A 72089-nucleotide genomic window follows, 5' to 3' on the forward strand; every position below is an offset into this window, starting at 1 on the left:
CAGCAAAGACTCGTATCCAGAATTCATTTTACACAAACTGGGACCTAACTGTTGATCTTTAAGATAACTTTAATACAAATGGATAATTGAATAAATACATGTATAGGGGAATAAACATCAGCTTCAGGTATTACTTTAAATATCATCAACTAAATATTAATGAGATATAAAACCACAGTACTTCTAAATTATGTACAAAATATTGATATAAGCAAAATATTAAAGATTTATGATTTCAGAACTCTTCACAAAGCTTTCAAAGCACATTCTCACTTGTAAGGATGTACCAGATGCAGTACTTGATACTGAACATGCAAAGTTGACTAATAACTCGTTTCCTGGCAATAGTGCTTCCCTACCTTTTGAAAACCGTGACACACTAGAAAATAATATGTGTTATGTCCAACTATGGTAAAAAGAGGTAGTTGCTTATGGCTAGAAATTCTGACCCAAGGCTCTAGTCAACATAGATATTGTCCAGGCTACTCCAATTTATGAGTTGAGATTATTATCTGTCTACATTTGTAATCAATTTATGCCTTAAGAAATCCATTCCTAGCCTTCTTTTGTTCTAGCCTTTCTTTTACAAAAGATCCTGCGAACATCTCATGTCCCCGGTGGGAGAACTGGTACTTCCTCTGGATGCCTTTGGGTCTGAGATATGTACATGAGCTAGATTTCTTATGTTCTTTCTCAATCTGGGTCTGTTGGTGCATCTCGACTATTCACAACTTGTTGCATGGAAGCAATAATTGGTGTCTTGTTAGTCTGTTTCCTGCCTCCACTTCTGTCTTCTGTTCTTTTTCCATGTAGTAGGTATTTTCCTCATCCAGAGGGACACATGATTTCCATTATATGAAATGCAGTATAATTTGGCTTTGAAATAGCTGAGATAAAAGTTTTCATTTGCAATGGGAATATGGCTGAAGTAAAATGATAGGTAAGCATTTCATAAAGTGGTATATAATAGTTGAATTTATGCTTATTTTAAAGTTATTAAAATTTTTATCCTAATTCTGTATATAACTTTCTTAGTTCTTTACAGTTGATGAGGGCAAATTCTCTATACAGGTCTCAGAAAAATCTCTTGACTTATACAAAATGTGAACTTATGTCTACTTTACAAACATGTTTTATTTAAACTTATTTATAAAATGTTGAACAGATAATTAATTGATGGGTTTACTGTGATACCTAACTAGATACTAACTCGAGGGATGATTTAGATTATCATAATCACACATGAAAGTTTAATTGATTCATTGTGATATCCTTTTATCTAGCATAAATATTTAGAGACAACAATCGTCTACGATCACAGCATTAATTCTTACTAGGATTAGATTATAGTTGGACAATATAATTACATAAATGCTCAAACTGAGGTAACAGAAACAGACAGAACAAGATTCCCTAGGCTGGTTTACAGTCATCCAATTGCTACTGGTGATGGGAGCCTTAGAGACGATGAGCTTTGCATAGGAATGTTAGTAGCAAGCATCAGCCAAGCAGAATGTTGTTTAATGACATGAGGCCATAGGAAATGGTAAAGGCTATGACCCCCATAATAAAACTTTATGAGGCTACAACTTCCTAATTCTGAACAGTCAGAAATGAATTAACAACCCCAAATCATTAAAGAAAAAATTATCCAATTGTTATTCTCCAACTTCTTATAATGAGACAGTTCTGTAACCACATACTTCAGTATATGATTTTGGGTTTCCTAAGTAAAGAGAGACATTTTTACTAAAATAAACAAGTAATTAAGTTGCCTATACTATGTTATTCATTAACAGATTGGTAAGAAGGTAATGAACAAGGTGTATTACAAAATGGGTAAAAGAATTCTTAATGTGTAATGATTTTTGAGGCAATTGGGAAAGAGAGTATAAAGACAGTTTATGTTAAGTATTTCTAATTATCATATATAAATTCTATAAATTCTGTAGTTTTCTTCAAACCACTTACACACATTTCTTGGTAAAATTATTTCAAAGTATTTTGGATTTTTGTGTAGATATTAAGAATTGTTAACCTCTAGTAGTTAATAGTATATATGAATGCAAAAGTCTTATCTAGTATTTAGTCACATTACTAAACAATTTTGTCAGTTTTCCAATCGATTCTTTGGCCTTTTCTGAATAAGCAATCTAAGACTGTAATTACCAATATTGTTAATATTGTATCACTGTTAAGTGTCAATAATGTTTAAAATGTCTTTATAAATGACTTGTTCATATTGGGATCCAAATGAAATCCACATACTGCATTTGGTGAATATGTTTCTTGTAATCTCTACAGCCCCCTCCTGTATTGTCATGACATTTATTTATGGATAAATTTGATCATTTGCCCTGTAAAATTTCCCACAATCTGTATTTGTCTCATGACATTTTAAGATGTTTCTCCATCTCCTTTATTTCTTGTAAACCAGTAGGTAGGTGCAACATCTTAAATGAATTCAGGTCTAAAATGTTTTTGGCAAGTATTCTTCATAGGTGATGCTGTATACTTTCAATTGTATCACACTCAGAGCATGGTAATGTCTGATTGTTGCACTTTTATTAATGTGAAAATGGGTCAGTGATTTCACGTGATGTCAGACTGATTCATTCATTACAAAAATTGATCGACTTTTTAACCTAATGATTTTAAGCAGCCATCGATAATCATTGCCAAGATCCATTATTTTATTAAGGAATCAAAATGGTGATTTTTCTAATTTTGTCATTCTTCTGCATTTATTCACTGTGATTTTTCTGTAAAGAACCTTCCTTCATCAACTGTGCTTATCCTCACATACAGGTTTTAAGGGAAAAGATGAATATTTGATTCAATTTGCAGAATAATGAGTGAGTTCGTAGCAGCCTCCAGAAGCGACAAAATGTTTTGTTTTAATTTTAGTGTATTCTTGCAGAACATGGAATATACAAATATATCTGTGTTTTTTCATCTACTTTAATTCACTGTAGTAATTTATTATTTTTTTTAATAATGAAAGTGTTCATGAATCTGACATATGGCTTTTGGCTACTTCCCTTAAGAGTGAGTATGTGTGTTGGCATGTGTGTGTGTGGTTTGCAGTTTTTTGAGGTTTTGGTTTGTTCTTATTTTTCTTATTTCACATTTATGTTTTTAAAGTTATTGTTTATTTTTTTTAAATCACAGCAATCCTCCCCTCATCTGTGGTTTCATTTTCTGTGGTTCCAGTTACTCATGGTCAACCATGGTCAGAAAACAGGTGAGTACAGTACAATAAGATATTTTTAAAGAGATAGCATTCATGCAACTTTTATTACAGTATATTGATATAATTGTTTTGTTTTATTATTGTTGTTAGTCACTATCTGTAATTTGTAAATTAAACTTTATCATAGTTATGTATGCATTGGAAAAGCATAACATATTATATGGTTTGAATCTGTGTCCCCACCCAAATCTCATGTCAAATTGTAATTCCCAGTGCTGGAGATGGAGCTTGGTGGGAGGTGATTGGTTCATGGGGCTGTTTCTCATGAATAGTTTTTTTTTTTTTTTTTTTTTTTTTTGAGACGGAGTCTCGCTCTGTCGCCCAGGCTGGAGTGCAGTGGCGCGATCTCGGCTCACTGCAAGCTCCGCCTCCCGGGTTCACGCCATTCTCCTGCCTCAGCCTCCCGAGTAGCTGGGACTACAGGCGCCCACAACCGCGCCCGGCTAATTTTTTGTATTTTTAGTAGAGACGGGGTTTCACCGTGGTCTCGATCTCCTGACCTTGTGATCCGCCCGCCTCGGCCTCCCAAAGTGCTGGGATTACAGGCGTGAGCCACCGCGCCCGGCCTCTCATGAATAGTTTAACACTATCCCTCTCGGTGCTAGTTCTGTGATAGCAGGCTAGTTCTTGTGAGATCTCGTCATTGAAAAGTGTGTGGCACCTCCCCCAACCTGGTCCTGCTCCTGTCATATAAGATGCCTGCTCCTGCTTTGCCTTCTGCCAGGAGTAAAAGCTCCCCGAAGCCTCCCAGGAAGCAGATGCTGCCATGCTTCTTGCACAGCCTGTGGAACCATAAGCCAATTAAACCTCTTTTCTTGACCCAGTCCTGGGTATTTATAGCAATGTGAGAACAGACTAATACAGTATATATAAGGTTTGGTACTGTCCTCAGTTTTGGGCATTTACTGGGGGTCTTAAAATGTGTCCCTTTAGGATAAGGGTAAACTATTGTGTAGTAAAAATATGATCTTCATAATTTCTGCTGTTGGGAATTTATTAAGTATCTTTCTCTACTCCATTATTAATTTTCTACATCTTCTTTATTGTGTCTATTTTACCTATTATAGATCAATACTGTAAAGTCTTCTACAGAAAGTGTGTTTCTGCCCATTTTTCTTCATATATCTAATATTTTTATTCTACATACTTTTGCAACCTCTACATATTTTTTCTTCATATTTGCATGATAAATTATGCCATTTTCATTGTTTCTATTGTTCTTTGTTATTTTGTTTCAGTACTTTCTCCTGGAGATAAGGAATTTGATATTTGTCCCATCTTTTCTTCCCAGTCTGAGATTATAAATTCTAATTTATTATTTTTGTAAAAATAAATATTAATATATACTTTCAAATGGTTAAAAGGATATTGAATGTTCCCAACACAAACAAATGATCAGTGTTTGAGATGATCAATATGCTAATTACCCTGATCTGATCACTATACATTATGTGTATGGAAATATCACTATATACCCTATGAATGTGCTAAATTATTATTAAAAAGGATAATAATAAAAATTAAGGTTGTAACCATGTATAAAATAATCATTTAAATTTATAGTTATATTGTTAGCTGATTTCATGTTCTTTATGGTATCAACACTCAATTGTTATTTTTGTTTTACCTTTAATTTTTCTAGGATATGCTTTAAACATTTTATTCAGTAATTATCCGTATTTGGCATATATTTAGGGTTCTCATAATCAGGATTTCTTTCTTGCCTTCATTTACAGATGGAAACCTGAGCAGAAACTTTAGTGGGAAGAAAATCTTGGGGTTACAACTATTTCTTCCAAAGCTCTGTAGATGTTGCTTCCTGTCTTCTGACACCCACAGAAGAAATGTCTGAGGCTTTCAAATTCCTTTTCTTTTGTGGGTAGCCTAACTGTTTTTGCTGGGTTTCCCTGGATCCTTTTTTACCCCACAGATCCCTTTAAACAGTATCTTCACTGGATCAATGTCATTAAGTCATCTGACTTAAGATACAGATATTTTAATCTCTGTCTATTCTCTCCTTGTCAAGTAGAATTTTTGAAAGAGAAAATGTGCCTGATGACATCTTTTCTAGAATTCTGTCCAAACAGGGATATAAGTGGTCAAATTTTCATGTATGTAGATAACTCTGATGACAATGAAATATCACTATGTTGTCAGGGAGGATAAGAATGGGTGAAGAGAGAGAAGGAACACTGGAGGCTGGGAGACCCAATAGGAGACTGTGTCATAATCTAGTAAACAATAATGAGGGTAGCAGTGGTAGGAATAGCGAAAACGGGATAAAGTCATGAAATTTGATAACATGAAATCCACATGACTTGGTGACTCACTGGCTTTTGTTAGGAGGGATGCACAGATTGCTGATCAGGTACCAGTTAGGGCCATCAACTAAAATACAAGGGGAAAAAGTGGGGTTGAGGGAGACCAATTTTGTTTCAGATTCCTTTTACTTTTTTTTCTTAGGAAAAAGAAAATTATTATTTTGCTTATATTTTTGATCTGATTTTAACTTATGGGTTTGTCTAATTATTTTCCAATGTATTTGTGTGTGTTTGTTGGGGAAGGAATATGATGTTTGATTTAACAAGTCACAGAATTTTTCTGTGTTCTTTGTTACTGCATTGTTGCTCATGTGTTAAATTTATTTCATTTCCAGTGTCTATATTATTTACATAATGATGTAAATATTTATCATATTTTAAAATCATATTTAGGACAGACTCAGAACGTGGTCAACCTTTACAGCTCTAAACAAGTGCATAAATTAGTTTCTAATAATCATAATAGCTTTGAGATTAGATGAGGCTCTAAGTTAATCATACAAAAAATTCTAAACAAACCCTAAATCATTTAAGGGATTATAGAAAGTATTAGCCAAATTTGAAATTTATGTTATTTATTGTAAATTTCTTTCATTGACAAATTAAAATATCCCCTGCAAATTGTAAGAAGGGGTACATATTTATACTGGGAACTCTGACTGTTAAAAAAGCATGTTAATGTTACTTCAGAATTACTACAAAAGAGCTAAAGAAGGCAGTTTTCCTTCCATTCTTGAGTCATTGGTATTTAATGAAGAGGGATTTGGGGTTTCCTGATTTATTAGGATAGATTTTTTTTTTCTAAAAAAGCTACAACAAAAAAATAATATGCAGTCTTCTAAAAGTTTTTCAATTTGGGCTTAATAAAATCTTAGGATTGAATCTTACTGTTTTGAAACTTGTTTATTTATATCACATATGAGGCTACTTTTAAAGTTTCAATAAAGACAATTATTTTTCTTGCTTTATAATTTTGTTTCTTCAGTGATTTTGATCTTACAAAGTTTTCAACTTCAGTTTATCATTAATAATTTAATTACAAAATAGTAATTTTCAATTTTAAAATAAATTCAAACAATACCAAAGAATATGATGTGAAAATATTACTTCAGCTGCTTCTCATCCCAGATCCCATTCTCCAAATTAAGCATATTCATTGTTGCTTGATCTTATTACTTAACCTTTAAAGAAAGCCTAATTCTTTAACTTTAAATAATTTAGCCCAGGGGAGAAACAGTATCTAGTTCTCTTACAAGTAACAAAAACTAAGTATCAATACCTTTAAATTTTTGATAACTCACAAACCTAGAGATACTGAATAATATTGAAAATGTTTGAACCTCTTAATTTTAGCAACACTAAGATTGTCTTATTGTTGCTAAGATGGCCAAGTAAACTTTGTTTTGAGTAAGAACATAAGCTACACTTCTAAAAAGATGCTTTTCTATATTTCTAATAGATATAGCAAGTTTCACTATTCATGTCAAATCAATATATAATTTCAATATGTAAGTTTAGTGATCCTAGCTCTATTTAAAAATGAAAAATACAGTTTATCAGGGGTATTTTAAGTGTTATTCATCTTAATATAATCCTTTGAAGGCTACACATTCCAATATCCAAGTTTTAAAGTAGTTTGTATACACCCAGCATGCAAGCCATGACTTTAATCATTTCCTCACCAGAACTTCAATTATGCCAAGCACTTTTTAATTATCCTGCAGCCCACAAGTCTATTCTTAGTAAAAGTCTGACTTTTATGGAGGCAGTCTTCTCCTCTGTGGCAAAAATCAACTCACCACTTAGCAACTCCACCCATGAAAAACCCTGTGAATTAAAACCTACTAAATTAAGTGTGTATTTTTAACAGCTTCAATTTTAAAGTCTATTTTGGCATAAAAGTTGAAGCTTTTTTTTTTGAAGTACAAAAATGCTATGTTGGCATTTCCTGGTATTTTCAGAATGCAATTTGTGTTTTGAGTTGTCCCTTTTATAGTCAGTTTCTTATAACATCAATTTATTTTTCTGAAGAGAATATATGTAATCAACTTGCCCTATCACTTTGTATTTTTTATCTTGTTTTAAAAAAGAAAATTCTGAACCAAGAAGAACAATGATAGAAGAAGAATTTGTGTGTGAAGCAGGGCTGTAGGATAGGAGGAGAGGGTTTGGGGGCACAGCGGGAAGCAGAGGAACACAGAGCTGAAGTGTAAATGGGCTCAGTCTTTCCTGCACAGATCAAAACCTGGAACACAAATCTAGAAATTAAGAAAAAGTAAAGCAGGTAAAATTATTGTGCTTTTTACTATTTTCATTTTATAGTAGTGGAAAATCTATTTTTCCCAATTAATACAAATAGAATACAAAGTCATTTTAGGAAATGCTTGTATAAGGCTAATGCTTATAAGATATATTAAACACTAGTATATAATACATTCATTCAAGAAATAATAAGGACCTGCTATGTACAAGGCCCTGTACTTCTCTTGTGTTACAGTGCAGCTCCAATAAATGATTGTATTATGATCCACCTTCCCAAAAATGTGGTGTTCAAAAGCTGAACTTAGGAAATGTGGCACATACTGTGCCCTCAGTCAACACCTGTTTTCCTTGTTTTTCCCTGCTTTCATCTATTATAGAGGTTGGAATATCTAAAAGTTCCCCAGTTTGCCTTACAGATGAAATTTGCTTGACAAGGTTCTGGCCAATGAGATGTGAAGAGAAAGTCACTGATACCACACGGTCTCTTTCTAGTATGCTCTGGAAGTGCTGCTTCATTCACCTCAGGTGGTGGAGCTGAGAAGCCAAAAGAGTCTTTGAAGGTGCTCTTGACCTACTATTCTAACTGTGAACCTCCTAATCGGGACTTCTTATGGCATAAAATATACACACCTCTTCCTTGTTTAAATGACCATTCGCTGGGTTTCTGTTACTCTCAGCTGCATGAGTTACTGACTCAGGAAAAAAATTTGGCAATAAGCATGACAGTGGTCTTCATATTCCAAATTGTGATGAACAGTCTCTAAGACGGCTCACAATGATCCCCACCTCCTTCACCGCCTTGTGTAGTTCCTCTTCCACTCTCTACCAGGGTCAGTTTCTGTGACCAATAGGAAGTGGCAGAAGTGAGGGTTGTTGCTTCTGAGGTTATAAAAGGTTACAGTTACTGGGGTGCTCTCTCTCTGATTCTTTGCTCTAGGGAAGTCAGCTACCATGTTATGTGAGCAGCTCTATGGAAAGGTCCACATCGTACAAAACCAGAGCCTCCTGCCAACAGGAGCTTGGAAGCTGACTCTGTGGTCACTTCAGATGATGGCCATCTCACAAGAGACCCTGAGACAAAGCCACCTAGCAGTGCCCCTTTCAGATTCTTAACCCTCAATAGCAAATGCTTGTTGTTTTAAGCCACCACATTTTAGGGTGATTATTACTTAGCAATAGAGAACTAAGTGATTATTACTTAGCAATAGAGAACTAAGAAACAAATAGATTGATTATAGTATCTTAAACGGTGTGCTTTAAAAATACTCAATTAAAAATATTTTATAGTTCTTTAATAACACCTTTTGGTTTAGGAAATGGATATATCCTATATATATATATATATATATATATATAGGTAACTTTTTCATATTGAAATATATGTCCTCGTATGTTTGCTATTAAAACTTTTTTGGCCTTCTTAATGTTTGAGTGCTATTTACTGACTCATTGAATACGTGATCTAGATAGTGTTCTTTATGTGAGTCAGAAAATATCCCAGCTTTCATGGAATTGCTACTGTGGTGTGGGAGGCAGATAATTGAACAAGTAAACAAATAAGACAGTTTTATATAGGGCTGATCATTGGGAAGGAAATAAAACCATTAAAATGATAGACTCGGGATGAAGATGGCTGGATTTTGGAGAGAGAGTGACTTATTATGCTAGGAGGGAACATTGTTACTGAAATCTGAATGCTTAGAAGAGGCCAGAAATGTAAAGGTCCCCCTAAGCAGAGCACGCAGAGAGTGCAGAGGCTAGGAGGTGGGAATTCTTAGCTTGCTTAAGCAATAGAAGTAAGGCCATTATGACTGGACCACAGTGAATGAAGGAGCATAGGATGAGGGCCTAGTTCCTTGAAGGTGGCTTCTTGTTGATAGAAACAAAGTAGGCAGGGATAAGCTTTGTAGGACATGGTAAGAAGTTCAATGAAAGCCACTGGAGAGTTCTAAGCAGGGCAACGTCATGATTTGTGTATTGATAACGATCTGTGGGGCTGCTGGGTACAGGCTGGATAATAGGGCAAGAGGATGCAGAACAACTAGGAGAAAGTTGTGATTGGCATATATAGGAACTGTATGAGTGAGTGTGTGATAAGCGAATTAATGAATATGTCAGAGTCAGTCAAGAATGACTATAGTTTGGGTCAGTGTGATGGCAGTGGAGATGCAATCATGTGGACAGATTTGCACTATATTTTGGAAGTAGAAACGGTAGAACTTGATAATGCTTTGGAAATGTGCATCTGGAAAGGCAGTGAGGGAAAAAGCAGACTCAAGAAAAAATAACTCCCACCATTCTGATGTAAGCAACTGGGTAGATGAACATGCATTTATAAGTTGGGCAAAGACTGCGGGGGAGTGTATTTGGGAGACAAAAGCTTTTGTTGGTTTCAAAATATCTGATATTTTCATGTGAAGATTGTAATCAGAGAACTCAGCTGGGTATTTGACTACATTGCTTATAAGAGGAGTCAGGACTAGAGAAATACATTTAGGAGCTGTCATCAATTTCTCAGAGATTCATAGTGCAGGTTAATTTTATAGAGGCTTTCAAAACCAAGCTTCATTGGCTGTGAAATCTTGTCATGCTGAAGGGAACCATCAGACTGAGATAAAAATATATAGGTGCTATTTAGATCATGCCACTGGATGAGGTACAGCTCTAGAAGAAGACAGAGCTAGTGGAGCTTAAGGGTGCTACAGCATCACAACGATGCTTTAACTGTGATACCATCAAAATTGAAGTCACTTTAGAAAACATTCTGAATAGTTTCCAGGTCTTTGTAGAGCTCTCTTTTTTCAAGGAAATTGACAGAATTTTGTATCTTGGCTTAGCACTCTCTCTACCATTAGAGTCATGTGGCTTTCTGTGTCTTCTTAGAAATAATAGTTCTCATTTCTGGGGCTGTAGATGGTTTTCTTGAAGTTTATTTTTAAAATGTGTGGTATTTTCATAGAAAAATAATGCAATAATGTACCACCGATATGGCACATTGATTATGCATGCTTTTCTTCTTAATACAGCTAGTGTACAAAAAGGGATCACAAGAGAAAAACAGAAGAATTCTGCTACTGAAGATCTTACAACACTGTGTGAAAGGTATCTGTTAGCAATAATAGGAAGCTACTTCACACTTCAGCAGTGATCTGAAAACTGTCAGATGCTTTTGAACTTGCCATGTTGGCATGCAGCTCCTGCACTTATTTGAGTTACATGAGGTTGCATGTTCTTATTGAGAGTTAAGAGTTCTCATTTGAAAGCAGTCCAGTCTTGCAAAACTCTAATGATGAAAGTAACTCACTTACTGGAAGGTAGTGTAGATGTCTGGGTCACTAATTGAGAATAAGTGACTTCGGGGAGGTTAAGCACCAATAAAAGGCAGTTTCAGATGGCTGGCCAGCTATCTCACACAGGAATCTAAGACAGGAAGGCTGCAGTCATGTGCAATTTAATGGCAAGTCTAATAAAGATGATAATTTCAAAGTAGTGATGAAAGTAAAAGATATTTGGAGATATCTCCAATAACAGTAATAAGAGATTAAACTATCTGTGGTTACTATTGGTGACAAAGTGACTTGTTCTGCTCCTACAATGGTGATTTGCTGTCTACATTCATAATGAAAGGAAAGACTAAATGTCAGTTAGAAGTTTAATGAAAATAGGCCGGGCATGGCTTTGGGAGGCTTCTGCAGGCGAATCACTTGAGGTCAGGAGTTTGAGACGAGCCTGGTCAACATGGTGAAACCCTGTCTCTACCGAAAATACAAAAATTGAAACCCTCTCTCTACTAAAAAGATACAAAAAATTAGCCGGGCGTGGTGGCAGGCGCCTGTAGTCCCAGCTAATTGGGAGGCTGAGGCGGGAGAATGGCGTGAACCCGGGGGTGGAGCTTGCAGTGAGCTGAGATCGCGCCACTGCACTCCAGCCTGGGCAACAGAGCAAGACTCCGTCTCAAAAAAAAAAAAAAAAAAAAAAAAAAGAAAATACAAAAATTAGCCAGGCATGGTGCCGGGTGCCTGTAATCCCACCTACTTGGCAGGCTGAGGCAGGAGAATCACTTGAACCCAGAAGGCAGAGGTTGCAGTGAGCCAAGATTGGGCCACTGCACTCCAGCCTGGGCAACAGAGCGAGACTCTGTCTCAAAAAAAAAAAAAAAAAAAAAGAAGAAGTTTAGAAAAAATAAAGATGTGATTTACTTTTCCCATCTATGTTTATGCATGCATTTGTGGACCCCAGGTAAGAGCCCCTGGTTTAAGTGTCAATTAAAATAATATGCCTGGGTTAACATGCTGTAGTTTGAGGGGATCACTGTTCATCTTTTCACTATTTATCTTTTCTTCCCCACCTGATTTTAGGACAAATTGAGAGTAACAGATGCAGGAATAAAACACAGAAATCAAAATAAAGGGTTTACTGCTGAAAAATCCGCTTGAGCAAGCCTGTGAACATGTCTTTCCTGAATGAAGCCAGCTTACCCATAGGCCTCCACTGTCCCTCAGGAGAGAGAACACGTAAAACAAACTCTCTGCAGAAAGGAGGATCCCAAAGAAGGGGCCAAGCTGTACATTTATCAGTCAGGAAAGCTGCTCCACCCTCTATTGCAGCCCCTACAATTCAAAACAAGTATTCTTCCTAACACATTAATTCATGAGTTTATCAGTTCCTTTCATTTTTACTTTGAGATTTTTGTGAATAACTATAGAAAAATCTATTTCACCTGGCAGTAAATAGGAAAAGGCACAACATAATGTTTAAATACAGAGAATATTGTTACATGTGAGATGTTGATCGAATGTTCTAAATACAATCGAATGTGTGAGAGGGGGAAAAGGCATATTCAGAAGGACTTAGGTGAAGCCAGATGAATATTTTCGTGACAGATTGTTGGCTATTGATGTGAAGAAAGTAGAGGAATAGACTTGCTAAAAGTTAGAGGAGCCTAGTTTATCTTCCAAGAGGCTTTGCAACCCTGTAATACTGTAGAAATCACAAATTTGGCAATAATTTTAAAATAATTTATATTTATTTTTTATGGAATGCCATGTTTCTCTTTTTATAAATGACATTTTTCTGGTCAGTAATAATATATATCCTTTATTAAAATTAGAAAATACAAACAAACATTTTATTTATTTATTGGTAAAAAAATTATTAGCCTCATTCTTTTTATTTTTTTAACCAGTAAAGATCTGGGTAAAGAAAAACATTTTAGAAAACCACTTGTAGAGCACCATGAGCCAGTCTCTCTTCTCCATTTTTAAAAATTTATTGACTCACCTTTTTTCCATAACTTTTTGAGATACTATTTCAACCACTTTGCATTTAGAGAAAAAGAGGCAGAGAGTGATTAAGAAATCTGCCCAATGCTACATGGATAGAAGTTGAGAGAGCTGGGATTTGAGCTTACGTAAGCTAGTTCTAGCATTTGTGAAGTTCTCACCTAGTAAAAATTATCTGCAACTGTAACCAGAGCAAATCATTTCTAGCCTCCTGTCTACAGACACGCAGACACATTTGTAATGTTTTTGTTTGTTTGTTTGTTTTTAGCATGACAGATCAATTTCTGCTGGCATTATAGTTCTTTAACTATCATAGCTTCTCTGATTTTTCAACACATCTGTCATCTGTATTCTGCAGGCATAGCCAACACTGTCAGTGTCCCCTCAGGCAATCAGAATCAGCAGACAGAATGAATGTAGGACAGAAAACTGGCTGCAAACATGTTGGAAGGGCTGGAGGAGCAAAAGAGGCAAGATCTGTTACCTAGAGATTAGTAACTTCCACAAGTCACCACTATACTAGTGCAGGAGAAGCAGAAAGGCAGATGCTGCTACCCAGAGTCCACAGTCATTGTGCCCCTGATGCTGCCGGAACCCCACTGCAGCTGCTTTACAGGAAGCAGGGAGTTAGCGCTCTTGCTGATGCTACAGGGATCCAGGATCCCAAAGTCATCAGCTGCTGTCCCTGTTGCAGCCTAGGGAAACTGTCCCGCTGAGGCTGTTGGGGTACCTGCTACTGCATCTACTGTCTGAACCATGTTGCCTGAGCAGATGTCCAGGGCTCAGTCTTGCCTGCTGCTGTCACTGCTGCCACCATGTTTATCAGAGCTACTTCCAGAAGAGAAGAAATCCTCCTAATTTCTGTTTTTTTCCAGTGCCTCCCACTGCCTCCCAGAATGCCAAATACTCTTTGAGAGACAGCTGAAAGGAAAGTTTGGAAAAGACTCTGGCGTATGCAGATTCTGCTTCCCTGCAATAGGGGGAAAGCATGGGGTGGAGCTGGAGCTGAGAGCTCATCACAAATGAGCAAATCAGTCTTCAAGACATTTACCTTCCCCTGAAATGTTTCCCTTCTTTTGCCGTGTTTTCCATGTCATTATTCTTCCACAATTCTGCATCATATTCTGTTAACTATTAATGCCCTGGACAAGTTTATTTGCTCTTTCTTAGGGTTAATTTTTCTCCTTTTCTTTGAAACTTTAATTTGCAGGTTGAGCTTGTGTGGGAGTTTTCATCTCCATCCTCTTCAAGACTCCTTGATATAAATTTTTTGGTTGCTTTCACCAACTCTCCCCCCACCATCTCTAGACCAGGGCATGGTCTTAGTTGGTGGCTTGAACTCCTGTGGCTTGGTGTCTTTTGGGATATTAGAGATCCAGTCACTGAGCTGGCAAAGGGAACACTGTCCTTGCTTCCAGCTTTAGGAAGAATGCTTTGCTCTGTCACCCCACGTGAGTCCAACTCTTGGCTGCCTACGCTGCCTGAGTCTTCAGTTCCGGCATCGTGCTGCAGGTGATCTATATCCTGCTTTTGAATGTGGCTATGACTTTTCTTTATATATTTTTTAAAAACGTTGTTACTGGTATGTTTACAGTGAAGGGAAGAATGTAAAGCATGAACTCAAGAGTCACAGTAATGATAAATTTTAATGATTGTAATTGTCCTGTCATAATACATTTATTTAGTTGATTTGTTTGGATTTTCTACGTAAATAATCATGTTATTCAAGAATAATGAATGCAGCCACCATGTAATCATCACTGATTCCATGGCAAGTACAGTCTGCCTTGTGCTTTATATACTTGTCAGGACTCAGAAATGGGCAAAGGGGATCACTGGTGTCTTTCAGTGGAGTGCTGGGCATTACAGTGGAGTCCTGGATTATCTGATTCCAAAAATTCACACCTTGACTTTCTGTTGACTAGGTTATTTTGCAGCTCTGCAGAGGTAGCTGTTAAATTGTTGAAAACTGCTGACAATGCAGCAAATTCTTATTCATATCAAAGCAAACAAATTTTGACTGGTTGATTAGAAAGCTCTATAAGTCAAATCTCATTTGAACAAATCTTACTATATTAGCGGTTCCCTCAGTAATTAAAAAGTTGAATAAAATCTTTGACATATGTTTCTTTTATAACTGTAGAAGGGTCATAATTTTACTTTTTTGAAAATTATCCTTTAGCATACATAGTATCTTTTAGTCTTCACAACCTGAGAGGTATCACTCCCATTTAATAGATGAGAAAACCGAGACTCAGATCAAATGCTTGCCTGCTCAATGTCAAGCTAGTAAGTGGTCAACTAGTAAGTGGTCAAGCTGGGATTCAAATGCCAAATTTTGCTGTCTTCAAGCCCTACCTTCAAGATCTATGCTTTTATATATTTTTTGCTTCCGGAGAAACCATTTATTCACAAATAAAATGATGAAAAAATATGAACTTTGATAAAACAATACTAATAATAACTAATATTTATTAAGTGTTTACTGTGAGCCAAACACCAGACTAAACTTATGTGGATTAACTCATGTAAGTAACAATGAGAGAAGTGAGTTTAAAGAGGTTCAATAACATGCTGAAGGTTTTACATGCTATTTCTAGCTTTTTCTTTTCTTTCTCCAAATGCCTAGTTTTCCACATTAGCTGCATGTTAGAATCATCTAGAGAGAGCTCCTTAAAAAGATTAGGGTATCAGCATATCTTATAAGCTTCCTAGGTGATTCTAATATGGAGAATCACCACATAATATAGAGGACTTATCCTGCTTCCCTAGCTGATACTTAAGAGAACTGGACAAATCCGTAATATTTGTTTTGGTTTTCCTGCTGTAGCTTGGAAAGGGAGTAATTGGGCTGAAATCTGTACTGTCCTGAAGGTTGAGTATCTAGATGTATGCAGGGCTTAGCTAAAAGCATTTGAAAAAGCATCTCAGCCAAAGGTCAAATCATAGCAGGAGCACAGCAATTTAGAGAAACCATCTGAGTGGTAAGAAAATGACTTTTACGTGGACTTACTAAATGATAAAGATCTGCCTTAATAAGGCCAGACAATAACACATAAATGTCAGTATTTGCTAAACAAGTTCTCTTCTTGTTATTTAGAAATGATTTCAATCACATATTAATATTTTCTATAAATATCCTTATCTCCTTGCCCATAGAAGCAGACACAGTGGCCTAGCTACTCAAAAGCCATTCTCAATCTTTCATTCTTGTCTTTTCCTTCATCATGACTTGAAAACTAAAACATTCAGGTTTCCAGCCATCTTTCCATTAGAAGTAACCACGTGACCCAATTCTCAACCAGTAAGATGAAAGCAGTTGTTATGATATGAAACTTTGAAACACCGTTTTTAAAGAGATAAACTAAGAAGCCCCTGCCCTATATATAGATGAGCCTTGAGGTGGTAGAGCAGATATTTTGTGACCATGCAGAAAAAAGCCACAAGTCAAGAATGGTGGAACAGAAAACTGAAAGGATTCTGGGTTCTTGATGATATCGTGGAGTCATGTACCAGGCCTCAACAGCCTCATATCAGAAATTTTTTAACATAAAAAAGGTAGTCCCTTAATCATACAGTCTACTCTTGGTTGGTTTTTCTGTTGCTTGCAGCTGAACGAAATCCTAACTGATACATTTGTCAAAACATGGAAATAAGAATGTATTTTTTGTTGTTATTTTATTTGAAAAACCACTGTTAAACAAAAGCTTCTGAAGGCAAACTTCAGTCAATTTAATTAAGCCCAATAGAAATATACCCAAGTCATGCCTTTTTGTTGTTGTTGTTGTTGTTTTTTGAGACGGAGTCTCGCTCTGTTGCCCAGGCTGGAGTGCAGTGGCCAGATCTCAGCTCACTGCAAGCTCCGCCCACGGGCTCATGCCATTCTCCTGCCTCAGCCTCCTGAGTAGCTGGGACTACAGGGACCCGCCACCATTCCTGGCTAATTTTTTTGTATTTTTAGTAGAGACGGAGTTTCACCATGTTCGCCAGGATGGTCTCGATCTCCTGACCTTGTGATCCGCCCGCCTCGGCCTCCCAAAGTGCTGGGATTACAGGTGTGAGCCACTGCGCCCGGCCGTATTTTTTGTTTTTAAGGCAGTCATGTGGTGTTGTCTTCTACCTTAGTTTCCATTCTGATTTCAAATTGAGTGAAAACTCTAGTAATATATACCCAGAATTTTTCTAAATTAACTCCTATTTTTTCCTCTTTTACAATAATACATTACAAAACCTAACACTTAATAGAAATCAGATTTCTTCTCTTAGATTTAATTGTAATGCAGAAATCTAGCAACAGGATCAATTGTGATATTTTGTAATACAAAACTCCCAAGTAACTTTTAGGCCTTTAAGCATCTCATCCTGAGAAACATGGATTAAATATATAATAACATTGTTAGAAAAATGTGTCCTGTTTTATTGGAGCTTCCTGCTGCTTTCTTTTCTCACCTTTTCATGTGGTTTCTTTATAATTGTTCTACCCAATTCTCAACCAGTCTTGTTTGTTCATATTTCAGATTAGTAATGTGGTAAAAACAGTGATTTGTGATCTGAAGAATAGTTTGATTGATAAAATAGATTAAATCTAGAATATCTAGATTAAAATAGCAAGTTCTTAGATAATCAGAAGAATACTATAATTTCTCTCATATAATTTTTATTTTAATTTTTTAGAGACAGTGTCTCTCACTGTCACCTAGGCTGGAGTGCAGTAACATGATCATAGCTTACTGCAGCCTTGGACTTCTGGGCTCAAGCCATTCTGCCTTGAGAGTCCTCAGCCTCTCAAGTAGCTAGGACTATGATCAAATGCCATCATGCCCAGGTAAATTTTTTGTTTTTTAATTTTTGTAGAGATGTCTCTCTGTGTTTTCCAGGCTGGTGTCAAACTCCTGGCCTCAACCAATCCTCCTACCTTAGCCTCCCAAAGTTCTGGGATTACAGGCATGAGCCGCCATGCCTGGCCTGCCATATATAATCTTTAGGTATTTTAGTATAACGTACTTAGTTCTAAATTTTTTTCTAACCATAATACAATCTTTCTTTAATTCACAGTACATAGTCTTTTCTGCCCAGTAGAGCTTACGTTTCTTTTAAGAAAGTTTTCTTTTAAGAAAGTTTTCTTTTATAATTACCCATAGGTCAACAAATTTTAACCTTTGATAGAAGACTGAATTTACTTTTCAAAACTGAGTAAATTATTAAACTCATTTTGAGTGATGCAAGTAACCCATCCAATGCGATATAGATTGTCCTTCTTATCTTTATTATTAATGAGGAGAAACACAACCATTTAGAGTCTCTCAAAGGAGATGGAATTTTACAATATTCAGGGTGTGGGCCAGTGTTTTGGAATGAACATGTTATTTCTTCATAAGAGTTTCATTAAACATGTTTACTAATGTTTTGCACCAGTGGAATTTCATATCTGTCAGAATTCATGATCCCATTCAGTTGTTATAAGAAAAACTTTAGACAAATTAAATTTAATGGAGTTTAATTGAGCAAAGAATGGTTTGCACATCAGACAGCCCTCAGAACTAAAATAGGTTCGGAGCAATTCTGGTGCTGTAGCATGATCAGATCATATTTATGGACAGAAAAAGGAATGTGACATTCACAAAATGGAAGTGAGGTACTGAAACAGTTGGATTGGTTACAGCTGGGTGTTTGTCTTATTTGAACCTGGTTTGAACAGTTTGCTGCCTGTGATTAGCTACTTGTTACAAGAGTAGGTTACAGTCTGTTTACATATCAAGTTAGGTTATAGCTCACTATGCATGGAGAAACCTTTAGGCAAAAGTTAAAATATGTAGGGAGGCAGCTTTAGGCCAAACTGAATTTAACAATGACCCCTTCAACCTCTCAATTATACCATAAACTTTAAGCATAATGTCACTTTCTGTCATTATTGTAAATGGACAGACTTATTTGGTCTCAGTATAGAATTCACAAGTCTTATTGGGTCTCAGTTCCCATCTGTTTTGAGATCTCCTTGCTTCTTTAAGGCTTTGGTTTGATTATGTGGAACATAGCATAAGTGACTCCAAGTTGGGTTAGTGTAGTCTGTTAAGGCCTAGTGCAGGAGTTCAGTTCAAACCAGTGGCCTCCCATAATTTTGTTTAACAAATCTTAGATGAGAGCATGACCAAAACTTAGAGCTTTATTGCTATTCTTAGTTACCATCATTTTGGGGTTCTAGTCTCAACAAGTCAGTCGTAAGTTACAGTAGTGTCCTCATGATCACATGTCTTTGGGTTTTTGTTGTTCTAGTTGAAGAGGGACCACTTGGCATTCTACAGATGGCTGCATGTACACCTTTAAAAATTTTAAGAGAATACAGCACATCAGGGAGACTACTATTATGGCTATCAAAAGGATAATATCAAGAGTTTGGAATATACTTCTTAGCCAGGTTTCCCCTGAACAAAACCAATCAAAATCAAATACATCAAAGAACGAACCAGATGAGGAATCTACCTATTTTAACTAAGCAGCTTGTTGCTTAATCCCCTGTGACTGAGTCCCTATAATACCTGATGTATTCATCTATGTGTAATAAGAAGTGTCAAAAACTGCACAGATTCCTCTCTTTTCATAGTTAATCTAGAGCAATTTTATTACCTAATAAAACGTTAGCAAGAGAATTTAAAGACGTCTGTTGTGCAACCACAGTCTTTCCAGTTGAACCTGCTGTAGAGCCTATTATGAGTGATATATTTGTAAGCATTACCTCATTTATATTTAATGCAGGCCATGGGAAAAGAGACCTAAGAAATGATGCCCATCCAGAAGAGTGAAGACTTCCTGGCAATGTTCTTTTAACCTAAGATGTAGGTTAAGAGGAGTGAACAAATGTTCTGTTTCTGACTGATCATGGAGCAGCAAAGGTACTATTAAAATTTCTAGCCCATACTGGCCCTTCATCTTCCATCCATCAAGGCATAAGTTGCTCAGGTATAAAGTTGGCTGCAAAATACTCCACAAATAAAAGCATACTCCATTGGTGCACACAAGGCCCCTTTCCCAATTATATTGTTCATAGAGGCATAAGCAAGGAAAAGAAAAAAACTAAGAGAGGTAAAATTTTTCTGATGACAGAGAATTCTTGATCCATGATCTTGGGAAAGTTGTCCATGTCTAGGATGCTGTCTGCTTCTGGGGAGAGACTTCCCTGATTAGCTGCACCTTAAGGTCTCCTACAGGTGTACAGTTCCAAGAGTCTGAAGGGCCACTCTGAGTTGTGTGATTACAGGCCCAAGGTTCAATGTCCCAACGTTTTGCTGCAGTGTTGGTGGCAAGGGCAGTCTTCCTCTATTATCGTTCCCAGAAAACCTGGTCTCCACGTTGTAGATCATGAAGGGTTTGATTGTCTTAAGTTGGTGAATCATGAAAAGTTTCCTTTACCTGGTGAAAATACACTTTGGCATAGGCATTAAAGCTTTGCAGCATTTAGTCATATCAGACGTTAGAAGCAGAACATAAATGAGTTTCTATTATCAGGGAAATAGGCCTTCCAGTAACTCTTCCCTAGGGGATCAACTTATGTTCCCATTGGAAGTGGATTTGATTGTAATCAATCTGTAATATCTTTGACTGAGGCAATCCAGTTGATTCAGTTTGCTTTGCTTAATGTGACTGTATCCATAATACCTTATTTAACTGTTTTACCACTTGTCCAGTGAAACAAGTAGATCTATTGCTGGAATTTTCTCCAGGAATACACCATGAGGGAAACACGTTTTCTAATAACTTTTTAACTACTCTTGTAGCCTTCCTATATGGGAAAGCTTCTGTACAATCAGAAAACATGCAGAGAAAATGGCAATTGAATGAAATCCCTTTATAAGTGACCCATCAGATTGAAGAAATGTACCTGAAGTTTTGGTTGTCTTATCAGGATTATGGTTTTGACAAGTCAAAAATTGGTCATCAACCATTACAGAAATTTAGAACAGTCACCACACCAATATTTTTTCCCATAATTTGGATCACTGTATCTCTTCCATGATGAGTCACGGAGTGCAAAGCTTATAATGAAGCTTTAGGGACTCAGGAAGCAGTCAAGGCTCCATGAGTCCATGCTTAACCTTGGGTTTATATCCTCTTACATTCCAGTTTTGTTTTTCTAATTCAGGTGTGTAGCACTCTTTGTTAAATATGTTATCATAGGTAATTTGACTTGGACCATGGAATTTATTGGAATTGTGTATCTTAACAATTTCAGTACTTATAAACTTAGTATGAAAATCTGCAACCATATTTCCTTGGTATTTAATTAATTCTAGTCTGCTTGGGTAAACAATTTTATAAACCAGTTTCTTCATTAGAGTTCTGAGAATTCTTACCTAATCCAAATGATATGATCCTAAAGTAATCAGAAATCTGTATTCAGGAGTGCTTGTCAGGGTCCTTTCCATCCTTTCCATGCACCTCCTTGAAGATATAACACTTTAGGATAATAATTGCTTGTAAAGAGCTTTCAGAAAAGGCATCAGAATTAATCAATTAACTAGGACAACAAGACTTAAAATGGTTATAACTAAAGACATAATTGACAAGAAAGTTTAATTCTGTCTGTGGCCTACAATAATTTAACATAATAATCATAATATCATGACTGATAACATATACCATGACATGTCAGAATTTTAGAAATCTCATACTATTTTTGGAAAATGATGTAACTCAGGAAAAGGCTAAACATCATTTCTTATTTGACAATGCTTCCCATATAATTAAACATACCAAATAAGCCTATTTATTATATCTGTTTTGAATGCTTCAAGGGCTCTCTGTAGCATCTGAAGGTTAGTTTGGAGTCAAAAAGGCTTATTTTTTCTTTTGAAATTTTATGTTGGGAAGCCTGTCAAATATGTCAAAGGTTTAAAACACTTGATCAAAATAGGATCACAGATCACTCTGAAATAATAATCAATCATTTAGCCAAATTGATAATTAAAAGTTTTAAAAAGCAAAAACCTTTACTCTTTGTTAGAGGGAAGACCTAATTTTCCAAATAATTAAAAGACCTAAAAAAAGACATCATGAAGCACGTAAAATCTGTTTCTCTTTCTCTCCCCTCCCACTCTCACCTTTTGCAGTTTACTCAAAAGGTGAACAAAAAATCTTTTACTATCTCTTATTACAGAAAAATCTTTAAAAATATTTTTCCCTTGATACAGTCTCAGGAGGTGCTGAGAACCTATGCCCCAGAAAAATCTTGTTTAAAGGAGAAAACCAAATTCTCATTTTGTATTAGTACAACTTTGATAGTAATGCTGTTTTTAGAAAAAACTTATAATTCCCTTCCAATTTTAGCCAGCTTAATTGCACATAAAATTCTTTTCACAAAATTCATCTTTCATAAACTTTCCACAACCTTTTCTCTTTCTTATTTTGGGACAACTAATCATCCTGTTTTAAGACGAAAATTCCTTTTGTTTCCCTTAACTAAAACACATCTTTCATGTAAGCTTCACTTACCAAAAACATGTCTTACTTTCCTTGCGTAAGGAGTTGTTTTAATTACCATATGTTAATTAGATTTTTAAAACTCTAGTAACCTTAATTTATCATGAAAACCTAGGACATAAGCAATTTTGAACTGTTTTATATCAACATTTTGTCAATGGTAACCATTTCATAATTTTCAGAAACATGTTTCCTCACAACAAAATTTTCATGTTTATTTACAAACCCAAATATATTTAGCTTATCCATACCACATAAAAATATATCAAAATGTATAAACTTAAATTTATGCTTAATAATTAGTGTTTCAGTGTTTTAACTGACTTAGAAATGGCCCAGACATTTAATAAATATCTATTACTTAATTTAATATAACTTTAAGATTCAAAATTGCTAAAAAGGATTTTTGAAATTGTTACAAGTTAATTAATAAACTTTTATTCCATGACACATCAGATTTGATTTTCTCATTCTTAACAATTATAGCTGAGTTGCTCATTAAGCAAAGCTAGCCATTGAAAGATGTTACTTAACTTCTCTGTGCTTCAGTTTCTCATCTACAAAGGAGAAAATAATTATCCCTGTTTTCTAGGGTGCTTGTAAGGATTAAGCAAGATTAGATACTGGTAGCATTTAAAACAAGGCTTGACATATAGTAGCTATTTTGGGCTAACTATAGGTAACTTCTTACTATTATTGTCATCATCATCATCTTATCTCCCTGCCTCCTTCCTTTGTGGCACTCTTCGTGAGCTGTAATTACATTGGTTACTTACTTACTGATTGTCTGCAGCACATACAGCATGGTAGAATGCAAGGCCCCATAGTAGGATGCAAGGTAGAGGGAAAGAGGCTCTTCTACCTTGTTGATTTCTCTCCCCTTTACATCTCCTTTGAGCTTGGAGCACAGTAGGTCTCAATACATTACACATTTCAACCATTCTCTTTATCTCGTACTACATTTCTCATTGTTGACCATGCCATTCATTTTTCTTTAAACTCTCTTTTTTTTCCCTTTCCTCATCTTTCTCTGCCCATATTTATAAATGCCGGGATATGTTTCTGTGAGGGTAAAGGACAGAGCAGAGGCATGAGTGGTAGTTGAGACCAGGTGAGACCTGGGTATCCAGTGGAGCTGATAAGAGTAGAAAGGATGCCTGGGGCTGCTGATCATAATGGAAGAGTAGAACACTGGACCGAGCCAATGGGGTGAAGTTGGGAGTAAAGGGCTTGGGCTTACTTTTAAGGTTGTAGATCAACTCAGTATGAATTAGGCCCCCCTATGCATAAGACTGAGCTGGCATTAGATAAAAAACATAAACAAGGTATGGTCTCTGCCAACAAGGATATCAAAATATAGATATGGATAGACAAAATATAAACAAATACTTGAAATTCACTATAGGAAGAGTTGTGTAGAGGTGTGCGCAAGGTTCTGTGCTGGTAATGAAGAGTGAAATCTGCTGTCTCGGGGCCCTGGGATAGAAAGAGGAGTAGAAATGTGAAGTGAGTCTTGAATGTATCACACCAACCAGGGAAAGAAAACTCAAGCTGCAGAAATAGCACATGCAAAGGTAGAGAAAGATTTCTGATTAATATTCAGTATGGTGGATGGAGTTGACATGAAGAGATTCCCAAACATACAGAGATCCTTAGCATCCCTGCAATTGTTATAAAGCAGATCCAACTTTGGGAGGAGAAAGTTTTATATGAGTTTTAAATGAATTTCATTTTGGAGTAAATCATTTCTCTAATTTGTGGTTTGATATGATAGATAGAGCTACTACTTAATCTTGAGAATTCTTAATATTGAATTCTACGTGCCAATTTTAGAAGGGAGAGAGGGTAGATGGTTATTTGGGATAGGGGTATGGGTGAGTTGACTGGGGGTAGATGGGTAGGTGGAAGACTGGGAGATTGATGCCAATAAATCCCATGGAGATTTCGTATGGTATTGCTTTACAGAAGTTCTGCTTGGACAATATACCCAGATGCAATAGTGACCTGGGAAAGCCATCCACATCGTCCTATGTACCAATTTCAGATTTTATTATGATTTCAGTAGTTATTGATATCTACTGTGTATCTGACATTATACTGGGTTGTTTTTCTATATTATCTCTAACTACCCTAGAAGAACAATTTGAGGAAATTGAGACTTAGAGAAGTTACTTACCGAAGGTAACAGAGAAAGTAGATGGCCTGGATTCAAACCTCGATTTACATAAATCTAAAGCTCATGTTTTTCCTACTATATCACAAGGATGATTCCTACTTTTTTCTGAGCAAGGATACAATTTGTTTCTGTGCCCACTTGCTAATCACTGGTCTGCTTCAAGAATTCTCTCCAACTCTTGGAATATAAAGGGCAGCTAGGAATGACACTGCTATTCCATTTCCATGATGCCTCTCCTTTAATATAAATGATTTTTCTTCTAGCACTGAATGACCTTCGGCAATATCAAATGCTTTTTTTTTTCTGTTTGGAATGGTGGCCACCACTACAGTCAATTTTCTTCTGACGTCTATTTCATGCTTCTCCAGAGAGAATTATCAGCTGTGGTTTCTGTTATTTGCAATTAAGACTTTCTGGTTGGGCTAAGTATTAAGGAAATTATTACCAGCTATTAGATGGCTTAGAAAATCATTAAAGTGGCTAAAAGAGCAGGCTCTAGGCTATGTTTCTAGGAAAAACTCCCCATTTCCAAAATCACCCAACTTTTGCGTGGCCAAGAATCTCACAATCTCCTCCTGACATTTTGGCAGGAAACTGATAACAGGAGATCCTTGATGCCACAATCAGCAGGCATAAAATGGAATGCTTTCTTTCCACGAAGCACCAGCTTCATGAGCAGGTGATCTATGCATTCTTTCTGGGCCCCCATCCATGGAGTTTAGTGCTCTGTGGCTACCATGATGAAATTCTTAAAAATTTGTCTTTTAATTTGTGTTTTAAAAGTGATGTCCTTGGGGACAATAGAGTATGTCCTGGGGGACCTTAGGTCTTCTTCTTGCCACCTTCCTGTGACAGCTTCTCAGCCAACAGCTCCTCTAACCCACACGTCCCCTTCCTGGGCATGGTCCACCAATCACTGCCTCCCTCCACCTCTGGTGGAGCCCTAGGCATGGATAGGAAGAAGATTGGGGTTAGTTAGAGTCAGGCACATGCTCCCAGAGCATCTCTATGCAAGACAGGATAGGAGAGGGCAAGGCAGTGGCAGTCCTTGCCCCAGGCTGGTAGCATCATGGAACATTCAGTGGGTGACTTGGTGAGGGTACACCTCTTGTCTCCATCCAACTGTCTCATTTATCTATACATGAAGGTGACAGTACTCTCGGGGGTCACCCAACAACCTTGAGTTGCTGTGGCCAGTGGAAGGAAAAAGATGCCTGATTGAACTTGTGGAGCCTTTTGTCTTGCAGCAGGTAGGAGGGAAACCTTATAGCCAGTGGGCTGCACATACGCCAGATTATAAGTACTGGTGAGGATCTGCCCTCATATCTGAGTATCCTCACATTTCTGGGACTATAACATTCAATAGCAAAAAACAGACAAACAAAACACCCTGATAGATGGTGAGAAAGACCAGGGGAAGAAGACAGGAGGAAAAAGTTTTTTTCCTGCCTTTTGTACAAGGGTCTTCACGCTTTAATTTTATATTGGCTCTTCCAAATTATGTGGCAAGCCATGTCTCCACTTAATTTAGTTACAATCCAAGTCTTTTGAGTGCATCTGAATGGTGGAATCCCAACCACATCCTAAACTCTGACTATAAGGGAGTCTGGGAAATGTAATTTCTAGCTTTCCAAACTCAGGAGTACTGGAAGGAGGCTGGAATGGATATTGAGGAAGGCAATCCATTTTAGATGCCCCATTACCTCCACCATGGTTCTGGCAAAGAGTGGTACCCTAAGGTCTATGGGGCAGGGGCTGCATCTGGCTCATGCACTTCTCTATCCCCAGTTCAGGCTATAAGTCCTGTCACATAGTATTATCACAATATTTGTAGAATTGAATTGCAAATCATCCATTTTTATATGCTACATTTATGAACCTATACATTTAATGGTATAACTTCTCTTGCCATTGTTCATATTAGCTGGAGCTCTTCATTACCAGTGGCAAATTCATACATAAAATATAGTGAGTTAGGGAAAAAAAGTAGGTAACTGAATTCTACTTAGTGATTTCTTTTCATGTACTGGGCATAGCTAATGCAAACAGGGTACCATATGTCCACTGCACTTAATAAATTAAATCACTTTCTAGGCCAGTATGAAAACATTATTAATGTTTATCTAGTCACAGAAACCACTAATATGAAATTACATTCCTTACGGTCTTCACCTTTCAATGTTCACAAGCTGGGATTAATTTCAAAGGGAACATGTTTCTGGCTGAGGTACATTAAGGGTGGGCAAATCACTCTTAGAATATTCAATGGAAAAATTAGTTTGATTTAAAACAGGAATGCTCTGAGCAAAATCAAACTTTTCTTAATACTTTGCACCATCTCCAAAATGGAAAGTAAGGATATTTCCCCCAGAATGTTTTAATTAAAAAGTGTTTTGGAATATGCATGTGTGTATAAAAATGTCTCCTAATTACAAAGGCATAAAGTTAAAGCTTTTACCTGAGATTTAATTAGTAGTCTAAATTATGTAGTTTTGGAGTGGATGATGGTGAGAACAGCTGGGAATTTGATGGATGGTCTGATCATCCAAAGCAACTCAGGAAGTAAAGCTGTACCTCTTGGAACTTCCCTGACTAAGTGGTGGAGAGTAGAGGGCTTGCTCCAAAAATTTTGTGCATTCAATAGGATAAAAGAGGTCTTTGGAATCTCCATCTTTAGAGGCTCTGCTCAGGGGTTGTATTGTGGAAATCTGGCCTGACAATGTGACAAGTCCTGAAATAGATCTAGTCATAACTCAGAGCATATGAGTTGCTTTACGGGAATCAGTGAGCCAATTGTGCATGGTTACTGGTTGTGATGGCCTGGAGGCACAGTCTGGCCCTTGAGCCAAAGTAGGAAGTCAGATAATTCTGGTTTCATTCAGGAAATGTGGAGCAGATAATGTTGACTCTTATTATCCAGGTAATCTTGTCTTCCACATCAACTTGACTGCAGAATTTACCCTAATCTATTTTGCCTCTAAAGCAAATAGTTATATTTAGACAGTATAACTATAATACAACTATAAAATATAACTACAATAAAAATTATCCCCCCGGATGATCCAGGGTAATTTCCCCATCTCAAAATTTGTAATTCAATTATATCTTTAAAGTACTTTTTGTGATATAAGGTAACATTCATAGGTTCCAGGGATTAAGGCATGGATATCTTTTGGGAGGAGCCATTATTCAGCCTAACAAATACACTACCTGAGGATTCACTAAAACACAATCCTAATTACTACCTATTTTCTTATTTTTTATTTATTTGTTACAGAATGACAGACAGAAGGAAGACTACTTATTTGTTTTGAATTGTTATCATACACCTATAGTGATATAATCAGTACCAGGTGTTTTGTTGTTGTTGTTTTAGGGTAAGAAACATGGTCTTGGTCTGTCACCCAGGCTCAAATGCAGTGGCATGATCATAGTTCACTGTAACCTTGAATTCTTGGGCTCAAGTGATTCTCCCACTTCAGCCTCTGGAGTAGCTGAAACTACTAGCACGTGCCACCATGCCAAGCTAATTTTTAAAATTATTTTTGTGGAGATGGGATCTCCCTGTGTTGCCCAGGTTAGTCTTGACCTCCTGGCCTCAAGTGATCCTCCTGCATCAGCCTCTCAAAGTGTTGGGATTACAGGTGTGAGACACTGTGCTCAACCCCATACCAGGTTTTGAAAGACGGTTATTTTAAAAAGAGTTGTTTGGGGGAACATCTGAGAACATGGTTTCTGTTTTTAAATATCCAGGCGAATTTACAAGTCTTCAAAAATCCTGAGGGTAGGATTTATTTGAATGAAATTTAATTATGGTTCTGCTGTATATGTTATTGAACTTCCTAAATTATCATGTGTTTCTGGGTGTTTTTGATCAGCCATGTGGAAGCTATAAGACCTGGAATCTGGAGTGAATCAACACTAATTTGGATCACCCTGGGACTGATAGGTTATGCTTTGAACTAGATTAAGGCTGAATTAATAAACATTTTTTGATGAGTTTACACCCAACAGGTCATTTAATATGTCCTAACTGACCTTAAGCATAGCTATTGAATTATTATTGCTGAAGTTTAAATGGAAAGGCAGGTAGCTTGTTTCAGGATCCAAACGTTAAATATAAGGACAATTCCAGCTTTGTTCATTGTTGTAAGATTCTGACTACCATGTATCTCACTAAACAATTTTAAATTTGTCCTGTTTTTGTAAAATATTTTGATAAATTAGAAAATGTAGCCTTTAGAGCTCATAAACTCTCTTGGACTTGACTACTTTCTGCTGTTTAAAATGTTAGTTACAGCCACCAATTACTGTACTTGGGACTTGTAGTTCTAGTTCTTTTAGTGGAAACATGCCTTCAATACACCTAGAACTTCTATTGAGCATAGACTCTATGACAGCCATGATGTGAGGGACACAGTGGATATGAAGATATCTAAGACTTGGTCCCTGCTACCTCTAGCCTGTGAGCTCTGGACTGGGACCAGGTTTTATTTAACTTTAATCTTCAGCATCTATGCCACTTTGCAGCACATATTCAGCTCATACTGCCAGCTTGCAGTCAGCTCACATTTCTTCATTAAATGGACATTTGTTTAATGAAATTTTTGTTCATTAAGTAGTTACTGAATGAATAAACAGTCTAGAAATTGAGCTGGTAATGAAATCAAATAACTGAGATAGAATGTTTATATCTTTAAATCACTTCTAAGTGAGGTATTGGAGGTCTCAACAAGGCACTCTGGGACCCCAGAGAATGGAGCTACCAAATCAGCCAAGGAGAGAGTCATGTGATTCAAGTCCTAGAGAAAAAGAGTCCAAATCACCGATTCACCACTTGTCTTAATGTACTTGTTATTTTCTCTATTTAGTTTAGATGGCCCGATTCTCATTGGGTCTCCATAATAGTGTTTCATGGAATGTGGGGTTTGTCTCTGCCCCAGCTCCTTGCTGCTTATGCTGGAAGGAGCAGGAAGTGAGTGAGTACATGGGGGAGAGGTGGGGAGCAGAACCAACACACAGCACAGCCCTTGCAGGGAGAAAAGAGACTAGGAAGAGACTAGGGGCGGAATGCCTGGGAAACCGAGAAAGGAGGAAGCTGGGGCTACTTCTTATTTCTATGAAGAATGTATTTATGCAAAGTGGTTATATTTGGGGATATATTCTGTATGAGTATATATTCCCTGAATATATCTTTCTCTTTATGACCCACATCCTCTCTCTCATTGGAATCAGCAAATGAGCTGAGCCTCCTTCCCATCTTGCCCCTAGCAGAGGTCTCCTATCTCTGTCCCCAGCTCTTTCCAGCTGCAGCAGCAGGAAGCTGGGTAAAGATAAATTAAACATTCCTTAAAATGCTGCTATGAAAACAAAATTAAAACTGATCAACTAAAAGTTTACATAAATCTTTAAAAGCTATTAAAAAGATCTCATTCAATGTGGATTGCTGTAAACTTTATAAAGAGTTCTAAGGAAGAAGAAAATTTGGCAAACTGTCCTTGTGGAAAATTGGCTTTCTGTAGTTTGATTTTTGGCAAATTGACCCAAAACCAGTCTTGAAGAATTAATACACATTCACCTAGAACAGAAAAGCAAATATTGTGAATGATAAAAGATATATAAACATAGATAAAGATTAAAAATATAAGTAAAATGACCATGTACAGTTTTGGCATTCAAGAAAAATCTAGATGGAATAAATTGTTTATGCTAACCAAAATTAACTTAAGAAAGGGACAACAATCTGAATAAATCAATAACCATACAAGAATTTAAAAAAATTTAAAATTTACTTTTTAGAGGTACCAGATCCAGTAGATTTATTTGACTGTTATAATAGATCATCAACAAAGATGGCACAAAAATATCAAAGCATGTAGCCCAATCTCAGATACGATGATGAAAAAAACCCCCCAAAACTTGAAATATATCAAATCCAGAACATTTATAACAGAATATGATAATAAACTGTAGTTTAGTAGGGTTTTCCCTCTGTGATGCAAGAATAGTTTGAAATAGGAAGTCCGTTAATGTAATTAACTGTGTAACAGATTAAAAGAAAAAAATATAAGCACCTATTTCTATAAATATTAAAATATAAAATTTGCCATTCCTTCCTAATAAAAACCCATGGCAAGAAATGATAACTCACTTAGTATGATAAAAAAGACTTTTTACACAAATCAACAACTACAAAAACAAATATTATGCCTGGTACTAAAACCTAGAGGCATTCTCATTAAAGTGAACAATAAGACGAAGAAACAGTAACACTATTCAGAATATTTCATTTCTTCTTCTTCCAGGCATCTTATAGATTACACTATTCCACCCCTTTGACATTTACATTTGAGGTGGCTTGTTATAACAGGTTGCAGCCAGAAATACTATGATTCCTTTAAGGTCAGAGTAATTATTTCTGGCTGGACACTGCTACTGCTCCCTATTCTGGTTATAGAAGCATGTGTGCAGAAGGAATTTCCATGGCAGAAGTAAGTCCTTATTTAATAATAACATCGAATGTGAATGGACCAAACTCTCCAGTTAAAAGATATAGAGACTGGCTGAATGGATGAGAAAACAAGACCCATTGATCTGTTGCCTACTGAATACACACACACACGCACACACACACACTGTCTCTCACACACACACTTCACCTGTAAAGACATGCATAGACTGAAAATAAAGGGATGTAAAAAATATCCCATGCCAATGAAAACCAAAAAAGAGGAGGAGTCACTATACTTATATCAGACAAGATAGATTTCAAGACAAAAACTATAAGAAGAGATGAAGAAGGTCGCTGTGTAATGATAAAGGGATCAATTCAGCAAGAGGATATAACAATTTTAAATATATATGCACCCAACACTGGAACACCCAGATATATAAAGGAAATGTTATTAGAGCTAAAGAGAGAGATAAGCTCCAATACAATAACAGATGGGGATTTCAACATCCCACTTCCAGCATTGGACAGATCTTCCAGACAGAAAATCAACAAATATCAGTTTAATCTGCAATAGAAACCAAATTGATCTAATAGATAGTCACACAACATTTTATCCAAGAGCAGCAGAATATGCATTGTTTCCCCCAGCACATGGATCATTCTCAAGACAGACCATAGGTGAGGTCATAAAACAAATCTGAAAACATTAAAAAATTGAAATAATATCAAGCATCTTCTCTGACCACAATGGAATAAAACTAGAAATTAATAACAAGGGGATTTTGAAAACTATACAAATATATGGAAATACAACAATATGCTCCCAAATGACCAGTGTATCAATGAAGAAATTAAGAAAGAAATTGGAAACTTTTTTGAAACAAATGATAATAGAAACACAACATACCAAAACCTATGGGATTCAGCAAAAGCAGTATTAACTGGGAAGTCTACAGCTATAAGTGCCTACACCAAAAAAGAGGAAAAACTTCAAATGAACAATCTAATGATACATCTTAAAGAATTAGAAAAGCAAGAGCAAAACAAACCCAAAATTAGTAGAAGAAATAATAAAGATTAGAGTGGAAATAAATGAAATTGAAATGAAAAAACAATGAAACAAAAAGTTGTTTTTTTGAAAAGTTAAAGAAAATCGACAACCCTTTAGCCAGACTAACAACAACAAAAAAGATGATCAAAATAAATATAATCAGAAATAAAAAAAGGAGACATTACAAATGATACCACAGAAATTCAAAGGATCATTAGTGGCTGCTATGAGCAACTATATGCCAACAAATTGGAAAATCTAGAAGAAAGAGACAAATTACTAGATACATACAACCTAATAAGATTGAAGCAGGAAGAAATCCAAAACCTGAACAGATCAATAACAAGTAATGAGATTGAAGCCTTAATAAAACGTCTTCCAGTAAAGAAAAACTGGAGACCCGACGGCTTCACTGTTGAACTTTACCAAACATTTAAAGAAGAACTAATACTAATCCTACTCAAATTATTCAGAAAAATGCAGGAGGGAGGGAATCCTTCCAAGCTCATTCTGCGAGGCCAGTATTACCTTAATACCAAAACCAGACAAAGACACATTAAAAAAAAAAAAAAAAAAAAAAACTAGAAAAAAAAAAAAAGAAAACTACAGGACAATATCGCTGATGAATATTGATGCAAAAATCCTCAATGAAATACTAGAAAACCAAACTCAACAATACTTTAGAAAGATTATTCATCATGACCAAGTGGGATTTACCCCTGAGATGCAAGGATGGTTCAACATATGCAAATCAATAAATGTGATATGTCATATCAACAGAATGAAGGATAAAAACCATACTATCATTTCAATTGATGCTGAAAAGGCATTTGATAAAATTCAACATCCTTTCATGATAAAAGTCCTGTAAAAACTGGGTATAGAAGGAACACCCTTCAACATAATAAACACCATATGTGACAGACACACAGCTAGTATCATACAGAATGGGGAAAAACTGAAAGCCTTTCCTCTAAAATCCTGAACATGACAAGGATGTCCACTGTCACCACTGTTATTTGACATAGTTCTGGAATTCCTATCTAGGACAATTTGACAAGAGAAAGTTAGATATAAAGGGAGTCCAACTTGGAAAAGAAGAAGTCAAATTATCCTTGTTTGCAGATGATGTGATGTTATATTTGGAATAAACTGATGACTCTGCCTGAAAAAAGAAATAAAAAAGTAATCCCAATTACAACAGCCACACATAAAATTAAATACCTAATTAATTAAAATTAACAAAGAAGTGAAAGATCTCTGTAATGAAAACTACAAAACACTTATGAAAAAATTGAAGAGGACAACAAAAAATTGAAAAATATTTCATGTTCCTGAATTGGAAGAATCAATATTGTTAAAATGTCCATACTACCCAAAGCAACTTACAGATTTAATGCCATCCCTATCAAAATACTAATGACATTATTCACAGAAATAGAAAAAAAATCCTAAAATTTACATAGAATCATGAAAGACCCAGAATAGCCAAAGCTGTCCTACACAAAAACACCAAAACAGGAGAAATCACATTATCTGACTTCAAAATATACTACAGAGCTATAGTAACCAAAATAGTATGGTATTGGCATAACAAAAGACACATAGACCAATGGAACAGAATAGAGAACCCGGAAATAAATCCATACACCTACAGTGAACTCATTTTTGTCAAAGGTGCCAAGAACATACACTGAGAAAAAGATAGTACTGCAGTAAATGATTTTGCAAAAACTGGATATCCCTATGCCAAATAATGAAACTAGACCTCTATCTTGCCATATACAAAAATCAAATAAAAATTGATTAAATACTTAAATGTAAGACTTCAAACTATGAAACTACTATGAGAAAACATTAGGGAATATCTCTTGGACATTGGTCTGGGCAAAGATTTCTTGAGCAATGCCCCACAAACACAGGGAGCTAAGGCAAAATTGGACAAATGGGATCATATCAAGTTAAAAAGCTTCTATACAGCAAAGGATACAATTAATAAAGTAAACAGACAATCACAGAATGGGAGAAAATATTTGCAAACTACCCATCTGACAAGGGATAATAATCAGAATCTGTAAGGAGCTCAAACAACTTTATGGGAAACAATTTAATAATCCAATAAAAAATGAGCAAAAGGTATATGAAAAACTGCTCAACAACATTGACCATCAGAGAAATGCAAATCAAAACTATAATGAGAAATCATCTTACCTGAGTTAAAATGGCTTATATGCAAAAGACAGGCAATAACAAATGCTGGTGACGATGTGGAGAAAAGGGAATCATTGTACACTATTGGTAAGAATGTAAATTAGTACAACCACTACGGAGAACAGTTTGGAGGTTCCTCAAAACACTAAAAATGGAGCTATCATATGATCCAGCAATCACATTACTGGGTATATACCCAAAAGAAAGGAAATTAGTATATTGAAGAGATATCTGCACTCTTATGTTTGTTGCAGCACTGTTTACAATAGCTAATATTTGGAAGCAACCTAAGTGTCCATCAATAGGTGAATGGATAAAGAAAATGTGGTACATATGCACAATGGAGTACTGTTTAGCCAAAAAAAGAATGAGATCTAATCATTTGTAGCAACATGGATGGAACTGGAGTTGATTATGTTAAGTAAAATAAACCAGGCACAGAAAGACAAACATCACATGTTCTCACTTATTTGTGGGATCTAAAAATCAAATCAATTTAACGCATGGACATAAAGAGTAGAAGGATGGTTATCAGAGGCTAGGAAGGGTAGTGGAAGGTTGGGCTAGGGATAGGTAGGGATGATTAATGGGTACAAAAAATAGAAAGAATGAATAAGATCTAGTATTTGATAGCACAAAAGGGTGACTGTAGTCAATAATAACTGTACATTTTAAAAATAAAGTATATAATTGGATTGTTTGTAACTCAAAGGATAAATGCTTCAGGGGATTGATGTTTTATTCTCCATGAAGTGCTTACTTCACATTGCATGCTTGCATCAAAACATCTCATGTACCTAATAAATATATATACTTAGTATGTACCCACAAAAATTAAAAATTTTTAACTCTATATAACATGGAAGAGAGGAAAGAAAGAAGAAGGAGAGAAAGGAAGGGATAAAGGAAGTTAGAGCACCATTAGAACTTTGCCAAGGGGTGGCAAGGCTGTGGAGAAATAGGTTTTTACACTGTTGGTGGGAGTGTAAATTAGTTCAACCGTTGTGGAAGACAGTGTGGCAATTCCTCAAGGATCTAGAACCAGGAGTACCATTTGACCTAGCAGTCCCATTACTGGGTATATACCCACAAAGGATTATAAATCATTCTACTATAAAGACACATGCACACATATGTTTATTGCAGCACTATTTACAATAGCAAAGACTTGGAACCAACCCAAATGCCCACCAGTGATAGACTGGATAAAGAAAATGTGGCACATATGCACCATGGAATACTATGCAGCCATAAAAAAGAATGAGTTCATGTCCTTTGCAGGAACATGGATGAAGCTGAAAACTATCATTCTCAGCAAACTAACACAGGAACAGAAAACCAAACACTGCATGTTCTCACTCGTAAGTGGGAGTTGAACGACGAGAACACATGGACACAGAGAGGGGACCATCACACACTGGGGCCTGTTGGGGGTGGGGGAAAAGGGGAGGGAGAGCATTAGGACAAGTACCTAATGCATGCGGGGCTTAAAACCTAGATGATGGGTTAAGTGCAGCAAACCACCATAGCACGTGTATACCTATGTAACAAACCTGCACGTTCTGCACATGTATCCCAGAACTTAAAGTAAAAACAAACAAAAACAAAAACAAAAAAAAACCTTTGCTAAGGAACAAAATAAATAAATGGACAGATGTGCCTATTCCTAGCTAGGATCTGGTGAGGTAAATTTCTTTCCAAATTATTCAGTATAGTATGTAATTCTGCAATGACAGAACAGACAGTGGCTAGTTTGTGCTAAACATGGTTGAAAGTAAAGGGATGATAAGTATTAACTTAAAAATCACTATGTATAACAATGTATACATTTAGAAAAGAGACATTTATTTCCTTTTTTTCTATTTTGGTTCCTCATCATTCAATTTGATGAGGTTATGAGCTTTATTTCTTAAGAAGGAGATTACAACCTCCAGGCAGGAAGCACAACCACCATCTAAAAAAAGCACTTTGAGGCAGAGGAGGATGGAACAGGGATTTTTTTGGAATGGGTTGGCCAAGTATACATATTCAACAGGTTACAGGAGGAGCTATGAATATTCATGAAGTTGGTCCTCATGCATGTTACACACCACCCATGTTCACTTAGGGGTGGAAGATTAACATTTAAATGTATTACAGCTGAGCCAAAAGGTGAGGCAGGGACACGAAGGCATTCCAGTGTGCAGTCTCTGTAAAACCCACCAAAATCAGTTCATGATAAGTGGTCTCTCATCAGAAGAAAGTTACAGAAATCAGTCTGTTGTCCAATCAAGGCTTGTGGAACAGGGTGTCAGTTAGTGAACATCTGGTGGTGAGTGGCAATTGTTTTAATATTGTTTATTTCAAGGCCAGTGCTTGTTTAGCTTCTAGAGAAAAAGAAAAACCTTGTAGCACTTTGCACATACTTTATTCTTTAAGTGTAGGGTGTATGATTTAATCCTTCTCTGGCATGGCCTTAGGTCCTATTTATAATCTGGTATCTTATTTCCACGAAGAGTCCATTCTGTCAGTCTTATGATATCTATTTTGACATTACTGCTGGTCAGTTGTTTCTAAACCACAAAAGGAGGTGGGTTTAACAAGGGGTGTTGGACCTCCCATCCTGACATGGCTGGGAACTAAATTTGTAGGGTTTCTCTGGAGTCCCCTTGGCCAAGGGGGCAGGGTCCATCCAGTCAGTTTGAGGGGCTTAGGATTTTATTTTTAGTTTACAGAAACAAGAGGATTCATGAAGAATGTAATTATTCAACTGCAAAGCTGAGGAGAAGTAGCAAGAAAGCATTCTCTGAAAAGACATGTCAAAAAAAGTCCACTTCTTTCTATAGCTGTTGCTAATCATTGTGAGCTGTGTTGTTTGAGTGAGAGAAAGCATACTGATCACAGAAAGACTATATTTGTCCCTTCCACTCTCCTCCCTACAGTTGACTGAATGTTAGTAACAAAGTGACTCTGGAAGCTCTGTTCCCAAGGTTCTGCATTTGTCCTTCAATCTTGTGGTGGATCTTGGAGAGTTACTCTTACTTAACACAGAGGCAACGGGGATGGTAACAGGTGAAACAAGCAAATAATTTTTTTTTTTCTTAAAGTATAACATGAGAGGACTTACCTACTAGGTATGAAAACACACTATAAAGCTTTATTACTACTACTGTTTTTAGTGACATTTATTGAAGGCTTACTGTGTGCCAGATGCTGTGCTATGTTTTACATACCTGATGTCATTTAATTATCTTACAAACCTTATAAAGTAGATAGCATTTTTAATACCTAATACTTAGAGGAAGAAACTGAGGCTCAGAAAAGATGCATTTGGGAAAAATTAAATAGCCAGTAAATAATGAAAATAGAATTCTAATCTAGATATTATAACTCTAAAGCCGTTTTTATCATTACTATCAATATAATTTTGACTGTATAAAGGAGGAATGGTAGAACAGAGAAGAGTGTAAAAACAAAATAGCCATATCTATGGATTTCATCATATGATAAAATTGATGTTTACATCAGTTTAATAATTATTGCTAGACAACTGGCTATTCACTGAAAAGTAGCTATTATCTCTCATACCAGAAAAAGATATAATTCAGAAATTTAAAAAATATATATAAAAAGATAAAAATAGTACTAAAAAATATAGAACATACAGCAATCTGGTGGCCATAAAAAATAAGTTAGGGACCAGGGAGGTCCAGGTTGCAATGAGCTGTGATCAAGTTACTGCACTCTAGCCTGGATGACAGAGTGAGACCCTGCCTCCAAAACAAAAACACCAAAGCACCAAATGAGTGAGGGTTGGTACATAAGTGGAAGCCTATTTGCTACTTCTCCACAAAAACTGAGAATGAATGAAAAGAAAAAGTTTTAAATTAAGAAGTTTCAAACTTTGGCTGGAGACTGTTAAAACATTCTCCAAGACGTATGAGGAGAAGGAAATATTTATTTTCCAGTGCAAATTCAATCATTTATTATTGACATTGTTTGATACATATGGATAAAAAAAAATCCTGCATTGGTTAGAATCAAAAGACACAGTTCCTGAATGACATAATATAAGAAAAATAGGCTGGGCACAGTGGCTCATGCCTGTAATTCCAGCACTTTAAGAGGCCGAGGCAGGTGGATGACAAAGTCAGGAGTTTGAGACCCACCTGATCAACACAGTAAAACCTCGTCTCTACTAAAATTACAAAAAAGTTAGCCAGGCGTGGTGGCTGGCAGCTGTAATCCCAGCTACTTGGGAGGCTGAGGCTTGAACCTAGGAGGCGGAGGTTGTAGTGAGCCGAGATGGCACCACTGCACTCCAGCCCAGGCGACAGTGCGAGACACCGTCTCAAAAACAAAACAAAACAAAAAAGTGAATGAGAATAGCAAAATTTGACTAAAAATCTTGATCAATGACATCATTTATTTAAAAATTGTATTATTTATATTACCTTGAAGCTATAAAACAAAGGTCAAAATAGATTGTGGGAACTTCTATTTCTAATCAAGATGGAGTAACAGGAACCAGATTCTTCTTTCTATCTTTGACAAGAAAAAAATAAATAAATAAAAAAGGACAACATACAACATACAGGACACAATAGTTCTCAGGATGCTGGACATTGGGGAAAAAAGACAGTAACCCCGTAAGAGACAGGAAACAAGCAAGATGAGCCCTATGGTTGCCCCAGCTTACTGTCTTGAGAGAATTTCCAGGATGAGGCGCTAAGAGGGGAAATCCAGGAGAGTGCAGTGAATTCTGAGTTGAGGAGACAGAGTTGAGAGTTCAGGGAGACTAAGATGGCCAGAGTCGTAGGACAGAGTACTGGAGAGCAGAGACCTGCAAAGGGAGAGAACTTCAGAGATCTGCAAAGGGTTCCTCTCAAGTATTCAGATGAATACAGATTAGCACTTGCCTATGAGGAAACTGCGTGAAGAAAGGAAAGAAATCCCTAAACATATTAGAGGAACCAGTGCCCAATGCTCACACAAGGCTGAGAGTAATGTCTGTTCCCACCATCCAGACTGGAAAATCCCATAATTCACAGGACATTTGCTACAGTGCATAGTCGGGTCTTGCCTCAGTGGGGAATAAGTAACTCTACATTGAATATTGCTCTGGGCCAGCCTAACAACCCTGAAAGGATAAAATTGTTTCCAAGCATCTCAGAACAAAGCTCAAGAATACTTGTAGGAACACAGAAATATCCAGCACCCAATGAAACAAAATTTACAATGTCTGATAGTCAGCTAAAAGTTACAAGTCAAAGAAACAAGAAAATACAAACCATATTTGGAAAACTTATCACCCAATTGAAACAACTCAGAATTTACACAGTGTTAGAATTACCAGACAAGGCAGTAAAGTGATCAGAATTACATTTTATATGTTTATAAAGTTAAGGTGAAACATGAAAGATATTTGAAAAACAAAATAAAACAAAACACATTGAACTTTAGAGATAAAAGCTGCAGTAGACCCACAGAAGATTAGACATTGAAGAATAAAAGAGTAGTGAATTTGAAAACATAGCAATAGAAATGATCCTAAATGAAGCACAGAGATAGGAGAATTAAAAAGAGGAAAGGACATCAGTAAGCTGTGGGACAACTTCAGACATCCTAATATGTGTGTAATTAGAGTATCCAAAGGAGAGGAGAAAAGAGGAAATAGAGAAATAAACTCTTAAAAGTAAATTTTCCAAATTTGATGAAAACTCAAAACTCATAGACTCAAGAAGCTCAACAAACCCCAAGCACAGGAAACATGAAGAAAACTACATCAATGTGCATCATAATCAAAGTGCTCAAAACCAATGATAAAGAGAAAATCGTAAAAAGCAGCCAAAAAAGAAAGACATGATACATGCAGAGGAACAAAGATAAGGATGACAGTATAATTTTTATTGGAAATTGCAGGTGAATTCACTGTGAAGCAACATATTTAAATTACTGAAAGAAAAAAAGTCAACCTAAAATTCTATATTTAGAATTCTATACCCAGAAAAAATATTTAAAAAACAAAGGTGAAATAAAGACTTTCTAGACATAAAAAACTGAAATAATTTGTAATCAGTGGATCATCAGCACTATCATAAATGTTAAAAGATGTCCGTCAGATGAAAGGAAAATTGTTAGCTATATAAACAAGGATACATCACAGTGACAGCATTAAAGGTTATGTGTTATAGTCAAACACTTTAAAGAAAAGGATCTGGAGAGGCTGGAGGTAAGCTCCAAATATTCTTTCTCTACAGAGAGTACTTTCCTCCTACTATCAGAAATGACATCACGATGTCCACTTCTTCCACTTCTGTTTAACATTGGGTTAGATGTTCTAGCCATTGCAATGAGGCAAGGAAAAGAGTAACAGGCACACAGACTAAATAGGAAGGAATAACACTGTCGTTATTCACAGACATGATAATTACGTAGAGAATCCATGGAAATCTATAAAGACACTTACTAGAACTAATGACTTTAGCAAAGTCACAAGATACAAGATCAATATACGAAAGTATCTCTACATACTAGTAAAAATGTTATTTACAATAGCAGCAAAAAACATGAACTAACAAAGGTGAAAGACTTGCACATTGAAAACTACAAAACACTTGTGAGAAAAATTAAAGAAAATCTAAATAGGTAGGTATGAGCTGAGTGCAGAGGCTCATGCCTGTAATTTCAGCACTTTGGGAGGCCAAGGCAGGCAGATCAGTTAAGGCCAGGAGTTTGAGACCAGGCTGGACAACATGGCGAAACCTCATCTCTACCAAAAGTACAAAAATTAGCCAAGTGTAGTGGCACATGCCTGTAATCTCAGCTACTCAGGAGGCTGAGGCATGAGGATCCTTTGAACCTGGGAGGCAGAGGTTGCAGTGAGCCAAGATCGCACCACTGTACTCCAGCCTGGCGACACAGCAAGACTCTGTCTCAAAAACAAAACAAAACAAAAAACAAACAAACAAACCAATAAATAAATAAATAGATAAGTCTTGCTCATGGGTCAGAAAACTCATCCTGACCCCTCCATTAATGTATAGATTTAATGAAATTCTGATCATAATCCTGAAAGTCTCTTTTGTAGGTATTGATAAAAACAATTATAAAATTTACATTGAAATGCAAAGGCCTAGAATAGCCAAAACAATGTTGATAAAGAACAAAGTTAGAGGACTAATACTACCTGATTTTAAGATTTATTATAATGCTAGAGTAAGCAAGACTAGTGGTACTAGCACAAAGATAAAGAAATGAATCAGTAGAAAAAAATGGAGAGCCCAGAAGTACACACACCAATTTTTGAACAACTAATTTCAAGTCTTTTTAGCAAAAGTTGAAAAAAAGGAACCTCAATCCATTCCTTAACACCATTTACACAAATTCACCAAAAATGGATCATAGACCTAAACATGAAACCTAAAACTATAGAACATCTAGAAGGAAACATAGAAAGAAAATCTTTGCTGCCTTGGATTAGGCCAAGATTTCTTAGACACAACACTGAAAGCATGATCTATAAAGGAAAAATGATATATTGAACTTCATCACAGTTAAAAATTTCTATTCCTTGAAAGAAATAAAATGCAAGCTACAGAGAAAATACTTGCAGATCGTATATCTGATATATCATCTATATGATATATTTGGATAAACTTGTATCCAAAATATATAAATAACTCTGAAGACTTAATATAAGAAAGCAAATGAGTTAATTAAAAAAATGGGCAAAAGATTTGATCAGATTCCTCACCAAAGATGACATATAAGTCTGTTTTCTCATTGCTGTAAAGACACATGAGACTGGGTAATTTATAAAGAAAAGAGGTTTAATTGGCTCATGGTTCTGCAGGCTGTACAGGAAGTATGATGCTAGTATATCCTGGGCTTCTGGGGAGGCTGAGCTGTAGGCATCTCACATGGTAGGAGCAGGAACAAGAGAAGTGAGGGGAAGTGCCACACACTTTTAAATAACCAGATCTCACAGGAACTCACTATCACAAGAACAGCACCAAACCATTCACAAGAAATCCACTCCTATGATCCAATCACCTGCCACCAGGCCCCACCTCCAATATTGGGGATTACACTTTGACACGATTTTGGGTTGGGCACACAGATCTAAACCACATCAGAAGACAATATGACTAGAAAACAAACATATTAAAATATATTTAATATTATTAGTCATTAAAGACATGCAAATTAAAACCACAATGGATAGCACCACTCATTGTCAGAATCACTAAAATTTAAAAGACTGACCATACCAATATAAAGGAACTAGAATTCTCATGCACTGCTGCTGAGAATGTAAAATGATACAACCCCTTTGGAAAACAGTTTCTAAGTTTCTTTGGTTCATAACACCATACATAACACCTTGTATATAAAAATTCATAGCAGCTTTACTTGTAAGAGCTAAAAACTGAAAATAACCCAAATGTCTATAAACAGATGAATAGATAAACAACTGGGTTACATTTATATAATAGAATATTACTCAGCAATAAAGCAGAATGAATTGTTGATATATGCTATACCAGAGTGAATCTCAAAACAATTATGCTGAGTAAAATTTAAAAGGTCAAAAAAGGATACATACTGTATAATTCCATTCATTTAAAATTCTAGAAAATGCAAACTAATCTAGAGTGGTGTAAATTAGATCAGCAGTTTCCTGGGAATCTGGACTTTAAAATTACAGAGGGGAATGAGGAAACTTTTTTGGGTGATAGACATGTTCATTATCTTGATTGTGATGATGGTTTGGTGAATGTGTACATATGTCAAAACTAATCCAATTGTATACTTTAAATATATATGATTTGTTGTTATTTGTCAATTATATCTGAATAAAACTTTTTTTTTAAAGTTTGTATCTAAAAGGATAGTAAAACTACTCTCTTCTGAAGGCCAGATTTCTATAATCCTCAATTCTCTGATGTAGAGATATGCATCCAGAATTTTTTTTAAAGCATGATGAAATGGCTTTGACAAAGCCACAGCACTCTGGCTAAATTCCTTATTTCCTAGGTGACCTTTTAAACTCTCATTCAGAGCCTGTTTGATTCTACCTAACACGCTTCAATTAAGCTTGATAAGTTATAAACAATACATTTGAAGAGAGAAAGGGGCATAAAAATATTTGAGGGAGTCCCAGTGAAAAGTGATTATCAGTACTGCAAGAAGTGAAAAGAATTTTGGAAAGTAGCTGGAATTTCACTCTGCAAGCACTATCTAGTAATGAGTATTCATTGAGATAACCAAGGAGAGCGTCTTTTGTTTAATAAGTCAGGTTAAAATGTATGGACTTCAAAAAGATTTATGTCAAAAATAAGATGCAAAAGATTTTCAATTCTAAAGAGATGATTCTTGGTTACGTGAAAATCTGATTTAGGTGGCATACCTTGTTGACCCACAGTGAAGTGCTTTTGAGGAAAGTCTTGAGTATTACAGAAAGTAGTTGGATTCAAACTAAGTAAAATATTGGAAAGAATGTGAAAGAATATTCCAGCATTAGAGGCAAAATAGAAAGGTTCACTCCAATCCTTTTCCCTTTATGAATGTGCATGTGTCTTTGGTTTCCTAAAGTGCTTTTTGTGTTTAAATTGACAGGAAGGGAAGAACAAGTCTTAATGCCTTATGGCTCCAAGATCTGTTTTCCAGTCATTTCACATATGGCTCAGAATGTTAATAATGGAAAGTTGATCTATGTTGACTACTTGCCAACTTTATTACTTAAACTCATTCCTTGACAATAAATCTTGTCCTTTCAAGGACAATTCTGGAATTAGACTCAGAATTCTGACAGTATGACTCTTCTGTTACTGAAAATTACATCTATCATTTAAAGCATTTTATTCTGCTAAACCTGTAATGAAAATTTTTGAAACATCACATTTCTAGGAACTCCTAAAGAAGAAATCATCCATTCAGTGAGAGCAAATGAACACACCAACAGACTGAAACAAAGCATCTTTGCAGGAGACATGAATGCCAGAAAGGGAAGAGAACTACAGTCAGGGTCTCTGCTGGCATGGTCCAAGCCCACCGTGGCATGACCCAGAGAGACGAGTCAGCAGAGTGCTATGGACACCTCCCATACTCCTCTCGCAGATCAACAAGCCAGCACATAACCCAGGGAGATAGATAATAGTGATGCTGTGCTCTGTAGAGGGTAGTGGCAACAGTGGGATTTCTTCTGGAATAAATCTGTAGTGAGCCAGATGTTTCTTCTGACTGTATTACTTCTGACAGTGTATAATCCAAAATTGTTTCCTTGGCCTTCCAAAGAGTTTTATACGCTACCTAACGGCTGCAATAAATCCCTTTCTTCTTAAACTAGCTAAAGTGGATTTTTGTTCTCTACAAAACAGATCCTGCCACTAAGAACCCCACTAGTATTTGTTGACATGATTAGGGAGAAAGTTAAGCCACTGTAAGGGGGGAAAAGCAGCTCCAAGTACAAGGGCTTAAATGTGTTAGAAGCTTCTTTTTCATATCACAGTTCAAGATGAATATCTGAGCTATGCTCCATAAAGTCATCTAGATACACAGGTTGCTGGGGCAAATCTGCCATCTTCTACATTTGGCTTTTCTCGCTAGGTCAAAAGTGTTTTCTCCAGTGATTGTCAACTTCACTGGTTCCACATTCCAGGCCACAGAAGGGAACAAAAGAAAATATGAAGGGCGAACAACTTTATTTTGAAAAACACAAAGCAGAAGTGGTTACTAAAACTTAGGCCTTGCGGGGTGGCTGACATCTGTAATTCCAGCACTTTGGGAGGTCAGTGCAAGAGGATCACTTGAGCCCAAGAGTTTTAAGACCAGCCTGGGCAACACAGGGAGATACGTTCTCTACAAGAATTAAAATAAAAAATAAAACAAATTAGCCAGGTGTGGTGATGTATGCCTGTAGTCCCAGCTACTTGGGAAGCTGAGGTGGGAGGATCTCTTGAGCACTGATCAAGGCTGCAATGAGCTATGATCAGAACACTGCATTCCAGCTTGGGTGACAGAGCATGACCTTGTCTCACAAAAATAAAATAACACCTAGAAGCTAAAACCAAAACTCAGAGCCTTCTCAAGAGAATGTGGGAAACGTAGCCTGTAACTGGAGTAGCCGTTAGTCTAGCCAAAACTTGATGGGTGTGGGGTGTTCTCTTAGTAAAAGAAGAAAAGAGAAATGGACATGGAAAAAATTCCAAAACTTTATTCAAGAGGACATCATCAGCTTTTGAGACTTCAGCTGTCCCCTGCAAATGGGCTTTTACTCTCTTCTCTTTTCTTAAAGCAAAAATACCTGCAGGAAGCCGCAGAGCAGTGGCAAGATCAGAAAGCATACTCCTCAGTCCTTCTACCTAAGTAGCAATGTAACAGTGAGATGGGCATAGCTATTTTTACTCTCTTACTAAAGTAAAACATTTAGATTTTGAAACACCAACTCCTCCTCCAATGTAGAGCTTCCTCTGTGTAGACCCTACGAGATACAGAAGTCAGCAAGGCTGGCCTGACCACTGCCCTGTTGATGCTTTCGTTCTGGGATGGAAGATTAATGTTTTGGTAGTTGATTATTTAACTAATCATTAAGAGTGCTCCAAGGAAGTACAAAATGGATATGTGTATAAATGGATATGTGTCATAAGTAAATGGATATAAGTGTCATAAGTATAGGACACAAGAATTTGACCTTGGCTGAAGAGATCACAATGCATTTTCCTCTTAAAGTGATATTTAAGTATATAAAAAATTATGAACAGATTTACTAGTGAAATTTATTTCTGCAAGTTGGCAAATTGTTTACATAACCTTTCTGTTTAACTCTTTAGTTATGATTAGATTAGGAGTTTTTTTTTTCACTTAAAAACATGTATCAACATTTTTTGAGTAGGTATTCATTTACTTGGCTTAAACACGATGTATGAAAATGTAGCTGGGCACCATGGCTCACACCTGTAATCCCAGCACTTTGGGAGGCCGAGTCAGGAGGATGACTTGAGCTCAGGAGTTTGAGACCAGCCTGGGTAACATGAAGAAACCCTATCTCTACCAAAATACAAAAATTAGCTGGGCATGGTGGTACACACCTGTAATCCCAGCTACTTAGGGGGCTGAGGTGGGAGGATCGCTTGAGCCCAGGAGGTCAATGCTGCAGTGAGCCATGTTTACACCACCGCATTCCAGTCTGGGCCTCAAGGTGAGACTCTGTCTAAATAAATAAATAAATAAATAAATAAATGGAAGAAGGAGAAGGAGGAGGCGGTGGTGGCGGAGGAGGAGGAAGAGGAGGAGAAGGAAGAGAAAGAAAAAGAAGAGGAAGAGGAAGAGGAAGAAGAAGCTTCTATGGGGAAGTTTAGGGAGAGGGGCTTCTCATACAGGAATTGTCTTTTGCAACATACAGGCTAAAATCATCAAAGTGCAAGACAATCAGTAAAGCTTCACCATTCAGAAACCAATCAATGTCCTTTTCAGTATCAGTTAAGTTACATATTAATTAGTACATCAACAGTTTGAGGAACCCACTATAAGATTTCAGGGACTCAGGATAAATTTCTTTACTCAAGAATAGGATGTAAGCCATGAATCATAAGACCTCCCTAAGGTGGATTAATTTGGAAACCTGCCAAATGTGGCGTCTAGGTTATCATATCCTTGATAAGAATTTGTATTTATCTGAAAGCTAATAAAAATAATTATATTTTTTCTCCTTTCAAGTTACAGATAATAGGAAATTATACAAATTTTACCTCCCATTCTAGCTTTTTTGACTTACTATAGCATGGAGATATTTTGATATGTTGATAAAAAAGCTTTTTTAAACAAAATTATAGTATTCCATTTTATAGATATACTATTAATGTATTTAACCAGCCCCTTATCGGTGAGCATGTAGATCATTTCCAATATATTGCATTATAAACAATGCTTCAATGAATTATATCCAAATGTCATTTCATTCTTATGTGTTTGTATCTATAGGAAAAATCCTAGCCCATTTGAAATTTACTGTGGGTTAGGGTGTGAGGCATACATCAAACCGTATTTTTTTCTCCATGTGGCTTCCTCGTAGTTCCCAGATGATTCATTGATAGCACCTCTTTTTCTCACTGATTTAAGATACCACATTTATTATATACTAAAACTCCATATGGATTTAGGCCTATTTCTGACTATACATTTTGTGTTAGTCTGTTTGCCTATTCATGTGTCATAACAATAATAATCACTGAGGCTTTATCTGATAGAGAAAAATCTTCCTTTAGTGGTTTTCTTTTGTGGAGATTTCGTATTTTTTGGTTTCTATTTCCATATGTGCTTTTTCTGTTTTTTGAGACAGGTTGTTGTTGTGTTGCCCAGGCTGGTCTCAAACTCCTGGGCTCAAGCAATCCTTCTTCCTCGGAATAGCTGGGATTACATGTGCATACCACCATGCCTGGCTTACTTTCATATACACTTTAAAATTATTTCTGGTCTAGTCTGGTTCTAAAAAAACCCAGATTTTATTTTTATTGAAATCACATTAAATATATAAATTAAGTTCAACATCTTGATAATATTGACTCTTCCTATCCAAAATGCCTTTCCATTTGTTCAAGACTTCCTTTTCTCTTTCAAAGAATGTTTTAATGTTTTTGTCTGTAGAATACTCAGCCTTGAACGTTTCCTTTTAGGCTCATCACCTCGCTATGGGGTCTTTTCTTCTATTATATTTTCAATGAATATTGATTGTATACATGAAAAAATTTGCATATTAATTTTGTACCTTCCTAATTTACTGAATGTTTTGTTTGTTTGTAGTAGTTTTTATTTGACCTCCTTGAATTTTCTAGATATGTTATATGATTTACATATAGTGATAGTTTTATTGCTTTGTTAATTCTCACATCTCTAATTTCTTTATCTGGCATAATCGCATTGGCTAGCATTTCTGGTAGAATGTTAAATAATAGTGATGATAAGACCTTTCTTAGCTTGTTCCTGAGTGGGGATGCCCTAGTAATTCTCCCTGAAATGTACTACTGATTTGGGAGGTGAAATAATTATATTTCAACATTCAAAGATGTATCCATTGATAAATACTTTCTTAAGAATTTCATCAAGAATGGTTATTAAATTTTGTCAAGTATGTTTTTAGCATATATGAAGATAAAGGTGATCATATGATTCTCCTCCTTATGCCTACTAATTGGTAGATATAAATAGATTAATAGGTTTTCTAAGATTGAACCTCCTTTGCAGACTTGTAATAAATCCTATTGGAAATGGTACATTTCTCTTTTAATGTACTGCTAGATTTATTTAGGAGTTTTCTTTAATATTCATATGATATTGGAGATAGTTTTCATCAGATTTTACCATCAGTGTCCTGCTTGCTTTATAAAAATAATCTAGAATTCTTTTTGAAGATCTCGTAAAATTGCTCAGAGAAATAATTTCAACCTGGTGTTTGGCCAGGGAAAATGTGCAAGAGGTGGCAGTATCTCTTTGATGAAATTCTGAGTTTCTGTTAATGAAAATTATGCTACTTAGATTTTATGTCTTTTCTAAGCTTGAGTATAAAATTGTCCAATTTATTAAGATTTTTTTTCATTTTTATGATAATTTCCTCTCCTAATCCTTCTCATTTTATTAGCACATTTTTACATTTTTTTTGATTAAGTTAGTAGTTTATGTTTTTTGACTTTTTTTTTTCAAAGCAGCAGCTTTCAGTTTTTGTGTTCCAACTTCTTAAATTCTGCTTTTATCTTTATTGACTTTTTCCCTTGATTCTCCTTCATTTTATTTTGTTTCTTTTTTAACTTCTAAAGTTAAATGTCAAATTCATTTTTTTAGTCTTTCATGTTTATAATGGAAGTATTATTTCCTCTCCTCTCACTATTGTTTTAGCAATTTGTAGTTTTCTTATTATTGTTTGTTAGATGTTTTGCAATTATAGTTTTGTTTTTTTCTCTTTGATTCAACAATTGTTTAAGTGAGATTGTAAAAGCTAAGAGGTATTGGCTTTTCATTTTTAAATTTAATTATTAATTTCTAGTATTACATAGTGATCACAGAATGTTGTCCATATCACTTCAATTTTTTGTAATGTATTTAGGTTTTCTTTGAGTCTTAATATATCATCAATTTCTGTGATCATGGACACTTAAACAGAAATGTGTACTCTTTTTTCAGGATACAGAGTATGATATTTATAATTAAATCTGCCTAATTCATTGTGTCATCTAGATTGACTTACTTTTTTCCTCTTCATCTATTATGGCCTGAGAAAGGTGAATTAAAGTTTTCTTCTATTAGTAAGTTTCTGTTTTTTCTTATAGCTCCTCTAGTTGCTTGAAGCATAAATTTTCATAACTGTTACATCACTATTGTGAATTACCTTTATTATTATAAAGTTCATTCCTTTACCTCATTTAATATGAATTGTACATTCCATAATATTAGACTGCGACCTTTACATTCTCTCCTTCTCTCTCTCTCTCTCTTTTTTTTCATTTGCCTGATATGCCATTCCCCCATTTTGACCGTTCTGAAATACTTTATCTTAGAGTGCATCTCTTAAAGACAGTGTAGAATAGGTTTAATAAACTAATTTGAAATCTCTTTGTAATTGGTTTAAGCCTACTTACTCTTATTGATATGAAAAACATATTTAATCTTAGTTTCATTATTCAATATTGTATTTTCTGAATTTATAGATTGTTTTATATCTTTATAAGCTTTGTGTTCTGTTTTTCTCTGTTTTGCTTTCTATGTGTGATTCTACTGATATTAAGAAAGGTTTGTGATTTTGTTCTCACTGTTATTTTATAATTATAGCTTTATTTAACATCCTTAGTTCTTCACAAATCATTATTAATAAGAATTCTCTAGATAAATAGAACCAATTGGTTAGATAGATAGATTCATTATATGAAATTAACTCACATGATTATGAAGTCTGAGAAGTCCCAAGATCTTCATTTGGCAAGGTGGAGACCTAGGAGAGCCAAGGATACAATTCTAGTCCAAGTGCAAAGGCCGGAGACTGAGGAAAGCCAATAGTGTTAGTTCTAGTCTGAGTTCAAAGGTCTAAGAACCAAGAGAGCTAATGGGATAAGATTCAGTCTGAGTACAAGTCTGAAGGAAGGAAAAGACCAGTGTTCCAGCTCACACACAGTCAGGCAGAGACAGTAAATGCTCTCTTCTCTTTCTTTTTGTTTTATTCAGACTTGGATGAGGCCCACCCATATTAGGAGGGCAGTCTGCTTTGCTCAGTCTACTGACTCAGAGGTTCATCTCATCCAGAAACACCCTCACAGACACACCCAGAACAATGTTTAACCACATATCACACACCCAGAACAACGTTTAACCAAATTTCTGGGCACTCCTGACCCAATCAAATTGACACATAAAATTAACTATCACAAGTCTCCCCCTTGTCAAGTCGGCCCCCAAATATGTCTCATTAAACCATATTTAATCTCCAAATAAAGACAATAACAAGGCTATAATTCTCCCTAACATGATACAACTATACCATACATAACCAAAAAAGCACCTACCATTGCCTCAGAAAAGAAAGAAAAGTTCTTGGGTGATGTTTATTCTTCTCCTTGATATCCTATAACTTAAATACTATGATGTAAAATTAACAATACTTAAAAATACTACGATATAAAATCAGTATTTTTTTACATGATAAGAAAGAAAACAAAGGTATTTGAGGTGTGTGTCTCTGTGTGTGTCACACACATTCATAACAAAATAAGGGGAAAACACTTATGACAACTACAGTCCTTGTTTCTATAGCTGGCCATATGGTCATAGCTAGTATTTACCTTTTTCCACTACCCATTTTGTATTCCCTTTGTTTTCAGCAAACACCTCAGCTGGTAATGGTTCTTTTCCTGGTTAAGAGGTCTAAATCTTCACTCTATAAGATTTGGAGATGTTGGTAGTGTAATGTTGCCTGGATTGGGCTGTTGTAGTTTTCTGTTGACCTTAACCACGTTGCATGGTAATCCTGAAATGCCCTAAGGGCTCTTCTGTATTGCAGACATACTCTTCCTTACTTCCACTGTGGCATAGCAGTTTAACTTCCTCTTTGTAGTTGGGACAAATCACCCTGGTCAAAGCATTAACTTCCTTCTTTGCCTGTTGATTAAGAGGCTTGAAGAGCCCAAAGTAACCAGACAGCAGGCTTAACTTCCAGTTCAGTGGAATCATTGTGTCTCTTGGTGAAAGCCTTTCTCTTTCTGAGACTGAGGGCATAAGATTGCAAAAACTGGAAGCAACATTTTTGCTAGTGGGTCACTAGGGGTAATAGTGAGTGGTGCAACTTCCATTTCCACCCCAATGACTCCTGGATGATGAATCTTGGCTGTGGGAGAAATAGCATCATACAGTGGACACTGATTCAGAGTATATACAGCCTTCTAGAGAACCTTATCCCCACCTTGCAAGATGTTACCACCTAGCTGATATTGTAACTGCCTCTTCAAAAGACCATTTCATTGTTCTGTCAAACCAGCTCTTCAGATGGTGGGGAACATGGTAAGACCAGTGAATGCCATGAGCATAGGCCCATTGCTGCACTTCCTTTGCTGTGAAATGTTTTCCTTATTGGAAGCACAGCTGTGTGGCATACCAGGACAGTGTATAAGACTTCTATAAGTCCATGGATGGTAGTTCTGGCAGAAGCATTACATGCAGAGAAGGCATATCCATATCCAGAGTTAAGTCTATTTTAGTAAGAAATAGACTGCCCCTTCTGTGATGGAAGAAGTTCCATGTAATCAACCTACCACCAGTAGCTGGCTGATCACCCTGGGGAGTTTTGGATTCAGTGTTGGTCTCTGCTGCTAGCAGACTGGCATGTGGCAGTGGCTGTAGCCAGGTCTGCCTTGGTAAATGGAAGTCTGTATTGCTGAACCCATACACAACCTCCATCCCTGCCACATGGCCACTGTGTTCATGAGCCAATTGGGCAATGACAGGAGTGGCTAGGGAAAGAGGCTGACTGGTGTCCACAGAATCCACTTGATTAAAAGCCTCCTCTGCTGAGGTCACCCTTAGGTGAGCATTTATGTGAGACGCAAATATCTTCATGGTTTTTTGTCCATTGAAATAAGTCTATCCACTTACCTCTTCTCCAAATTTTCTTGTTACCAGTTTTCCAATCGTGCTCCTTCCAAGCGCCTGACCGTCTAGCTAAACCATTGGTCACAGGCCCAGAATCTGTATATAATGGTTCATCTGGCCATTTCTCTTTCTAAGCACAGTGCATGATCAGGTGTACTGCCCAAAGTTCTGTCCACTGGGAGCATTTTCCTTTACCATTGTTGGTTGGTGATGGCCCAGAAAGGGGCTGTAGTGCTGCAGCTGTCCACTTTCAGGTGGTTCCTGCCTGTCATGCAGAGCCATCTGTAAACCAAGCTGTGGCCTTTCCTTCCTCTGTCAGCTGATCTTAGAGAACTCACAAGGCCATAGGTGCAGGCTAGGAGAAAGAAGGCAGTGTAGCATAAGGCCTGTTCTCTGTTTGCTTTGCTTTGCTTTCTGTATGTGATTCTACTGATATTTTAAAAGATACGTAAGTTTGTTTTCACTGTTGCCTTTGTAATTACAGCTTTATTTAATATGCTTATTCATATCTTTAGTTCCCTTATATGAGTAAATATAAAATTGAGATCTTTCATACTTTTCCTCCTTTCCCTACCTCATCTATATCACTAGCTTTAGAATTTACAACTGTATTGTGAAATATTCATATAGATTTACTTATATGTCAATTTTAAGTGATATCTTTTTACTCCAGATAGTACATATCTAGGAAAATCAATATTTTTTTTACCCACTTTCTTTCCCATTTCTCTTCCAATGTTTTTGTTGTAATTTCTACCATGTTAGGGCATACAGTATTAATATTCTCTTATGTCCTCTAATCTCCACATTTTTTAGTCTGAGTTCTACATTTTACATATATACCTGCATATGTATCATGAATTAAGTAATTTATAGATGACATCATGAGAATAACTTATAGACATTCAGTTATATATCTGCTTTAAGTAAATTAAGCAAAAACATCAGGAAATTATAAACTCAAATGAAATTTAACTCTTAAATCCAACAATTTGAAATGAAACATGGACTAAAACATTTTTCTGGCAATAATCCTTTTCATTTGGCCTTTTCTGTTCTCTTTCCAACCTCCCCACCTCAAAAAAATCAACCAAGAAATCAAAAAGCAGCTATACAGTATCATCAAATCCATGTTAAATCCACATATGGTTTGGAAATATTTGAGACCTAGCCATGTATAAGCAAAGGCAGATGCTTAACTTTTTTTTTTCAGTTGACAGTTTCAGTGTTATTAACTCTGTTGGATATTAGAAATACTCTCAATTCTACCCACTAGAATATACTATTGTAACTTAACACAACATCCTAGAATTGATATCTTCTTCTACTTTCAGATCCTAAGGGCTATCCTGCAATTCATTCATCTAGAATAGACTCCAAGAGCTTCAAGAATGGGCTTCTGGAGTGCATTCCAACTCCATTCTTGCTTCTTGGTCTCTCTGGTGCTGGTCTGGCCTCCAAGGATGTGAGCCAAAGGTTTCTAAATGTTTGATGAGTTTCAGAGTGTTTGACTTAATTTTGGTTGATGCACTGACAGTTGGGGCACTTCAAAAAAAAATTTATGGGTTTATTGTTTTTCTGGATTCTTGCATAGGTTACTTCACTTTTCTTAGTTTTTAAAATATGAATAATAATGCCTTCCTTGCCAGTTTCACAAACTCTGTTTTATTTGTGTGTGAGGGCTAAATTAGCAATGCATGTAAAAGTACTTTACAAGATGTATAATATGAAACAAATAGGAGAGTGACATTATTTACTTTTGTTTGGTGGCAGGTAAAGGGGAGAAAATAGCATAGAACCACTTATATCACAGTCTCAGTGATAGAAACCAGTGGAAGAGAGCACATGGTAAGACTCTAAAATTGTGTTTAATTTTCTTTATTCAACTACATACTGCCATGTGCTAAATGTCTAAGTCTCCATTAATTATTCATCAGAGCTGGCAAGTATAGCTTGATATTTGATCTACACACCTTGCCTGGAAAATATATCATTGTCATCCGTATTCTTGGACTTTCTTTCCTGAATAATTTTTATCAACACATTGGCACCAGCTGTGGCTTCAAAACATTCAAAGCAACCATATTTAAGTACTTTAAAATCTAGTGAATAGGAATTTTATTGGACCTATCAAAATTGTTGCCAAATGGGACATTTGAGAACACGACTAACTTTTGAACACGTTTTTAAACACAATGATGTTTAAAGCTTGTGAATAAAATGTTTTTATCTTGTGAATTTTGATAGTTAACTCTAATCAGTGTGTCCCTGAAACCTTGACTATGGAAGAAAAGGAGTAGCGCAGGTTGGGCGAATAGAATGCTCCACTGATTGTCCCACTCCACCCCCACAAGGATACCAATTTAACAACCATCTACATGAGAAAAGCACTTTCACAAGAACCAAAGATCAAGCAAGCACCCACAGTACCTAGTTTTAACTTCATATTGCTGAAAGAGGCCCTGAAGAGGGAAGGAGACAGATTTGAATCACTGATGCCACTCTTCCCCCCTATTTCCTCGCAGCTGCTGCAAGGCATGGAGAATGAATCTGTGTACTTGGGAGAGGAAGAGTACAGCAATTGTGAAACATTGCACTGAACTCAGCGGTGCCTTGTCACAGCAGAAAGCAAAACAATACTGAAATCAGCTGACTCCTGCCCACAGAGGTAGTATTTAAACCAGCCCTAGCCAGAGGGGACTCACCCATCCCAGTGGTTAGCACTTGAGTTTTGGCAAGCTTTCCCACTGTAAGCTAAAGTGCCCTGGGGTATTAAATAAACTTGAAAGGTAGTCTAGGCCACAAGGACTGCAACTCCTAGGAGAGCCCTAGGTCTGAACTGGGCTCAGAGCTAATAAATGGGGGCAGCATGCGACCTACTGAGTCAGTAGCTGGGGCAGCTAAGGGAGTATGTGTGCCACCCCTCCCCCAACCCCAGGCTGCACAGCTCGTGGCTCCAAAAGAGGCCCCTCCTTTTTCTACTTAAGGAGAAGGATGAGTGCGGAGGACTTTGTCTTGCATGGTGGATACTAGCTCAGTCACAGTAAGATAGGGCACCAGTCAGAGTTTGAGGCCCCCTTTCTAGGCCCTAGCTCCTGGACAATGTTACTAGATACACCCTGGGCCAGAAAGGGAACCTGCTACCTTGAAGGGAAGAACTCAGTCCTGACAGGACCTATCATCTGCTGATTAAAGAGCCCATGGGCACTGAATAACCAGTAGCAATACCCTGGTCATATATTATGGGCCTTGGGTGAGACTCTGAGACTTTCTGGCTTCAGGTGAAACTTCACACATTCCCAGCTGTGGTGGGTAAGGGGAGAGACTCCTGCTTGACAAACTCAGAAGGAAAAATTAGGGGGTTTTGCCTTGCACCCTTGGTAACAGCTTGGCCACAGCAGGGTAGAGCACAAAGCAGGTTCTTGGGGTCCCTAATTCCAGGCCTCTGCTCTTGGATGGAATCTCTGGACCTGTGCTGGGCCAGAGTGGAGCCCGCTGCCCTGAAGTGTGAATTGCAGTCCAGGCAGCATTCATGACAAGCTGACTGAAGAGCCCTTGGGCCTTAAGGGAACATTGACAGCAGCCTGGCAGGACTTCCCATGGACCTGTGGTGGTGGCCACTGAGTGAGGATCTTCTGCCTGTGGAAAGGGGAGGGAGGAGTGGGAAGGCTGCACATTGTGGTTGAGTGCAAGCTCAGTCACAGTACAATAGAATTCCAGGTAGACTTCTAAGGTTTTTGACTCTAGTCCTTGGCTCCCAGATAGCACCTCTGGACCCTCTGGGACCTGGAAGAACTTGCCACCCTGAAGAAAAGTATGTAAGACTGACAGGCTTCCCCACCTGCTGATTGTAGAGCTCCAAGGTCTTGAGTAAACATAGGCAGTAGCCAGGTAGTGGTTATAACAGGTCTTGGATGAGACCCAGTGCTGTGCTGGCTTCAGATCTGACCCAATGTAGTTATAGTGGTGGTGGCCACAGGGGTGCTTGTATTAGTCCACCGCCAGCTCCACGTGACTCAGAACAGAGACAGAAACTTCAACTGTTTGGGAGAAAGTAAGGGAGGAGAATAAGGATCTCTGCTGGATAATTCAGAGACTTATTCCAGATCTTATCCAAGATCATCAAGGCAGTACTTCACAAGTCTGCAAGAACCATAGTGTTACTGGACTTGGGGTGCCCCCTAATGTAGACATGGATCACAATCCCAAGTCTTTTCAAATACCTAGAAAGCCTTCTCAAGAAAGGTAGGTACAAACAAGATGAAACTATGAAGACTACAATAAACACCAAACTTTTCAATGCACAGACACAGATGAACATTCCCAAGCAAGAAGACCATCCAGAAAAACATGACCTAACCAAATGAACTAAATAAGGCACCAGGGACCAATCCTGGAGAAACAGAGATACGTGACCTTTCAGACAGAGAATTCAAGATAGCAGTGTTGAGGAAACTCAACTAAATTCAAGATAACATAGGAAGGAATTCAGAATTCTATCAGATAAATCTAACAAAGAGGTTGAAATAATTAATAAGAATAAGTAGAAATTCTCGAGTTGAAAAATGCAATTGACTTTCTGAAGAATGCATCAGAACCTTGTAATAGCAGAATTAATCAAGCAGAAGAAAGAACTAGTGAGCTTGAAGACAGGCTATTTGACAATATACAGTCAGAGGAGACAAAAGAAAAAAAGAATAAAACACAATGAAGCTTGCCTGTGGGATCTAGAAAATAGCCTCAGAAGAGAAAATCTAAGAGTTATTGGCCTTTGAGAGGAGGTAGAGAAAGAGATAGGGGTAGAAAGTTTATTCAAAGAGATAGTAACAGAGAACTTCCCAAACCCAGAGAGAGATACCAAGATCTAAGTATAAGAAGGTTATAGAACACCAAGCAGATTTAACTCAAAGAAGTTAAACACTTTTACCCCAGAACAGTATATCCAGTAAAAATATTCTTCAAACGTGAAGGAGAAATACTTTCCCAGACAAAAGCTGAGGGATTTCATCAATACCAGACCCATCTTCAAGACATCTAATAGTCAAACTTTCAAAGGTCAAGGGTAAAGAAAGAATCCTAAAATCAGCAAGATAAAAGAAACAAATAACATACAATGGAGGTCCAATACGTCTGGCAGCAGACTTTTCCGTGCAAATTTTACAGGCCAGGAGAGAGTGCCGAAAGAAAAAAAAAAAACACTTTTACCCCAGAATAGTATATCCAGTGAAAATATTCTTCAAGCATGAAGGAGAAATACTTTCCCAGACAAACAAAAGCTGAGGGATTTTATCAATGTCAGACCCATCCCACAAGAAATGCTAAAGGGAGTACTTCAATAAGAAAGAAAAGGACATTAATGAGCAATAAGACATCATCTGAAGGTACAAGGCTCACTGGTAATAGTAAGTACATAGAAAAACAGAAAATATTATAACACCATAACTGTGGTGTGTAATCTGCTCTTATCTTAAACAGAAAGACTAAAAGATGAATGAATCAGAAATAATAACCACAACTTTTCAAGCCATAGTACAGCAAGATATAAATAGAAACAACAAAAAGTTAAAAAGCAGGGAGAGTCAAAGTATAGAGTTTTTATTAGTGTTCCTTTTGTTTATTTGCTTATGCAAAGAATGTTATCAGCTTAAAATAATGGGTTATAGAATAGTATTTGAAATCTTGACTGCGATTTTCAAAACCAACTAGATTATTCAAATAGGCCTACCAGTTGGGAAAAAAATTTCTGTTGCACAGGACTTAGTCTACAATGATTGAATTTTGAACGCCCACTAAAATTCTGACAAAATGCCCTCTAATGGATAAGCCTCTATTTCCCATTAGAGATACTCTGAACCCATGTTTTAGAAATAGGCTTAACGTACACAAACAAAATTTTGGAGATTGCATGCAGAAACAATCTTGCAGAATTCTAACCTTTTCAATTTTTCTTCAGATTATTTATGGTGTAGGGAGAGAATGGGACAAGAAGTCTTCTAGTTTCCAAGGCTTTCAAGGCCTTTGAACTACCAGTCTACAGAAATTTCGTTGAACTACGCACAAAGGTGACAAAGACAATTTAAACTGAGCATTGACATTCATTTTCTATAATTAAAATTATTGATGAGAATATTTTGATAATATTGAATTTACTAGAATGAGTCAGTCAATGTACTCAGTACTTGGCACACATGATCTTATGTAATCTCATAACAATCTCATGAGGTGAGTATAATTACTCCATGTCATCAATAGGTGCAGAAAGCTCAAGGACCTTGTTGAGGTCTAGCCACAAAGCAAACTTGTGTTCCTTTTTTTTTTAGACGAGTCTCGCTCTGTCACCCAGGCTGGAGTGCAATAGCACGATCTTGGCTCACTGCAATGCACTCTGCCTCCTGGGTTCAAGCAATTCTTCTGCCTCAGCCTCCCAAGTAGCTGGGAGTATAGGTGCACGCCACCAAGCACAGCTAATTTTTTTGTATTTTAGTAGAGATGGGGTTTCATTGTGTTGCCCAGGCTGGTCTTGAACTCCTGAGCTCAGGCAATCCACACGCCTCAGTCTCCCAAAGTGCTAGAATTACAGGCGTGAGCAACTGCGCCTGGCCCAAAGCTTGTGTTCTTAATCATGATACATTCCCCTCCTTTTTTTTTTCATCTAAGCATGCTATCAATTTTTTAAATTTTGGTTTTGTAATACTGTAGCATGGCAGAACTTCATCACTTTTCTTTCAAAAATTTAAGAACAATAAAACTTGAGTAAATACATATGGACAGTGTGGACATTTGGAAAACAAATGTTGATTTTCAGACTTCCTATTGATATTTTACTTGAAGCATTCTTCTGAAATATATGTATATTCACCAACTGAAACTGGCATTGGGCCAAAGTTAAACTCTCCTGATGTCCAGTGGATGATGACATTTCCCAAGCATCCATTTGACATACAAATATGCTGCACTAGGGATAGTATCTAACATGAAAAGTGTGGAAAAGGAACCATCCCAAAACCAGCACAAAATTTGTGCTGATCCAAGGCAGTTTATTGTCATCCCATCAAACTGAACTCATTCCTCTTGGAAATGCAATTAATTCTTTAGGTGAAGATAATTTTAAAAGCCTGCATTTGAACATCAGCCTCCTCTTGGAAGAGCTGAGAACTCAGTTTGCTCACAACTCATGCAATGGTGGTTATTTCAATCTCTGGATGAGCTTTCCTATTTCTGATCTTGCTCTATTGGGAGTAACTTGAGTTTAAATGTTAGTATCAGTTTTACTAATTTTACATCTGAAAGGGACATAAATTAGTAATAAGTGTTTTATTAATTTTTAATCTTACAGAGTTTATCTATTCCCACATGTAATCTTATTGGGCTGAAGTAAAATTTCCCATAGGTATTTAATTTGATTAGATTTCCTATGTATTTTAAGTTAAAAAAGACATCTATTAAGGTTCACTAATCACATGAGTTTATGCAGACATATTTTTGCCTAAAGCTGAGCATATTCAAAAGTGAGATAGTGGCTCAAAAAATGACAATGTATTCAGTCAGATGATTTCTTTCCTCAGGTGGAAATGAGAGGTATTTCTGTGTTCCATTAATATATGCATGTTAAATGTAAGGCTCATGTGACCTGTCCAGGCATGGAGATCACAGGATTCTCTAATGACTAAAATATTTTTACATTTCAGCAGTGCTTTCCATGCTGTTTGTGTTAAATAATATTTTTAGTTATCCGTTTTATAAACAGGTCATCTTTTCTTTATAACTAACTTCGGAAATATAAAGAATTCTGTCATTTTAATGTAATATAAAGAACTACCTGAACTTACACATTTAAAAAATTATAGGATTATTAAGTCTTAAGCAAACATGCTATTTCTGTCAATAAGCAATGACTGTATATGACAAAAGCAATACAGTACATGAAGTCTGGATTTTTTGTTGTTGTTGTTAAGAGGGGATGGATTAAAATATTTATTCTGATAAATTGACAATGTCTGCAACATTCCTTGCACAACACCTCCTTCTCAGAGGACTAAGAATTGTGGAAAGTTAGGAGGTAGAACCTGGAAGCAGGAAGTTCCTTCCTAGAAATCTTTGGTATTGTGTGGAGTCTGCCAGATAGCAGATAGCGACATTTTCTGCTTAGATGATTCTGCCAACATGGCATTCCTCTTGGGCAAGAAGATGAGCTAAAGCTACAGCAGCCCCATAGACCAGGCTTCTGCCACCCTGTATACTCCACAGAACTCCATCTCAGGCTAAGATATGTCACTGGGAAAAAACGTTCTGACCTTCAATAACTGCGAACAGTGTTAGAGAACAGTTTGGTCTCTGTTGGCTGATTGAGAACAACTAAATTAAGCTTTCTAAGCCTCAGTTTCTTCTCCTGAAAAATGGGGTTCATGATACATATGAACCATAGGGCTGTTTAGAATTGAGTGAAACAAAGAATGAAAACACTTAACACAATGCCTGACATATTTTAAGCTTCACTAAATGATAAAGATTCTTTATATTTTTATACTATGGCTCAGAATGTGAAATTCTTGTTGTTGCCAAAAAAAGTCAAGCTAGGAATAACAATTTATTTGGCTGGACATCTGTGAAATTTGCTCTGGGGAAGAGGTTTCAGAACACTGTATTAGTGCATTCACGGCAACAACAAACCCAAAGAAGCAAAATGTACAAAATCTTTACTCATGTGGCATAGCTTCAGCATATTTGAATGAGTGAGTCATTTATACTGGAAAAAAATCTTATTTGTTATCAATAAATTTATCTCACAATTTATCTCACCTTTCATTGTCTTTTCTCTACAGAATAGTTTTAGGAAGTTGTTTTTTCTTTAAAGTTCAGTTTCAATTTTCACTCTAAAACTGTAAACAGAGAGAAATAATGAAACAGTAATAATCCACAGCCCTCCTCAGTGTATTTGGATAGAAGAAACAATTGGGCACTTGGTAGCTGTGGTGATAATGGTGATTTGGAGGAATTTTGAAATGTATTTCTGACCATTAAGTTTGCTAGAAGTCCACAGACTGCCAAGAGTTTGTCAGGAAGCCAATAGAATTATTCTCTTTCCTAATTAATATTCGCCAAACTTTCAAGGAAGGCCTGGCATATTATATTTAGTAACATGAGATCTACAGTCCCTTAACAAAATCTGGTTCTTCATTTCAAAGTACTACTACTTCTATTGGCATGATCAAGAGACACTTATTATATACTCACTACCTATGAGGCACCATGCTAGATTCTGCAATTACCAGAAGAAACTAGGAAGGATCCTTGTCCTCTAAAGTCTTATTATCTAGTTGGAAGAATAGGGCATCTGTAAGTTCAAGACTGAGTTCTTTGAAGACAAAACTATGTTTTATTATAGACCGACTGTAGGGTCAAGATATAAAATGACGTCAAAGTATTGGACCAGCTTGTACCTGTTGGATCACTGCACTCATTGTTGTACTCAAACTTTGATGTGCTTTTGAATCGCCCAGAGGTCTTGTTCAAAAGCAGATTATGATTCAGTGGGTCTGGGATGCAACCTAAGATTCTCAGTTTCTAACAAGCTTTCAGGTGATGTTGATGCTGTTGGTCCACAGAACACACTTTGGAAAGAAAGTCTCTAGAGCAGTGGTCTAAAACTGGCTGCACGAAGAATCACCTGGGAAACAAAAATCTTGATGTCTCCAACCCTCTTTACAAGTGGAAAATTCCCCACTCCACCCCACTTCACACAAGAATGTGGGAGCTTTTGCCTCTCCTCAGGCTTCCTGGCCTCAATCAATAGGGGGTCAAAAGTGTGCCCCACAAGCTTGGAGCAAGACTGCTCCTTTCTCGGGTTGGCAATTTTACATATTGCCTGGAAAGTTGATGAAAAGGAAAGAAGATGAAAGACAGGAATCCATATGTCATCAGAATCATGCAGCCACTCCAAAATGTTTCCAGTATTCCTTCAAGTCACACTAATAGACCAAGGTTCTATAGTGTTTCCTAAATATTTTTGAACCAAAGCTTACAAAAAATTGCATTTGTCTGTATTTTCCACATTGAAACTACATATCTATTTATCACAGTTTCTTCATTGTACATTGGGAGGTCTTAATTAATGTTAAGGATGATACTCAAATAAGAATAAGTATTAGCTGAAAACACAGGGAAATGAAAACAATTATATATTTGGAATATTGAGTAGTTAAGATGTAGTGTTGACTTCTTTTGTATTAGTAGCTTCTAACTTTACCTGAAGATGCCAAATTTATAGATGCTGAAATTAGTGAGGATATAATTGATGAGGTCATGTATGATGGATGTCTGTCTTTTTCTAAGCAGAGTTTTAGTTTATGATTAACTGATTCATATATCTTCCTAGCTACATGTGAAATATTTTTAATGCTGGTCCACCAAGACTTTTAAACAGCTTATTTTAGCTTGATTAATGACCATTTAATGGTAGCAAAACTATATGTAAAAATGTAATCTTAGAAATTGAGGTTTTTCTTTTTTTACTCTCCTTATGATATATATTAGGCTGATACACCATGTTAGTGCCTACCAAGATATTTTCTTTCAGTACACTGATTTGAACCAGTCTTTCACCAGCCACTTCCCTCCCAAATCCTTCCACTGTGCCTTTGGAACACATAGTTCATCATGCTTTGTTGAATATAAATCATGCTTTGTTGTATAAAAACTACCTTATGGGGCTGTTAGGAGGATTTAATGAGACATGCATATAACATGTCTAGCACCATGCGTGGAACATACTCATCATTCAGTGGCAGCCAACCTTTAGTATTGTTACAACTGCTATGATTATTTTAGTTAAGTGTTCCAAGCAAAAAGAGTAACACATACAAAGACAGTGGGGCAGGGGTAGAAGCCATCAGGGTGACTTAGGGAGAGTCTACGTAGAGTGGTTCAGGACTGGATTCATATTAGGATTCCAATCCTCGCTCTGCCACTTTCTTGCTATGTGACATTGGAAAGTCTGCTTCCTCATTTTCAAAATGAGGATAATAATAGTGCTTACTTCAGAGGAATATTGTGGGGATTAAATTAGAAAATAATGCAAAAGTTCCTCACCCAATGTCTGACACATAGTAAGTTTTCAGTATGTTTTAGCTAAGACAAAAACAATTGGTCAGAAGCCCTTTAGATGTATTTACCTTTCCTAGTGATAATGCTGTCTTCTGAATAGGAGGTGGGTTCTCCACTTCCTCTTGGAAATGCTAATATTCACGCAAGTAATGGTCTCTCGGCTTGACCAAGGATTTCCTACCTGGACACAGGAGTGCTTCCACCTCGTGTGTCTCAGCACTTGCAGCAGCAAATATACAGCGATAATCTTTGTATTATTCCCATATATTTCTTGCAAAATGGTTCCTCTTGATCCTTTTTGTGGGCTTATATTCACTTTCATGGTTTGTACTGTTTTTATCAGGTTTTAATATGATAGCTATGCTAGCTTCCTAAAATGAGTCAGGGAGCTTGTCATCTTTTCTATGAGTTGGAATGACACAAATAATATAGGCATTACCTGTTTTAAGAGTAAAATCAAACCCAATTACAAAACTGTTTTTGTCTTGGTACATGTTTATGTGGCATCTCTTTTTTTCATTATTTTTAGTTTTTGAGACAGTCTTGTTCTGTCGCCCAGGCTGGAGTACAGTGGGCGATCTTGGCTCACTGCAACCTCTGCCTCCCTGCGACCTCTGCCTCCCAAGTTCAAGCAATTCTCCTGCCTCAGCCTCCCGAGTAGCTGGGATTACAGGTGCCCACGACCATGCCCAGTGGCAATGTTTTTTGTATTTTTAGTAGAGATGGGGTTTCACCATGTTGGCCAGGCTGGTCTTGAACTCTTGATCTCAAGTGATCCTCCTGCCTCTGCTTCCCAAAGTGTTGTGATTACATGTGTGAGCCACTGCGCCTGGCTGCATATCTTTATTTTAATGAGAGACCTTTAATTATATTTCCAATGTAGTCTATAGTTATGAGTCTATTTAGGTTTTTTTAACCTCTTCTTGGATCAACTTTGCCTCTTTTTATTTTATAGGAAATCATATAATTCTTCCAGATTTTCAAATTGTTTATCATACAGAAACACATAATATTCTCTTATAGTTCTTTTAACCTATTCTATTAACATATCCTAATCTATTAACATATCCATGGTATCTTTCTCATTGCTAATCTCACATGTTTTTGTTTTCTTTTCTTTTTAGAGAGATTTACTGCGTCTTTCCACTTTTTTTCTTTTGTGCTGATTTCTATTTCCTTCATTATTTTAATCTTTTATCTTTATTAATTCAAGTCTCTTACTTTCTTTTAGTTTACTTTGGTATTCTTTTTCTAATATTTAAAGTCAAATCATTTAATTTTAGTCTTTATTTTTAATCATAAAGTATTGAATAAGTAAGTTTTTCTCTGAATTTGGCCTTGGCTATATCTCACATATTTTAATATAAAGTGGTCTTTTTGTTACTTTCTAAATAGTTTGTTTTTGTTTGGGTGCGGTGGCTTACACCTGTAATCCCAGCATTTGGGGAAGCCAAGGTGTGATTATCGCTTGAGCCCAGGAGTTTGAGACCAGCCTGGGCAACAGAGTGAGACCCTGACTCTACAAAAATAAAAAATTAGCCAAGCATGGTTGCGCACATCTGTAGTCCCAGCTGCTTGGGAGGATGAGGCTGGAGAGTTGTTTGAATTCAGGTGTTAAAGATTTCAGTAAGCTATGATCATGCCACTGCACTCCATTCTGCCTGACTGGCAGAGCAAGACTCTCAGTGAAAAAAAGTTTGTTTTTTTACTTTGGTCTAAGATTATTTTGAGTGTTTCTTAATTTCCAGTGTTTATGTTTTTACTGCTTTTAAAATTGTTGATTTCTAGTTATTAGATTATAGTCAGAAAACAAGGCCTGAAAACATTCCTGCTTTCTAGGATGTATTAAGGTTCTTTGTAACGAAATATATAACCAAATATCATAATTAGAGAAATAATACGTATTCTTTGTTTGTAGGATACAAATTTTTGTTGTGTTTATTATGTTTCTAAAATTGTCCTTCATTTTCTATGAGTTTCTTTGGTGCTAGTACTGCTTAGCACAAAAAGTGGTATGTTATCTCTTTGTGAATTGTACCTCTTGTCATTTCATAATATCCCTCTTTTTCCTTGAATTCTTATTTAGTCTAATGTTAATATTGTGGCACTTTTTCTTTTTGTATGTATATTCCTAGTGTATATTTAATAGTCACTTATTTTTGCCCTTTCTTTGTCCTTTCCTTTTAGGTGTGTTTCTTATTAATAACATTGAGTAGTTAGGAAGCAGATGTGCCTCTCCAGGGAAACTCACAGGGGTCCACTGGGCTAGTATCTGCAGAGAACCATCGCAGTTGTGGTCTCTCTCCCCAGCTTCAAGCAAGGGCAAGTGTTCCCTGTGTCTGGTTCTTCTGCTGTCACCTGAAGCCACAGAAAATGATCTGAACCTGCTTAGTCCCTGAATGTATCTGGGGAATACAAAGTCTCAGACTCACTCTCTAAGAATTGCCAGCATGTTCTAGAGATTCTTTAGATGCATTGCTGCATGGAGCAAAACAGGGTCAGGAGATGTGTGCTGAGGTCAAGGTCTTCTCTTATGTTTCAAAAATATTAACATTTCAGGCATGTCTTCTTTTAAAGAATAGTTCATGTATATGATTTTAAAAAAAGAAAATCTACCAAATCAAATAAAGAAGTCCTGGGAGTTCACCTGGTGTTTTCTACAGAACCAAAGTATTCATATTGAGATCCTTCAATATAATTAGCTATGTGACCTTGGTTAAGTTAATTAAAGTCTCTGAAACTGAGGTTCCTCATCTGTGAAATGGAGATATTCAACAAGGTGCCCTGTGGGGATTAGATGAGATTGCACATCTAACTGCCTAGAGTGTAGTAAGGGGTCACTGTTTCCTCTTTACTCCTCAGGAAAATTTGATTGAACAAGGATAGAAACTTTGATTCTAGGGACAGAACGTCTTCAGAATCTTTGAGGCCAGAGGGCCTCTCACAGAACTGCAGTGTAGGTTCATTAAGACACTTTCATCCTAATGTTTATCCAGAGTGTCTAATGGATTTAAAAGGAAGACAATATGGCACAGACTATTTGGGAAACCTATGCCCATTCTGCCAAGAGGATATCTCTATTGGTGGTCAGACTACTTCACTTATAAGTTTTCTTCTTTCCTTAAGTCAAAAAGATTAAAATTTACTGAAAATTTGAGGGTCCATTAATGGACTTCCACATGGCTTTCCTCTTTCCTTTGAGCTGGCTTCATTTTCACTGACTCCCGAGTCCCACACATCTGACAATTGCTTCAGACCTTGGACATGCTTGAATTATTTTATGCAAATCATTTGAAAAGGCAAAGTACCACTGTTCTTTCTTGGGTTTCTTCATAAACTGGCTTCTAATTTATCTGCTGCTTTTTCTTGATCCAATTTGTGCCTATGCCTTACTATAGATTCTTTGGAAATAAAGAAATAAATAGTATATCTGTAGCTATTTTGTTAAACTAAGAATGTTTTAAAATACTTTATTGTAAAATAAAATTCCTTTGTTCTCTCAGAACTTAGGTTCATAAAAATCATTCACTAGGAATTATTGTGTCGGGCAACATTATTTAATAATAGATATCTACCCTAAAGCAACAGAAACATTGCTTAGGAATAACTCTGCATTTATATACATTAACTATAGTACATTAGATTATTAGATTAGATTCTTTTCTAACCTGGCCTTAAGTAGAATAGGACTTTTTTTTGGTCTATAACTTTTTGGTTTAAATGTTTACTGGGTTGTTATTGAGGGTTTTGTTGTTTAGTTTTGCTTTCATTAAATAATTAAAACCTTAAATCAAAGATATTATCTTAGATAATGGTTTTATTTTATTTTTAACTGAGCCACATTGAAAGAACAAATGCAAATTAAGGTAGGTAGCATTGGACTAAATTAAAAGCATGTTGGATAACTGACTCTACTGGAAATCTTTTTATTTTATTTTATTTCATTTTATTTTTTGAGGCAGAACTTCACTCTTGTTGCCCAGGCTGGACTACAATGGCGCTATCTTGGCTCACTGCAACCTCTGCCCCCCTGGTTCAAGTAATTCTCCTGCCTCAGCCTCCCAAGTAGCTGGGATTACAAACACGCGCCACCATGCCTGGCTAAGTTTGTATTTTTAGTAGAGACGGGATTTCACCGTGTTGGCCAGGCTTGTCTCGAACTTGTGACCTTGGGTGATCCACCCGACTCAGCCTCCCAAAGTGGTGGGATTTCAGGCATGAGCCACCACGCCCAGCCTTGGAAATCTTTTTAACTGCATGCTTTAGTCAAACAAAAATCGTTAGCTTTCTTTTTTTTTAAGCAAACAATCTCTACATATAAATTACACTGAACAATGTATGTAATTATGAAACATAAATAGAATTTTGATGGCATGTACTCAAAAATGCTCCCAAATGTAGGTTAATATGCAGTGCCCTTTCATTTGGTAGCTGGAAATTGAGACCCTGGCAGGAGTGATAAATATTGGAATTAGGGTCTTAATAGCAGAGCATGTAGAACATTTAATCTTCTGCTTAGGATTTGAAATGCAATAAAATAGAGCCAGTTTCACTGTCCAGATTAATGCTCACCTTTGCATGTTATGCCTCCAAAAGGAAAGTAGCAACGGCCACAGTGGCCACCTTCAGCAGGAAGCAACACACGATGGCAATTCCATGCTCACAAGGGGCGATTCAGCACAGCTATTGGCTTGGCCCTGGGACTACAGGCCTGGTGTGATGCCTCAAATGCATGGGCAGCACCAAAAAGGAGCTGGGTTTCTGCATGAAAATCGTTTATATCAAAGTGCCTTCCAAGAACAGCATTCTTCTAATGGGTGTTTGGCCTCTGATTTCAGTCTCTTTTTCTTTCACCTCAAATAACTTAAAAAAAACAAACAAAAAAGTATCTGGAGTTTGTACTTACCATGGTACCCAGAGGCAGACAAGCCACAAAGACCAGTCTACAGAAGGCACGAACCCGGTGCCAGGCACTTGGAGGGGCTCAATAATGGTAGCTGTTATATTATGGAAACAAAGGGCAGCTGTAGAGGTGGTTTTCCAGACCTGAGTCCAAGCTGAGACTTTCCGTTTTATATTTGAATTAGTTTTGCTAACTGAATTCTCATGAGTAGAGATGAAATCTGCATGCTTGCCTGAATTTTACAATCAAGTCTAGCAGAAAGGTCAGCCATTCACTTCTCTGGGCTCAGGCTTTTCAATATTTATTAAAACTCCCAGCCCATGGTCCTCTCTGACTCTTGCTACGTCTGCCTGTTAGAGCTCACTACTTCCACTTCCTCACTATTCAGTCTGGCCTCTGCTCCCACTTCCAAGCCCTCATCTGTGTCTATCTAGTTATTAAATCCTTATCTTCCTTGATCTCTTTGCAACAGTTGACATAGGAAATACTCTCTCTGACTCAAAATTCTTTCTATCTTGGTTTCCATAACAGCTCTGGCTATCCTTCCGAGGCTTCTCCAAATGTTCGTCCTCCTCCCTCGTATGTTCTGTCTCAGCTCTCTCCTCATCCTACACTTTTTCTTAGCAGTCTCATCCATTTCCTGGACTTCAACCACCACATGCATGTGGGTAAGTCACAAATCTCTTTCCTTAGCAGCAAGGGAACTCCAGATTTTCACATCCAAACTCTTAGTCAACATCCGCACTTGTTATATCAGAGACACCTTTAGCTCACATGTACAAAATGAAACTCATTGTCTCCTTCAGGTCTGCCCCTTTTCCACCCATTTGCTTAAGCCAACATTGTACAACTTTTCTTTTGTGCCCCATAGCACTTTGTAAATAATTTTATTAAAATGCTTATTGCCCCTATGTTGTAATTGTCTTTTTAAAAATCTGTCTTCTGGCTGGGCACGGTGGCTCACGCCTGTAATCCCAGCACTTTGGGAAACTGAGGCGGGTGGATCACCTGAGGTCAGGAGTTCAAGACCAGCCTGGCCAACATGGCAAAACTCCATCTCTACTAAAAATACAAAAATTAGCCAGCCATGGGGTCGCATGTGCCTGTAGTCCCAACTACTTGGGAGACTGAGACAGGAGAATTACTTCAACCTGGAAGGCAGAGGTTGCAGTGAGCTGAGATCACGCCCACTGCACTCCATCCTGGGTGACAGAGCAAGACTCCATCTTAAATAATAATAATAATAATAATTTGTTTTCTTCATGAAGACTGTCATTGTCCAAAGGCCTAGTACATTGTTCGTCACAGAAGAAATCATTAAATGACCTTGGTACACAGGAATGCTAGATAATGTCTCAAACTAGCTGGGTTGTTTTTCAATTTAAATTAAAACATTCCGGGAATGGTGGCTCACACCTTTAATCCCAGCACTATGGGAGGCCAAGGCAGGTGGATCACTTGAGGCCAGGAGTTGGAGACCAGACTGGTCAACATGGCAAAACCCCGTCTCTACTAAAAAAAATACAAAAATTAGCTTGGTGTGGTGGCGCACGCCTGTAATCCCAGCTACTCCAGAGGTTGAGGAATGAGAATTGCTTGAATCCAGGATGTGGAGGTTGCAACGAGCTGAGATTGTGCCACTGTACTCCAGCCTGGGTGATGAAGTGAGACTCTGTCTCAAAAAACACTAAAATACCCACTTTAAAGTGTGAAGTCATCTTTAACTTTAACTTTAATGACTGACTTGGCTGTTTTAGCTATTCACACAGGTAATGGATTTCTTGGCATTCAGTCTTTGTTAGGTATCAAATGTTTGACAATCTTTTTAAAATCAACTTTATTTAATTAAAATTTATATCAATATAAAACATACCAATTGAAAGTGTACAAATATACTCACTCATCACCCCAATCAAAATATAGAACATTTCTATCATTCCAAATATTTTCCTCTCTCTTCTTTCCACACCTGGTCCTGGGCAACTAGTAATCTGCTTTCTGTCCCTATAAATTAGTTTTGTCTGTTCTAGAATTTCACATGAATGAAATCAAATAGTATGTATTCATTTATGTCAGGCTTCTTTGACTCAACTTTTTTTAAGATTTGTCAATATTATTGCATGCATCAATGATTCATCTTTTTAAATTACAGAGTAATATTCCATAATAGAGATATACTACAATTTTTCCATTCACCTATGGACAGATATTTGGGTTGTTACCAGTTTTGACCTACTCTGAATATAGTTTCTATGAACATCAATATACAAGTCCTTGTGTGGACAAGTGCTTTTCCTTTGTTTTGGGTAGTAACGTAATAGCAGAATTGAAGGTCATATGGTAAGTACCTGTTTAACTTTGTAAGTAACTACCAACCTTTCCCAAAGTGTTGGTGCCATTTTGCATTCTCACTAGCAATGTATGAGAATGTCAGACAAGGTATATCCTCTCCTACACTTGGTATAAGTCTTTTTTTTTTTTTAATTTTAGCCATTCTACTGGGTTCATAGTGATATCTCATGATTTAATTTTAATTTTCATTTTGATTGATGATGTTGAGGACAGCCTTTTATTATGATGTTTGGTATCAGATAGTCACTGTTAACTTAATATTGTATGAGTCATTACTTTACCGACAAGCTAAACATTAACTAGAATATAATCGTTTGTAATGCAGTGGCAGTAGCATAGCCTTGGAATCAAAGTTGAATTTAGATATGGATTACCATTTACCAGCTATAACTCTGGGCAAGTTATTCTTAGCTTTACAAAATTGGGCCTATAATACCTTTATCCTAGCACTGCTCTGTGATTTTAAAATAACGATCATAGAGTTCTTAGCACAGTGCCTGATAGTAGAAGCTCAATAAGTGATAACGGTTATTATGAATATAATTATTTTACCTGTACTCATACCTATAATTAAAATATATGAACTGGCAAATTGTACCATCAATGTAAAGAATCTATGCTAATTAAAATAAAAACAGCAAATGTTGCTGATTTCTAAAAATACGTTGCTGAAAATGATTTTCACAATCCAACTAAGACTATCGTTATGAGCATTGTATATAAAGACCATAGGAAATATCAAATGATCAGTGAGGAGGCTATTAAAACACTCCAGTAAGAGATCATGGCCGTGGCACCAAACTGTTTGTAAAAACAAAAGTACAGCCTAAGATTTTATACATATATTTGGCTTTGACTAAACATCATTTCTTGGAAGATGGCAGCTTCAGTGCTTCCAGACATCTTGCAGCAGGCTCCTTCTTGTCTTTGTCTCAGAGAAAGCTGCTCTCATCTCTAGAAAAGAGTAGCTCAAATTGCCACTAGATTCTATTAGCCTGAATTGTCTTCAAGCACAAAACTATATTGATTTTTCATATTCGTTGACTTAGTATTAAATACTAAATGCATAATATTACATTGTTTACAAAAATAATTTATTTTATTGCCTGGATCTTTAGTTCTGGAATGTAAACATGACA

General features: G+C 36.6%; 1 long non-coding RNA gene across 2 annotated transcripts; it reads left to right on the forward strand.

Moving 5' to 3' along the window:
* Nucleotides 1-2037: 2037 nt before the first annotated feature.
* On the forward strand, nt 2038-44812 carry LOC107127053 (uncharacterized). Of its 2 annotated transcripts, none has more exons than XR_010577331.1 (4): nt 2038-3244; nt 17793-17943; nt 19872-20008; nt 44376-44812. It is a non-coding gene; the product is annotated as an uncharacterized lncRNA (long non-coding RNA). The 2 variants fall into 2 exon arrangements; XR_001484365.3 differs by lacking the exon at nt 2038-3244 and adding an exon at nt 9471-14630.
* The last annotated feature ends 27277 nt before the right edge of the window (nt 44813-72089 follow it).

Source organism: Macaca fascicularis, chromosome 1 (assembly GCF_037993035.2).
Source record: "Macaca fascicularis isolate 582-1 chromosome 1, T2T-MFA8v1.1".
Classification (NCBI taxonomy): Eukaryota; Metazoa; Chordata; class Mammalia; order Primates; family Cercopithecidae; genus Macaca; species Macaca fascicularis.